Source organism: Lactuca virosa, chromosome 5 (genome assembly GCF_052849685.1).
Source record: "Lactuca virosa cultivar CGN04683 chromosome 5, Lactuca_virosa_CGN04683_v6, whole genome shotgun sequence".
Classification (NCBI taxonomy): domain Eukaryota; kingdom Viridiplantae; phylum Streptophyta; class Magnoliopsida; order Asterales; family Asteraceae; genus Lactuca; species Lactuca virosa.
The window spans coordinates 139,286,693-139,358,781 of NC_136430.1; the positions used below are offsets into that span (position 1 = coordinate 139,286,693).

General features: G+C 36.1%; 2 protein-coding genes across 2 annotated transcripts; both read left to right on the top strand.

Annotated features, from left to right (window-relative positions):
• The first annotated feature begins 14,171 nt into the window (after positions 1-14,171).
• On the top strand, positions 14,172-14,924 carry LOC145111802 (uncharacterized). Its single transcript, XM_079048052.1, has 2 exons — positions 14,172-14,722; positions 14,813-14,924. The coding sequence occupies exons 1-2, from the start codon at positions 14,172-14,174 to the stop codon at positions 14,922-14,924; spliced, it is 663 nt and encodes a 220-aa protein (XP_078904178.1).
• A 21,991-nt stretch (positions 14,925-36,915) lies between these two features.
• LOC145111803 (uncharacterized) lies at positions 36,916-38,192 on the top strand. The gene is made up of 2 exons (XM_079048054.1): positions 36,916-37,945; positions 38,152-38,192. Exons 1-2 carry the CDS (start codon positions 36,916-36,918, stop codon positions 38,190-38,192), a joined length of 1,071 nt encoding a protein of 356 aa, XP_078904180.1.
• Positions 38,193-72,089: the final 33,897 nt, after the last annotated feature.

A 72,089-nucleotide genomic window follows, 5' to 3' on the forward strand; every position in this document is an offset into this window, starting at 1 on the left:
TCTGTAGAAAATTGTTTTCTCTCTATCTGTCTGTTAGTCATATGTTGCTTCCTTTGCGTGATCGAGAGATCCGACCTGGACTGTAACATATGCAACTCTATTTCTCTGCATCCTCTATCTATGCAATTCTTTCTATCTGTTAGCCATATACTGTCTCCGTTGCGTGACTCACAATCCGACCTGGTACACAGTATATGCATCATTCTTTTTCTCAATCCCTCTAAAACTTCAGTTAGTCATATGTTTCACCCTCTGCGTGATTGGAAGAGATCCGACCTGGGTGTATAGCATATGCATTCTAAATCTATCTTCTTTCTTAATAATTGTCTGCTCACCCGATGTAAGGAGTATTCTAGAAGTCCTTGATTACTGGAGCATATCAGGAAGCGGGAAACATGTTCTAGTACAATTAAAATTGAACACTTACAGATTGTCTATAGATCTCGCTGCTCAATTTAGGTGGACAACAATATCCCTGGTCGTCGTCAGCTGAATGGTCCTTAAGAAATATTATCTAGGAACTTAGGATCACTTTGTCTTGTAACTAATGGTATGTCCTAATTCTTTCACAATTTTTCGTGTTTAAGTGGACCACAATACCGGCGATCGACCAGACAAAGACGTGAAGATAAAGGTACCGACAAGTGGATTAAGGCTGTCTAACAACTTTGATCCCAGTATCACAAGATTAATTTTAGTGACTGTTGAGATAAATTTTGTCTATACTTACTTTATCTCATTTTCATTTTTATTTTATTTTTATTTTATTTTTATAATTGTCAAAATTTAATTGTTTTAAAAATTTTAAATTCTTAAATTTTAGAAATTATTTTATTTTAATTTTAGTTTAATTTTAATTTTACTTTAATTTTAACATCCTCAAAAGGTTTTATTTTTAAAAAATTAATTGGGATTTGGACTGTGCCTTATACTGTGTGGGAGACAGGTAAAATTCAAAAGAGGTATAAAAGATGGAGTTTACTGCTGTAAACCCTTTCCACCTCCCCTTTCTTCCTTCCGGCCGCAAACTCTCTCCACTCTCTCTCATCCTCGAAAATTTTTGTGAGATTTTGCAAAATCGTTTAGTCCACATCAAAGGTATGCTAAAACCGACTGAGGATATGTGGTTTGTTCATCGATTCGACTGAAACTGGAGGATTAATCGAGGTTTTTGTGTTCATCGGCGTTTACGGTTTAGGGAGGGCTTACGACCGTAAACGATCTGAACTTACGGTCTAGGAGCTTACGACCGTAAACTCCTTTGGAGCTTACGACCGTAAACTCCGTTTACGGTCAGGAGACTACTGCAGTGGGTTTACGGCCGTAAACCCAATCTGAACCATAAACCCCACTTTGACCATTTTGACCGTAAACCCTAGTTGAACCGTAAACCCATTTATGGCCCATATTCCCAAGTATATATATAGGTGTTAGGGGTGTGAGGAATAGAGTGATGAACAGAATAGAGGAGCTTAAGTGTGTGCATTTGAAGGTGTTCTACAGAGAGAGAAAAGAGAGTGTGTGTTAGCGTGTGTGAATCTTGTATCCGGATGTTCATTCATATCAATACATACAAGATTTATCATCTTCTTCTTCTCCTTCTCTTCTATTTGATCTGACATCATCCGTTTGATTGGGATTCCGCACCATCAAACGGATCTGATTGATACACAAGAAGATTAGGGACTTACAGTTGGTATCAGGAAGTCCTTGATTACCGGAGCATATCAGGAAGCGGGAAACATGTTCTAGTACAATTAAAATTGAACACTTACAGATTGTCTATAGATCTCGCTGCTCAATTTAGGTGGACAACAATATCCCTGGTCGTCGTCAGCTGAATGGTCCTTAAGAAATATTATCTAGGAACTTAGGATTACTTTGTCTTGTAACTAATGGTATGTCCTAATTCTGTCACAATTTTTCGTGTTTAAGTGGACCACAATACCGGCGATCGACCAGACAAAGACGTGAAGATAAAGGTACCGACAAGTGGATTAAGGCTGTCTAACAACTTTGATCCCAGCATCACAAGATTAATTTCAGTGACTGTTGAGATAAATTTTGTCTATACTTATTTTATCTCATTTTCATTTTTATTTTTATTTTTATTTTATTTTTATTTTATTTTTATTTTATTTTTATAATTGTCAAAATTTAATTGTTTTAAAATTTTTAAATTCTTAAATTTTAGAAATTATTTTATTTTAATTTTAGTTTAATTTTAATTTTACTTTAATTTTAACATCCTCAAAAGGTTTTATTTTTAAAAAATTAATTGGGATTTAGACTGTGCCTTATACTGTGTGGGAGACAGGTAAAATTGGTATAAAAGGTGGAGTTTACTGCTGTAAACCCTTTCCACCTCCCCTTTCTTCCTTCCGGCCGCAAACTATCTCCACTCTCTCTCATCCTTGAAAATTTTTGTGAGATTTTGCAAAATCGTTTAGTCCACATCAAAGGTATGCTAAAACCGACTGAGGATATATGGTTTGTTCATCGATTCGACTGAAACTGGAGGATTAATCGAGGTTTTTGTGTTCATCGGCGTTTACGGTTTAGGGAGGGCTTACGACCGTAAACGATCTGAGCTTACGGTCTAGGAGCTTACGACCGTAAACTCCTTTGGAGCTTACGACCGTAAACTCCGTTTACGGTCAGGAGACTACTGCAGTGGGTTTACGGCCGTAAACCCAATCTGGACCATAAACCCCACTTTGACCATTTTGACCGTAAACCCTATTTGAACCGTAAACCCAACTTTGACCATGTTTGACCGTAAACTCCAAATTTTTGATCAAAATATTTCTTTTTAAGGCCAAAATGAAATTGATTAATTAAGAAAACTTAAAGCTTTAATTGTTTAAATACTTTGTTTTCTTACTTGGCCTGGTTTAGTGCAGATCAATGGCAAGTCTTAAGTTTGCTGACATGCATAACCTGGCAATTGTACTGGATGACCCTCCTGCTGGTCATGGAGATTTCAGGTCGATGATATACATACTGAGAGAATGCTGCCTGGCCTTTGCCATCACTGTGAATCCAGTCATCTATCTGAAGATTGTCAGGGAATTCTGGCAGACTGCTAAGATGTCAAGAAACAATGGAGTGATTATAGTTGAAGTTGTGGTTAAAGGATGCAAGATTATGATCACTGAGCAGTACATCAGAGAAACATTGCTGATCAATGATCAACCCGATTTTCCTACTGAAATCGGGATTGAAGATGTGCAAAAGATTCTCAAGAAGATGAGGTATGAAGGCATCTACCCTCCCACGGTGAAAAAGCTTCTGCCACCCTACTGGAGATTTTTGGCGCATGTGTTCGTGAGCTGTATCTCGGGCAGAAGATCAGGTGCTGATGAAATCTCACTCAGGAACACAGGGGCAATTGTTTCACTGGCTGCTGGTATCAAATTCAATTTCTCAAAGTTCATATTGGATGAGTTCTTGGTAAACATCAACGCTATAAGCCGGGAGACCAGAGATTCTTTCTTGCTGCATCCTAGGTTTATTCAGCTGTTCATTGACAACCAATTTCCGGAGATGGTCAAAGATGGAGACACGCTAGACATGAAGTCAGTAGGCCCCCACACTGTTGGTCTTATTAAGCAGAATCGCAAGGGCAAGGTCGTCTTCCAAGGATTACATCCTCTTATGAAATTCGGAAAATTTGCTGAGATAAATGAATCTTCCGAATCTCATGGAACGTCAGACAAAATGTCATCTGAGCCCACTTCTTCTGAGAGAGTCATTTCGGAAGATGATGTTATTACAGTGTCAGATCGCGCTGAAGAAGAAGACACTCCAGCTCCTAATGCACAAGTAGCGGAGGAACATGAACTGACATCTGTTCAGGTCCAAAGTGATTATAACAAGGGGTCTTCTAAAACTGGAACATAGATTGATTTGTATGAAGACCTCGATCTCACAGGATTCGATAACGATGAAATTCCTTTAAATTTTGGTAGTAATGAAGACTTCATGACCGGTGAAAACCTCAATACGCTACTTGACAATATCGATGAAGTTGCTCATCCAGCAACAGAGATAAGGGAAAATGAAGACGTTGTCGAAGCTACGCCTCCTCTTACCAATCCAATGGCGGAAATAGCAATTCCTATGGTGACAGTGTCAGGGATTCCTCCCCTTGATGTTGTTACACCTACATCTGAGCCATTGGAAAGTGATTGCACAACTACACAGGCCTCTCAACCTCCATCAAAAAGACGAAGCCTTGACCCTAGACATGGAATTCTTGATTTGGGTGTATTTCAAAGCTTTACAACTCCACCAACAACTACTCCCGCCATTGTTTCATCTGAACCCGTCAGTGAAGGTCCCAGCACCTTCTATGAAGCTGGTGGCTCTCCTCCCAGGCCAGACCATGATGGTGCTTCTGTGAGGCTAGCCAGGCATTTGGCCGAAGAACAATTCACAACGCCTCCCTCACATGGCAAAGGAATTTCTATTGGGGGTGGCAGCTCAGGAGAAGAGAATCCTTCAGTACTTGGACTTTAGAAGGAGATCGATGTTCTGAATCAGAAAAATATTGATTTAGATCAGAAAAATATTGAGCTGGATATCAAGGTTGCAGACCTTCAGACCGAAAATGCAAAGCTCAATATTCAAGTTGGAAGAAGATCTTAAGAAGAAGCTGGAAGAAGATTTTGGCGACAAATTCAAGTCATCTGTCGATGAGCCAAAGATCTATCTTAGTGATCAAGATGCTCCCATAGTTCCACAACCTACAAGAACAACCACCGTTGTTGACCGTTTTGACAAGGAACCGGCTCAGGCTTCGAGTGTAGTGGCATTGAAACGTGCTAAATTGGCCAAGTCAGCTGAAAAGGGTCAATTTCTATTCAAAAGGAGCGCAGATCATAATGCTCCCTGGGATCAATCAAAGATCACCTTTACGGATCTGGGAGAACATCGTTTCAGAGACGTTTATGGTGATAGGTCAGGAATCATTTTGTGGAGATTCCATGACACTATGAACATGTGGATAGTGAGAAGAAAGAGCGGCAATACTGAAATGTACAAAGATGCTCATGATTTTCACTCTTTTACTAGGGTTGATCTTACGGAGCTGTCTAATTCTCCTTTCTCAAATCCATCAAACAATCCCAGGGCGACTCAGTTCAAGACATTTTTGGAAGATCAAGTGGCTAAGGGCTTCCCTTCAATGAAGACTGCAGAGTCTATCATCAAGATTTACCCTAGCGTCATTCATCCCAAAACAAGTCAGCCACTTCGGTCAGTGATGTGGCCCGCTACTGCTCAAGTAAACCAGATTACCGTTCTTCAAAATCATCCAGATGGATCTCTCGCATCCATGCAATACTGGGTGTTTGATGAATCTACAGCTTCTGCTATCATCAAGCTTAAAGACGATTGTATCCGCTTGTATGAAAAAAGGGATTTGCTTCAATTTGGTAAGTGGGATATACATCAGCTCTCCATTCATCAGATCAAGGTGGCTGAAGACCTTTTTGAGTCCGCTGCAAAGGAGTACACTTCAATGGTTGCTGAGATTATCGAGAAAGAGATGTGGAACGGAGCTATGGGAAAATCTGATGTGCTGGTGGTCGACAAAGACTGAGTCCAAGCTAGCACCAAACCAAGGGGGAGATTGAAGGGTCCAGTTAATCGTTTGGTCTAGGCTTTCATTATAATAGTTCATTAATGAGTCTTTAATGTGTTTTTGGGTTTTTTAGCTGTTTACGGTCGGTGAGTGAGTTTACGGCCGTAAACCCAGTTTGCGGCCCAGTCGAGTATATATAGTGGAGGTGTAGGTCTTTGTCAGGTTGTTGATACCAGAGAGTTTATGGTGTACTGTGTCGAGTTGTACCAGACGTTTTATGCTATAAACGTGTGCAAGCTTGATTTCTTTTCTTCTTCTACTTCTATTGTGATTGTTTGTTGCTTGATCATTGGTAAAGATCCTTTTCAGGACTTTACACTTAGAACCTCTGGGATTCTCCTTGTTTCGCGTATTGGTCCTCTACTTTCAGTAGTACGGGCCCATACTACTTTCCACATCTACCCATACTTTCCACACGGATCGTCCCACATTTCCTAAGTAGCTGCTCAACCTTCTCGATCAACCAATCCCGTTACACATGCTTGCTCTCCAGTGAATACTCACCTCTAAACAGCGCACTCATCGGACTACAATTACTCCCTAGGCTCTCCTAGGTTCTCACACTTCTCTGCCATCAGTTGTTGAAGGACTCCTCGCAATGTCAATTAGCTACTCTAGCTAACTCACATTACTCGTGAGTTCCACAAAGCACAAAGCAAGCAGCATTCGGGCATTGAGTAACCTCCACCAGCACATAAAACCACTCTAACATACAACTCCACTTGCTCTATCCACAACTCAAAAGGCATCACCAAACTCAGGCAATCCTACCTCTCGTGGGTATCTAACTACTCTCTCAGTAGATTCCTCAAATGCACATCTAGGTATCTCTCCTAGATTACTCCTCGACTCAAAACTCTCTCTAACAGATTCCTGCTATGTGCCCCTACTCAGCACACACAGAGCAAATAGCTGATAATATCAATCAATAACATTCCCCCAGGCTAAGGCATCATGAATCAGGAAACTCTAGCTCTAAATTCCTGAAATACCTATCCTATCATCTAGCATGCAGCTCTAATACCTCATAAGTATCTCATCTCATAATATAAACAAGTAAGGGTATTTTGTTAAAATCACCGTTCGGGCTCTTGCTGATTGTACACACTGCTTCATCTCGTTTTCTCTTAAAACTTTTACTCGTTTAGAAAATACTTTTCTTTTTAGAAAATTCCTCAAATCCTCAGTTTGAGTCCAGACATACGTGAGACTACATCCGAATCCCTCAAACCAAGGCTTTGATACCAACTTGTAACACTCTAAAATTTTCAAATAAATTTTTCATTCTTAATACCACACAAAACACAGTTTCACATTTCTCAAATCCAAATGTATAAGTTGTTCAAAACAAAAGACAATAAAATGTTTGACAATCATGCTGGCGCCTTCCCGCGATCCTGGGAGGTACCTGAAATACATTTCACACAACACGGTAAGCACGAAGCTTAGTGAGTTCCCCAAAATACCACACACAAATAATTAGCCTCTCATGGCTATACTCAATAGGTACCCTCCGGTCATGTGTCTCAGTGACGACCCTTCGGTCACACAACTCGGTTGGACCCTCTGGTCCTATCTTAATAAATGCACAGAATAATATACAACATAAATCACAAAGACAGAAAGCATAATATCACATGTCTCAATATAAGCACATATGACCCTCCGGTCGATAACACAAACAAGACCCTATGGTCACACAATATTACCACTTTGTTAAGTGAGAAGACTCACCTCGCAGAGTAAAGCAATATATCCCACACTCGAACTGCTGGTCTAGACTCCGCCCCTCCATGGCCTCCAAAATTCACAACTTGACCAAAACCCTAAAGTTAACGAAATTCAACAGTCAGAGCTGACCCAACTCGTCGAGTGCTACTCATGAACTCGTCGAGTTCCTCAGTATTCAGTAAATCACGAAAAACTGAGTCAAATCGCCGAGTTGCTAGCCGACTCGTCGAGTCCATGCAGAGTCCAGAAGATCGGGGAAAAACCCTAAACACTCGTCGAGTTGTCACACATACTCGTCGAGTTCACTCTAAATCCAAAAACGGGAAAACCCAACTCAACTCGTCGAGTTAGATGCCCAACTCGTCGAGTTCTTCAGCAATTACACATTAAACTCATTCTAGTCGATTCCAATGCTCTAAACTCCAGATCCAACCTCCTGGGATGAAGTTACCACGTAAAGTTGTTAACTTTACGATCATGCAAGGCCTCATAAGGCTAAAACACCCAAAACTAAGCTCAAGAATGGGTTTAGGACATGAAGACGGGTCAAAGCTTCATAAATCTTGAAGCTTTAGGCCTAAAGGGCCTAGTAGTGTCTAGATCTGAGATCTCAGCTCCATAGCATGCTCACGACCATTAATGACTTAAGGAGAAGCTAGAAAGGGTCATGAACTCTCTAATGGAGAGATCTAACAAACAAGTCATCAAGGTAATGACTTTTTACCTTCAAATGACTGCTACCACTAAGATGATGCCGAATCCAAAGACTCCTTCTTGTTCCAAAACTTCTACTCTTCAAGGAATGCACCAAAACAGACACACACACACACACACACTATTAGCTCTAAGCACTCTCAAATGGAAGGTGCTTGATTTGGGTTTGTCTCAGGGTGATAAAGTGATGAGGGAGACGGGGTAAAGGACTTAAGGTTCTTTAAATAGGGTGCAAACCCGAAAAATTAGGGTTTCATTAAACAACCTCAACTCATCGAGTTCAGTCCTCCAGCTCGACGAATAGACTTCATATTCCGCGCATCCTAATCAACTCCTACACGACGAGTTGGGACCAACCAACTCATCGAGTAGGTCCTATAATGTGAATAAAATTCTCAAGTTCCACATCTGGGAAATCATGGTGTTACAATTCTCCTCCACTTAAATTAGATTTCGCCCTTGAAATCGCTCTTTATCGACACATAGATTGAAACAAATAATCCGAGAAGCACAAACGGAAAACCTCACAATATACACCGATCCCCCTCCCAAGACATGCGAAACCAAACAGGAACTCCCAAACCGAAAAAGGACGGACCCCTTTGTCGTTGCAGTATCAGCTCTGACTCTCCAGAAATCGGAAACTATAGTATCCTGTCTCCCCGACAGACCGCCCATGCAGAATATCACCATGTTAATCGCTCATCGAATAACAGACCGATAAAACACTTCCAACTCTGATTATCTTGTTGTGACTGATGGGAACAAGTCGTTGACCATAATTGGCTGCTGATCACTCATGTCAGACATACTAGTCAATCCAGAACGTAACTCAAAAGGAACAGAGGGGTCACATCTCACCAAGTATCAACCACCGGTACTGCTATCAGAACCAATCTAAAGAATGAATCTCAATACTCTTCCCTAAGAAAATAGAAGAATAACCATGCCCGGTCGCAAAAATATCCTCTGATATCCATAACCATAAGCCCCAACTTCTTTTCAAATGTTTCTTCTAACACTGAGTTCAGGTCAGCGCCCAACCTAAAAGTTGAACCTCCAAGGCTACCCTAGCACATCCGGCAATACGAATTAACAGTCGTACTATCCAACCGAGTTGTCTCAACCAATCACACTGGACTCAAATCACGAAGTTCGCTTTACCCCAAGCGATTACGACAACCGATTTGAAGTCGCACCTCACCTCCGAACTCTGTCGTCTACTACTTGCTAATTCATGCGTGTCGTGGTTCTCCTCAAACCAACAAACCGATTCACCCAGGTCTAAAACATCAGATGGGAAACGTCCCCACGCAGAATGAAACCCATCTGAAAAATCCGAAATCCCAACCTGCCTGTCCTCCACACAGATAGAGCAAAACTCAAAAACAAGAGTCTGGTCCGACACAGAATTGGATCCACTTGTATCCAATCTGATACTTAACTCATGAACCGTGTTCCACGAATCTACGCATGCATTACACCTCGATCCTTCAGATTTGAGACAACCCCTCCCTAACTCAAAACATTACGGTTCCCAACCATCGCTGAGACCCTAGTCTCTCCCCTGGTCTGGCCACCAGTTTCCCACAGACTCAATTGGCAAGCCTACCCCGGCCTAAGAACCCCTCTACGTCACACTTTGACTGGTGAATGCTATGGCTCCCCGCAGTCTTACAACACTCTCTCACTGACTAATAGTGTTACGGCTCCCCGCAATCTTATAACACTATGTCACTGACTAATGTGTGCTATGGCTCCACGTAGTCTTACAACACTCTCTCACTGACTAGTGAATGCTACGGCTCCCCATAGTTTTACAACACTCTCTCACTGACTAGTGAATGCTACGATTCTCTATAGTCTTACAACACTCTCTCACTCGGCATGGGCTCCCCCAGTGGTATTCCCTGAAAGTCCTAAGTGATTACTCCCACCTGGATCCACTCACTCTCTTATCACCCCACAATGTCATCATCAAGCCATCACCATACCGAGTTCACTAACTCATGATCCGCGGCCCAACATAGATAGGTGCACACACCTACCCAGATTATGCATCACTACTCTTGACGAAAATTCTCGTAGACAAGGCACTTTCCCTCAGTAAAATTTACACCCTTGGAAAATCCCCGTCTGGCAACAATTAACTGATGATCTCACATCTGGAAATATGGTCGCTTGATGTTCCACTTGCCGTCTGACAAACCCAAGTCTCATACTAATCCAAAACTTTAGGGAATAATACTCGGATACCTCGATACACCATCACAAAATCTCACGATGTCTTGCCACGACCACTGATCTTCCACTCACACAACACGAAACCTTGAAGTACTCCAACTCATAATTTAAAGCACGGAGGAATCGTCAATGACTGACAACACGTTGACGACAATCCAAATCCCCATCCTTTACTGATCAAGCCCATGTGAAACTACTCATACCGACTCTAAAGTTGATTGACAGATCAACTGCTACCCTTCCCGGAGTACATATAACAATCTATACGTCGAACTATCAATCTCTCAGCAATCGAATCTTGACCTCAACAACCCAACCGCCTCGAAATTCAAACATTGGCACACCCAAAGAAACACGGACCATAATCAGATTCATGTCCAACGGCCACCTGCCGTGAAGACACTCATTCTCTCCTGAGCATATGCAACATGCATCATCTCGCTCTGTACGTTCCCTTGACTACCACATGACCCTAGTCTCATATACGGACCACAGATCCCCATAACCCAAATTTCTGTACCGCATCAGATTGAGGATCCTCCCCATAGAATACCCAGTTCTCCCCCACTTAGGGTTCGAACCATCGTCCATTCACTTACCAAACAGACCACACTACAAACTGGCTCACCAGATGTACCATTCCTGACTCATGGAACGTACCACGTAGCACTCGATGACCTTCCAGATAATGACCAAATAACTCCAAGTATCCCGAATCTCAGATGAAAATCTCAGAATCCTCCCAATGTGACTGCGTCTACTCACCCAAAATCTCATACCGACACACCACTGGACATCTCGACTATCCCAAATTAGTTACGACTCTCAACCTGAAAATAATGAACTATCACACACACCTCATCATCAATTCCTCAACCAACATTCCATCGCGTGAGTTATCATAGAAGCAAGAGACCTCACTCTCACAGTCGATATACAACGTAGACAACGAGGGTCGTCGCCCCGATATACTCCCTTGATTACATGGAACTGTTGCTAAATAACATATGATCCTAAGGGTCACACTAACAACAACTTGACACAAATGATTATTTATTAGAAATTTATTTTAATAAATATTCATAAACTTTTATAATAATTGGGAAAATATTTATTTCAAGGAAATACTTATTTTACAATACAAGTAACGAATTATTTCATATGGTATGAATATATATGTCATGTACATCTTTTTGGACCTAATAAACCTTTTGTATTTTAGCAAAAAGACAAAGTGTATATCTTATAAACTTCGATTTTATAAAATATAAACTCTTGACTTGTCTTTTCTTCTTGGAAACATGATATGAAAAGAAAAGACATTTGCATTGGTATAATGCAAAAGAATCAAACCTAGGAAGATGTGTTCATGACATAGGGAAAAACGTTTATGAATAATTGTTATTTTCTTTTTGGACCTAATAAACCTAGGAAGTATCAAACCTAGGTTAATAACTCTTGGACCATAATTTCATTATAAATAAGAGGTGAGTGCTCACATTTTTACTCACTCCACTCTCCTTGGCCGAGAGCTCTTTCTTCTTCCCCATCTTCTCTCTAAAGTCTTGAACTTTGAAGATTTTGTTGTTTGCATTCTCTCTTTAAGTCATAATCTTGTTTTGGCTTAAAAGCTTAAAAGTTGTAACTAGCATTACATCAAGTCGGCACATTGTTGGTGTCTCAAGGGTTCATCCTTACTCCATCAACTTCCAAGCCTCCCCTAGAGGACTCAAAGTGCTTCAAAGGTTGTTACCACTTCTTCCTTCTATGGTTGTGTTTTAAATCTTTCCTTTACTTGAAAGATGATCATTGGTGGGTGAGAAAATGTTTATGTTATTTTATAAATATAAAGTCTTCCGTTTGCCATTATTTGTAGTTTTTGAAACTAGTTTTTAAATAAAACCCAACAATTGGTATCAGAGCTGGGGAACGGGTCGATGTGTTCGACAGGGACGTCGAACCCTATAATAGGGGGTGAAGGTGGGTTGCACCTGATCCCACATCGGCTTGGAAGGAGAACAAAACATTTTCTTATAAGGGGTGTGGATACCTTCCTTGTCACAATGCGTTTTAAAGCCGTGAGGGCAGCAGATCCCATAAGAACTCTGTAGTTAAGCGTGCCCGGGCGAGAGCAATTCAGGCATGGGTGACCCCCTGGGAAGTTTTCATGTCGGGAGCCTAAAGCGGACAATATTGTGATACGTGCCAGAGGGGGATGTTACAATTGGTATCAGAGCCGCCTTGCAAGTTTGGTTCGATTTTTGATTTATGGAAATCTTAATTTTTTTAGAATATAGAAAATTTGTTTTTCTATAAAAACAAGTTCATACATATTTTCTTTGACAACTTTATAATTGTTATTTTATGTGACAAAACTTACATGCATTTTTGTCACTTAAAGTTGTATTAGAAAAACAAATGTTGTTTTATGTTTAAATGTATTTTAGAGTGCATAAACAAGCCTTAGACCATTTGTGTTGTTGTTTGTGTGATTTGGTTGAAAATGATTTGTAATATTCTTTTATTCATAAAGTATGTAATAAAAGTAACTAGTTTTATTCTTGTTATTTTTATGTAATAGATTAGTTTTATACTAGATTTATTTTATTAAAAATGTAACAAGATGAAGATGGAGACCCACGGTTTTATAAAAGTTCATAACTTTTATAAAAGGTTTTATAAAATTGCAACAAAGTTGATTGTCATTGCAAGTGGAAGCTTGAAGATCACATGAAGAACAAGTTGTAATATTTGGTCCCCTTGTCACTTAGGAAAGGAATTAACACTTTTGTGTTGGCTCACAAAAGTGTTATATAGTTTAAGGCTTGTTTATGTCAAATGCATGCTTGTGTTGTCCATTTTTCAAGTAAGTATTTTGTGTGGTTGATAATTTAGTTTTTCACAAACCCAAACTATTTTTTTTTTTTGACATAATAAACATCACATGGAGTTTGGATTTCAAAATTTAAAATATGGACATTAGATGTAACATATTTTAGCAATAAAATAAAAACCGGTTTTATAAAATTGTTAATTACGGCAACTTTTGAAATATTGAATTATTGTTGTAAAAAATCATGTTTTTATAACTTATTCAAACTCCAAAGTATTATTTAATGAAAGGAAGTTTTATTAAACAATATTAAAAGGGTTCTACATTGCTCAAACACAAACTTAATACTAGTTATTAATTTTAAAATTGAACCAAGCCGAAATATAAAAAAAAACTGGGTTTTTTTTATAAGAACCTTAAAAGTGATTTTTCAAAAATTGATACCATGACATATTGGATGCATGCAATTGTCATGATATCACATGTTTTAAATAGAATAATAAAAAATACAAATCCCTTTTTCAAAATGCAAGTCTATGCCATCCAATTTTAGAAACATTTGCACGTCACTTGTATAATGCTAGTGGGATAAAAGATACCTAACCATTAGTATTATCTTTTGATGGCCAAAGTATTTTTTGCAATTTGTATAACCAAGTTATAGGCCGATTGTACAAGTTTCTCTAATTGGATGAGTTGATTGGAAACCTCTTGTGATAAAGGTCACTTAAGCAAGAGTGTTCCAAGGCATAGATGAGACCGACATGTCAAATTAACAAATGGATTGTTAAGGGTCTCAAAAATCTAGGAATTACAAATGGTGTACTTAATACAAGTTATTTACCTTGTTAAAATTGGGTAAATGGGATAAAGGATACCTAACCATTTATTTGATTTGTAACTTGGATCCTAGACTTTAAATAAATAATGTTTTCGAAAACAAAAGGGTATTATTATTTAAAGAATTAAATACTAAATGAAAACTTTGTTAAACTTTTGTAGATGGATCCACCAATTACTGTAACACATCACCCAATGAACATTCGATCAATTCTTGACAAAGAAAAACTCAACCACTCCAACTTTTTGGACTGGCACAGAAATTTAAGAATCGTTTTGAAACAAGAAAAGAAAGATTATGTCCTTGAAAACCAAACTTCTAATGAACCACCTGCTCCCCCAAAGGCTGCACATGATGCATGGATAAAGCATGTAGATGATTTACTTGATGTTTCATGTCTCATTCTTGCCTCTATGGTTCCTGTTCTTCAGCGGGATCTGGAACACTACACTACCTTTGACATGATTGAACATCTCAAGGAGATGTTTGGAAAACAAGCTAGAACCGAAAGGTTTGACATTGTGAGAGCACTTCATGCCATAAAAATGGAGGAGAGTGGGAATGTGAGCACACATGTTCTCAAGATGAAAAGCTACATGGATCAATTGGAGAGATTGGGCTCTGCATATCCACAAGACTTGGCTACAGATATCATTTTGAAATCTTTGCCAAAGTCTTACAATGCTTTCATCATGAACTATAACATGAATGGGTAGGAGAAACCAATCTCTGAGTTTCACGGGATGCTAAAAACTGTATAGAAGAATATCCCATGTAAAACTCCCCAAGTGCTCATGATTAGGGAAGGAAAACTCAAGAAGAAAAAAGGAAAGAACTTCAAGGGAAAGCCACAAGCTGGCAAGGGCAAAGGGAATAAAGCTCCTCAAAACCCACCACCTAAGGAGAAGGAATAGGTTGCCAAAGATGACACATGCTTTGAGTGTGGAGTTGTCAGGCATTGGAAAAGGAATTGTCCTAAGTACCTTGCAGAGTTGAAAAACATGAAGGCCGGGGAAGGCCCTTCAGGTATATCCATTTTGATGATTGAAATGGGATTATTTACTTTTTCATCAAACACTTGGGTATTAGATACTGGTTGTGGAACTCATATTTGTAATTCGTTACATGGGTTCAGAAAGAGTAAGGAACTGAAAGAAGATGAGATGGTATTGCATGTGGGTAATGGAGCATGGGTTGCAGTCCAAGCAATAGGACATTTTGATTTATATTTACCATTTGGTCTGTATTTGATATTAGAAAATGTGTGTTTAATTACTTCTATTACTAGAAATATCATTTCAGTTTCACGTTTGAGAAAATCTGGTTATGATTTCAAATTTGTTGATGATAACATTCACTCCCTCCTGAAAGGAATCTTCTATTTTGAGGCTAGACCAATAAATGGAATTTATGAACTAAACCTAGATGACATATCAAACAACAAGTCCCTTTATCATGTCAACACCAAAAGGCTCAAATTAGATTTGAATCAAACATATCTATGGCATTGTCGCCTTGGACATATATACAAGAAACACATATCTCAACTCCAAAAGAGTGGACTTTTGGGGGCAAATGACACTGAGTCATATGAAATATGTGAATCTTGTTTATGTGGCAAGATGACAAAATCCCCTTTCTTTGGAACAAGTGAAAGGGCAAGTGTTTTATTTGGCATCATACACATTGATGTATGTGGACCTTTTAAAACAATGTCTAGATATGGCGAGAGATATTATATCACCTTCATTGACGACTTCAGTCGTTTTGGTTAAATGTATTTGATGAAACATAAATATGAAGAATTTGAAAAGTTTAAATTGTTTTAAAGTGAAGTTGAAAATCAACTCGACAAAACAATCAAAATCCTTCGTTCGGATAGAGGAGGTGAGTACTTGAGCCAAGAGTTCCAAGACCATCTAAGGAGTCGTGGGATCATCTCACAACTCACTCCATTTATAGCACCACAACTTAATGGTGTTTCTGAGAGGAGAAATCGGGCCTTACTTGATATGGTTCGATCTATGATGAGTCGAAGTACCCTTCCTTTATCATTTTGGATTTATGCTTTACTCACCGCAACCCGTATCTTAAATATGGCACCAACTAAGAAGGTAGAGAAAACACCTTATGAGATGTGGTATGGAAGACCTCTATCCTTATCTTATATGAATGTTTGGGGATGCGAAGCTTATGTTAGATAAGAGACTTCCAGCAAACTTGAGCCTACATTTACCAAATGCGTCTTTCTAGTATATCCAAAAGATTGTTTAGGATATTACTTCTAAATCCCTAGTGAGAATAAGATCTTTATTTCACCGAAGGATGAATTCTTAGAAAGCAAGTTTATAATGGATGAGGCAAGTTGGAGGCATGTGGAACTTGAAGAAGATCAAGAACCTCAACCCAATGCATCTTTAGTTGGCACTAGTACTGAACAAGCGGTTGTTGAAGATGAAGAGATCACTATCCTTCAACCTACTAAAACACAAGGCGTTCGCAGATCTGGTAGAATTCGTCATGAATCTGAGAGATATGGATTTCTCATTGACGAGTGCTTCGTAATGACGAATGCTAATGAGTCAGTCAGCTACCAGTATGCAATGACAGATCCTGAATCTACCAAATGGCTTGAATCCATGAACGCTGAGATGCTATACATGAGAGAAATTCAAGTCTGGGACTGGGTTGATCTTCCTCCCAATAGCAAGACTGTTGGAAGTAAGTGGGTCTTCAAGAATAAGATTGACATGGATGGCAACCTACACACACTCAAAGCAAGATTGGTTGCTAAAGGATTCACTCGAACTCATGGGGTAGATTATGATGAAACCTTTTCACCAGTCGCTATGATTAAATCAATTAGGATACTATTTTCCATATCTGCATATTATGACTATGAGATATAGCAAATGGATGTCAAAACCGCTTTTCTGAATGGAAACTTAGAAGAAGATGTCTATATGGATCAGCCCGAAGGTTTTGTCGGTCAAAAGCATCCTAATAAAGTTTGTAAGCTCAAGAGATGCATTTATGGGTTAAAGCAAGGATCTCGTAACTAGAATCATCGTTTCGATGATGAAATCACAAAGTATGGTTTTATTAGAAATGAAGATGAATCTTGTGTTTACATAAAAACTAGTGTGAGCTCGGTGACATTCTTGTTCCTATATGTGGACGACATATTGATCATGGGAAATCACATTCCAACTTTACAAGGTGTAAAGACTTGGCTTGGAAAGTGTTTCTTAATGAAGGACCTAGGTGAGGCACAATACATTCTTGGAATCAAAATAAATAGAGATAGATCATAACGATTAATAGGTCTAAGCCAAGGTACATATATTGAGAAAGTATTGAAGCGGTTCAATATGGAAAACTCTAAGAGAATTTGTACCCATGGAACATGGCACTGTACTAAGTTCATCTCAATGTCCTAGCACAAAGGCTAAGCTAGACAAGATGAAAGATATTCCATATGCTTCTACAATTGGATCCATCATGTATGCTATGAATTGTACAAGACCTGATTTTACTTATGCTATGAGCATGGTAAGAAAGTTCTAACAAAATCCAGGGGAGAGTCATTGGAGAGTTGTGAAGAACATCCTAAACTAAGGATTTGTTCCTCGTCTATGGAGGCATGGAAGAAAGCTGAAGTGTGAAGTGCTACACCGATGCTTCCTTCACAACTAATCGAGATGATTGCAAATCGCAACCAGGATATGTGTTCATTATCAATGAGGGTGTGGTATCTTGGAAAAGCTCCAAGCAAAGTGTTGTTGCACAATCCACTACAGATTCAGAATACATTGCTACTTTTAAAGCTGCACAAGAGGCTTCCTGGATGAAGAAATTTATTGGGGATATAGGGGTAGTCCCTACAATTCAGGACCCCCTAGACGTTTTCTGTGACAATGAGGGTGCTATTGCTTTGGCAAAAGAACCCCGAGCACACAAGAAGACCAGGCATATTAGATTCAACTTCATCCGGTATAAAGTTGAAGAAGGATAAATTAGTATTCACAAAGTTCACACTGATCAAAATTTGGCGGACCCTTTCACGAAGCCTCTTCCTCAAGCAAAATTTGAGGGACATGCTCGAGGAATAGGACTTCCCTATTCTAGTGATTAGATTTGATCTATGTATTAGTATTGAATATTGGAACATTATATAACATCATCTATTGTAATGACTATGATATATATGGCATATGATCTTTTCATTAAATATTTGTTGTGTTCTTTATTAACATGTTTAATCCTTGAGTGAATTTATTCACTCTAAAACTCCATAGTCAGTTGTTATTATGGGAGCAGTAATGAAATAAGACTAATATGAAATAGGATGGTTGACAAAGCGTTGTAACCAGTTTCATAGATACTTACTAGAGAGTAAGTATTGGAGTGACCCGTTCAAGATCACTTCATGGATCGCTGTCATGAATGGTACTTGATAAAAGGTAATATCTGTATATCCTTAACACCTGAGATACATATTTGGGACTTGAGTGTGGGAACGTTATGCTTTCATGTAGTCAAAATCTATTCTTTTGTTAGGCAATTATAAAATCTATTATCAGGCATGATGTAAACCATGCAAGAGGCGTATGTAGTCAAGATGGGATTTGCTCCTCTTATTCATTGAGAGTTAGACATCTAAGGTCTGATATAAAGTTGAAAATCTATATGAGATTGACTGCGATCTATATCTCATGATTCAACATGATGTCTATAGCAAAGGGATAACAGATAAACTTACCTTACTCACCAATTGTAGCCTTGGGGCTATTAGGGAATTGGGCGTTGATGGAATAGCACTATATCATATGTTGTTGGGGGCAATGGAATGTTGCTAGACGTACACCACTATCTATATCAGTTTGATATGAGTCTTGTGCAAGTGGGAGATTGAAAGATCTAGTATGCTCAAGAGTCATATTAAAATGATATTGCTAAATAACATATGATCCTAAGGGTCACACTAACGACAACTTGATACAAATTATTATTTATTAGAAATTGATTTTAATAAATATTCATAAACTCTTATAATAATTGGGAAAATATTTATTTCAAGGAAATATTTATTTTACAATACAAATAACAAATTATTTCATATGGTATGAATATATATGTCATGTACATCTTTTTTGGACCTAATAAACCTTTTGTCTTCTAGAAAAAAGACAAAGTTTATATCTTATAAACTTTGAGTTTATAAAATATAAACTCTTGACTTGTCTTTTCTTCTTGGAAACATGAGATGAAAAGAAAAGATATTTGCATTGGTATAATGCAAAATAATCAAACCTACGAAGATGTGTTCATGACATAAGGGACAAAGTTGTCTAATGGTTAATAACTCTTGGACCATAATTCCGTTATAATAAGAGATGAGTGCTCTCATTTTTACTCACTCCACTCTCCTTGGCTGAGAGCTCTCTATTCTTCCCCATCTTCACTCTAAAGTCTTGAACTTTGAAGATTTTGTTGCTTGCATTCTCTCTTTAAGTCATAATTTTGTTTTGGCTTAAAAGCTTAAGAGTTGTAACTAGCATTACATCAAGTCGACACATTGTTGGTGTCTCAAGGGTTCATCCTCACTCCATCAACTTCTAAGCCTCCCCTAGAGGACTCAAAGTGCTTCAAAGGTTTTTACCACTTTTCCTTTACTTGCAAGATGATCCTTGGTGGATGATAAAATGTTTATGTTATTTTATAAAACTCAAGTCTTCTGTTTGGCATTATTTGTAGTTTTTGAAACTAGTTTTTTAATAAAACCCAACACATACTACCTTCCACATCTACCCAATACTTTCCACACTGATTGTCCCAGATTTCCTAAGTAGCTGTTCAACCTTCTCGATCAACCAATCCCGTTACACATGCTCGCTCTCCAACGAATACTCACCTCTAAACAGCGTACTTATCGGACTACAATTACTCCCTAGGATCTCCTAGGTTCTCACACTTCTCTGCCATCAGCTGCTGAAGGACTCCTCGCAATGTCAATTAGCTACTCTAGCTAATTCACATTACTCGTGAGTTCCACAAAGCACAAAGCAAGCAACATTCGGGCATCGAGTAACCTCCACCAGCACATAAAACCACTCTAACATACAACTCCACTTGCTCTATCCACAACTCAAAAGGCATCACCGAACTCAGGCAATCCTACCTCTCGTCGGTATCTAACTACTCTATCAGTAGAGCTGTTTCAAAAAAAAACTACTCTATCAGTAGATTCCTCAAATGCAGATCTAGGTATCTCTCCTAGATTACTCCTTGACTCAAAACTCTCTCTAACAGATTCCTGCCATGTACCCCTACTCAGCACACACACAGAGCAAATAGCAGATAATATCAATCAATAGCATTCCCTTAGGCTAAGGCATTATGAATCAGCCAACTCGTCGAGTTTTTCAGCCATTACAGATTAAACTCATTCCAATCGATTCCAATGCTGCAAACTTCGGATCCAACCTCCTAGGATGAAGTTACCACGTAAAGTTGCTGACATTACGATCATGCAAGGGCTTACAAGGCTAAAACACCCAAAACTAAGCTCAAGAAGGGGTTTAGGACATTAAGACGAGTCAAAGCTTCATAAATCTTGAAGCTTTAGGCCTAAAGGGCCTAATAGTGTCCAAATCTAAGGTCTCAGCTCCATAGCATGCTCACAACCATTAATGACTCAAGGAGAAGCTAGAAAGGGACATAAACTCTCTAATGGAGAGACTTAAAAAACAAGTGATCAAGGTAATGAATTTTTACCTTAAAATGACTGCTACCATTAAGATGATGCCGGATCCAAAGACTCCTACTTGTTCCAAGCCTTCTACTCTTCAAGGAATGCACCAAAACACACACACTATTAGCTCTAAACACTCTCAAATGGAAGGTGCTCGATTAGGGTTTGTCTCAGGGTTATAAAGTGATGAGGGAGGCGGTGTAAAGGACTTAAGGTTCTTTAAATAGGGTGTAAACCCGAAAAATTAGGGTTTCATCGAACAACCTCAACTCGTCGAGTTCAGTCCTCTAGCTCGACGAGTAGACTTCATATTCCGTGCATCCTAATCAACTCCTACACGACGAGTTAGGACCAACCAACTCGTCGAGTAGGTCCTATAATGTGAATAAAATTCTCATGTTCCATATCCAGCAAATCAGGGTGTTACATGTACGCACACCAAAGAAGTCCAAGGAGGGATGTTCCACCGAACAACACCAGCTAAACATGGAATATCCAGAACAACTTTTGCGAATTGGCGCTTACCTATCAGACGAGACCAGGGCACGGCTGGTAGCACTCCTAAAGCAATACTCCACCGTTTTCTCCTGGAAACCAACAGACCTCACAGGCGTTGATCGACAAGTTATAGAACAAAGCCTTAATATCACGCCCGGAAGCAATCCGGTTAAACAAAAAAAGAGAGACTAGGTGGCAGAACGGAACAAGGCCATAAACGCAGAGGTGGCCGATCTGGTGAACGCCGACATCCTCAGGGATGTAATGTTCCCAACATGGATCACAAATCTCGTTATGGTAAAGAAAGCCAGTGGGTCATGGAGAATGTGCATTGATTACTCGAACCTTAACAACGCCTACCCAAAGGATTATTATCCTCTCCCGGAGATTGATCTGAAGGTCCAATCGCTCGAAGGCTTTCAGCTCAAATTTTTCCTTGACGCATACAAGGGCTACCATAAAGTACGGATGAAACGAGAGGACGAAGCAAAAACTTCCTTCAACACCGAAAAGAGGACCTACCTTGGGTACCAGATATCGAAGGAAGGAATTTTGCCCAATCCCACCAAAATCCAGGAGTTTCTCGAGTTGAAAACTCCTCACAACCTCAAGGGTGTACAGGAGATCAACGGTAGATTGACGGTATTAGGAAGATTCATCGCCAAATCAACAGAAAAAGTGCTGACCCCTATACCAAACACATAAAGGGTGCAGACAAAAAGCAGTTCAAGTGGACGGACAAAGCGGATGCGGCATTGCAACATCTGAAAGACGCCTTGCACCAACTACCGGCTCTCGCATGCCCGCTACCAGGGGAAACACTACAGATGTATCTAGCAGCTTCCGAAGAAGCTATCTCCTCTATGTTAGCGGTAGAGAGGGAAGGCCAGCAGCTTCCCATCCATCAAGCTGGAACTATTCCATCGTTGAAGAGTATGTGTGGGTTGCTCAACTTTCTGCATCTGCGGATGCATAAAAAAGAGTACCATTCCATCATTGAAGAGTATGTGTGGGTTGCTCAACTTTCTGCATCTGCAGATGACTTCATCCATATCAACACTAAATGGACGAAACCTTAATCGATTTGTATCCATGGTTTGATAGATTGCTTCTGATGTTGCAGAATCTCTAAAGAGTTTGCAACTATAATTTACAAATGAACAAAATTCATCTATTAAACACAAAATTAACAACATTTACAAATATAATAGAATTATTGTACACGAAACTTACACTAACTGGCACTTAAAAGCATCGATTGGTAATGTGCCCCCAACCATAGTTACTATTTTTTTGCTCATTTGCGATGATAAAGCAGTAATCGTTGTTTCTTGTTGTGTTGTTTGCATTCTTGCTGATGAAGAACTCGCTGCCATGATGTTGAACTGCTTCGAGTGTAATACAAATAATGCAATAACAAGGATTTTAGGGTTTATTGATCATCGTGTCGGAAGTTTGATGTTTGGGAATGGATTGTAGTTGATCTAACGACGAGAAACCGAAACGACGTGATGACTCTGACTCCAAATTATGGCACCTAAGTGTTTAGACAATGAATTAACCTAATTGCCCATATACATACAAAGCTTAGTATGTAAATGGTAAGGGTATTTTTTTCAATACCTATCGACGATTTGTTCATTTGTAAATTATAGTTGCAAACTCTTTAGAGATTCTGCAACATCAGAAGCAATATATCAAACCATGGACACAAATTGATTAAGGTTTCGTCCATTGAGTGTTGATATGGATGAAGTCATCCGCAGATGCAGAAAGTTGAGCAAACCACACATACTCTTCAATGATGGAATGGTACTCTTTTTTGATCATATAGACATGAGACATAGACATGAGGCATAGATTAGAATCAATCTCATTGTCCATGGGTGTTACCATGACACTATATAAGCAACTACTACATGACCCATGACCCATACGTCTTTTATATATAAATTTTGGTTCAAACATAGCAACATAAAGATGTATATTGTTTAATTCTCGTTTATAATTTTAAATTAAAATTGTGCTATGAACACCTCGTTACTCTTTGTTCTTTCTTGATGTTATATACCCTTTTTATCAAGCTGGAACTACTTTAAAAATTTTGAATTAGTAAATATTTAGCGCTAATTTGTACAGTTTGAATTTTTCATTAGTGGAGCTTCGAAATATTTTAGCAATTCCTTTCCCTCTAACCTACACATGTTAAGGCTGCATATTAGGGTAAGTTAACTGATTAGAAATAGGGTTTCCATTTTCTATAAACATCTTCGGCGGCTAATTGATCGAAATCTTTGTTCATTATGTTTGTGCACTGACTTTGGCGATATAGGTTGTCACTCATCTAAGATTTATTTTTATTTAATTTACTATTGTCGTGATCATCTTTTCTTTTTCTCTGATCGTCTTCATGTATATTATCATCTTAAATTACAACTACATTGGTTTTGATTATATTCAATAGTATACATGTGTAGTAATGCCTTCCTCGATAATTTATTTTCATTGTATGACTGTTCTTTACTCATCAATAGTTTATCAACTTTAATACATTGGTATTGACTATAGTTTTTTTGTTTATTTTTAAGCAAGAAAGATGTCAAACTTTAAACCAAAAGGAGCATCAGGTGTGAAAGCAACTAAATTCATAGCACCATAGGTTTTGAACCACAACAAGACTTCAAATGCAAAATTCATAAGCAGACAATTATAAGCTGAATAAATTGACTTCCCAAAATCGACAACCACATCCAATGCGCGTATAACATCTAGCACGAAAACCCCTAAACCTAAATCATCAACACCAACCATGACTACTTCCTCAGCATCACTTACAACATCCACACTATCCTCAGCAAATACATCTAAAACTTCAGCAACTGGAACAATACAATCCTTAACACCTACATACACAACCAAAACTTCAGCACCTACATCGTCGAGACCATCCTCAACATCGACATCCACTACCACATAATCAACACCTATATCTACTACCACAACCTCAAAATCTTTATTGACACTACCTTCCTCAACAACTATAGTAACTACCACATCCTCCTTATTTAAAGGAACTACCACATCCTCAACATATACATCTATCCCAACACCTACCCCAGAATATACCCCATTACCAACACCTATCCCAGAATCTACCCCATCACCAACACAACCAACCGTGAATGGATTTGTTGTGGAAAATGTAGAAGGTGAAAACAATTCCTCTGAAGATTGTGGACCAGATGGACGTTTAACTGTTAATTTTTGGAAAACAAACGTGAGTTACCAATCATATCTTATAACTTTTTTCTATGTGTAACCTTTTGGTGTACACTTATATATGAATTTAAAATTAAACTGATAACATGATTATTTGCAGGCTCATGCCACCAGGGTACACTTGGGGAAAAGTAAGCAAAGAAATGCGCGAATTATATTGGGAGGAGTTCCAGGTAGTTAACTACATGTGATAAATTGTTGTTTGGTAAACATTTACATTTAAACGTATGTTTATATTGTTAATGTGTAGAAAAAAATTTGTTTGGATGAAACAATAGACTCGCTGGTGAGACAAGCTTGGGCAAGTAAAGCGGCACAGAGTTATGGCTAATATCTCTACAACATGCAGAGCCTACAAAGAAACTCACATACCTTTAAACCAGCTCATATTGAACATGAAGTCTAGAACTACTAGCAAGTAAAATGGAATACAGATGAATACAAGCTAAAATCCAAGCAGAACAAGAAAAATAGGCGTAACGGTGTGGCTGATGGAGTATCACAACCTACCCATAATGCTGGACTCGCAAATCATTTGAAGATAACTTCTGATTGGTAATTTTTTTTAATGGTATATCAATGTTTATGTTTATCTGTATATTTGACATTTTATGGTATTTTTGCAGAAGAGGAAATTAGGACGTGATCCACCCCATAGTGAATTGTTCCTGTATACACACATGAAGAATCACGATGGAGTCACTTTCACAAATGAAAAAGATAAACAAATTCATGTATTATTCATTTCAATGAAATTAAACTTCTATAGTGTAGCTAGTCCATAATGTAATTCATAACTTTGATATCTTTTAACTTATATTATTTTTATTTTGTAGGCGGCCTATACAGAAAAACAGGAAGAGTTGGAAGCTGAATGTGCTGAATTTGAGGAGGACAAACTATTTTATGATGTTGTTCGTGGTCATGACAAGAAAAGAAGACTTTATGGATTAGGCTCTTTTGCAAAGGCGGTTCCTAATATTAATGGTAAAACGGAAGTATCTTACATTCCGAAAAAATGATGAAATGGAAGAAATGAGGGAGCATGTTGCTAAACAAAAAAAGAAAAACGAAGAGCTTAAAGAAATAATGAAGGCCCAAGAAGAACAAAATAACGCAAGATTCGAGCAACTTGAAAAACAACTTTAAACGGAAATGAATATTATTAATGTCATTACAAAACAACAACACTAGTAGGTCATGAAGTGTTGATATATTCATTGCAAAGTATTTATTTTAGATTAGCCATTTTCCATTTTCCATTTAATAAATAATTTTTGTATTATTTTATGATATAATGTTATTTGATTTTTTTGTTAATTTTGTTTTTCATATATTACTACAAAATGATTTGGATTTAATTTATAAACCAATTCTCCATCCGTCCATATGGAATCTTTGATATGGAATCTGCTATATAATATACACCACGAAAATTGCTAGGGATTCACCACCACGGAATTTTCTTGGAAGTCATCAAACAGAAGTTGCTAGGGATTGATCACCACCAAATTTGCTAGGGATCCACAACCATGGAATTTTCTAGGGATTCATTACCACAAAATTTTCTGGAGAATCACTACCACATAGGGATTCATCACCACGAAAATTGCTAGGGAATCACCACCACGGAATTTACTAGGGAATCACCACCACAGAATTTACTAGGGATTCACCACCACCGAATTTGCTAGTGAATTATCACCACGGATTTTGCTAGGGATTAACTACAACAACATTTGTGATGGAAGAACTACCACGTAATTTGTGATGGAATCCTACTACGGAATACACGACGGAATACCATTTACCATAAATTTCATTCCATTGTCACAATTTTGATGAAATTATTTTTTCCCTAGCAAACGCTCACTACGAGGTTTTTTGGGACGAAAATTGGTGGTAGCGAATTTCGTCGCTATTCGTCTTTTGCAATGGAATTTCAGCTTTTCGCAACAGATTCCTTCCGTAGCAAAATCGCGTTTTTCTTGTAGTCTACCCACCAAGGATCTTCTTGCAAGTTATAGAAAGATTAAAACACCAACCATAGAAAGGATGAAGAAATAACAACCTTTGTTGTTATTTGGATCCTCTTGGGAGACTTGGAAGTTGATGAAGAAGATGGAACCTTTGAGACACCAAGAATGACTCAACTTGATGTAGATGCTAGTCCATAAACTCTTAAACCCTTAAGCTTTAATTTAACCCATATGAACTTAAAGAGGCAAGTAAAACCAAGTGTTCTTCAAGAAAAAGATGAACAAAAGGGAGACAATCCTTCCCCATATACATGTAACAGTTTTAGAGAGTTTGATAAGTTAGCCAAATGCAAGCCTCATAAAGTGTATCTATTACACAAAGGGTCTTAAGCCTTTAAGACAACCCATGCCCCTAAGACATGGTGTCCCCCATGCTTGAAAGAAACCCTTTACTTTTGATTAAACTAATCAAAAGTCCATACCCTCTTTCTTTCTCTCTATTTTCGACCACACTTCACAAAAGGAAGACAAAAGTTTTATATTTTATAAACCAAGTTTATAAATTAACTTAACTTTTTGGTAAAAGACAAAAAGTCCTTATAGTCCAAAATGTTGTACATGACTTAATAAATGATACCATATGATATATTATGTTACTTGCTAATGAAAATTATTATTTCCATGAAATAAATAATTTCAAATTTAATTATAAGAGTTTTACTGAATATTTATTAAAATTAATTTCTAATAAATAATGAATTATATCAAGTTGTTGTTAGTGTGACCCATTAGTATCATATGTTAATTAGCAATATCATTTTAATATGACTCTTGAGCATACTAGATCTTTCAATCTCCCACTTGCGCAAGACTCATATTAGACTGATGTAGACGGTGGTGAGCGTCTAGCAACATTTCACTGCCCCCAACAACATACGACTGTGTGCCATTCTATCAACGCCTAATTCCCAAAAAAGCTCAAAGATACAATTGGTGTATAAGGTAAGTTTATCAGCTATCCCTTTGCTACAGACATCATGTTGAACATGAGATACGGATCACAGTCAATCTCTTTAGTTGTTCAACTTTTGGTAAGGCGCCTTAGATGTCTAACTCTCAACACATAAGAGGAACAAATCCCATCTTGACTACATAAGCCTCTTGCATAGTTCACACCATAACTGAAAATGGATTTTATAACTGCCCGGTTAAGGAACAATATTTGACCATATCAAAGCATAGTGCTCCCTACACTTAAGTCCCATTATGTATCTCAGGTGCTAAGGATACAAAGATAGTCCCTTTTAATCAAGTATCTTTCATGATAGTGATCCATGAGATGATCTTGATGTGGGTCAATTTAATACTAGTTCTCTGACAAGTACCTATAAAACTTGGTTACAACCAATTGCCTACTTTCTTCTAGTGAGATTCAACCAATTCAATTCATTTTAGTCTTACTTTATAATTGCTCCGACACTTATAACCAACTATGAACTTTTAGAATAATAACATTATTCATGGATTAAACATGTTAATATAGAACACAAAAAGTATTAATGGGATGACCATATCCCAATATATCATGTCATTATCTAATAGTTGTTGTTATAATGTTCCAATATCCAAATACTAAATCCAAATCAAAAACCCATTTCTAGAATAATAAAGTCTTATAGCTGAAGTGTGACCATTCATACTTAGCTCAAAAGAATGACTTTAGCAATGGGTCTGACAAAATTTAATTTGTATGAATTCTGTGAATATTATCATCTCCATACTTTACTTTACTGTAAGCATAGTTAAATATCTTGAAGAATATGCTTGGTGTTCTTTCGTGACATAGAGTCTCTTAGCTTGGTTAAGTATACTCTCAAAGTCACCAAGATTTCTATGTGATCCTTGAATGACAGATATCAACATAGTTTTTCAATGATCCTATTCATCCAATCATATTTGAATTCAACTTCTAAGGTAGTGTATTATTATTTTGTAATATATAGTGTCATTATGTTTTGCTTGGACCTCATTCCTACAAGACTTACCCTTCATTACATAATGAAGTCAAAATCCAATTATAATTCATAATTATTTATATCTGTTTAGAAATTAACATCTTGTATCATATGCATTCTCTTAGTTCTTCTAAAGTATTCTTAGGACGCTCTCTTAGTCATCCAGTGACTTAACCATGTATTCAATTAGTGTCCTATGACATGCTTACAGCATGATCAAATACCATGTCCTATGTATAATATGACGTAAATGATGAATTAATTTGCCAAGAAAATAGAATATAAATCATTTCATCTAGTTAAAACCTATGAGCTATGTAATTTTGAGGCTAGCTCAAAATAGTGCCATATGACAATGCCAAGAATTATCCAAAAGAATCTTGTGTATTGATCCCTTTCAAGATATTGCCAATATATGTATAAGGACATGAAACTTTTAAGATTCCTTTTATCTACCCCATATAGATTTTACATTCCAAGAATGTATCTTCTCTTTCCTAAGTCTTTCATTTTAGAAAAATTTATCGAGTCAAGGTGAAAACGACCTTGCTTAGTCAAAATGTTATTTAAATTGATTAAGTATGTCTCATTCATATAAGATTAGGAATTTCACTATGCTTCCACTAGTTCTTAGTAAACACACCTATTCTATTCATTTTGATATAAAAACACACCTTGCATATTTACATAAAATGATGATTATAACATTGAGATGTATGCTTTATATCCATAAGTAGATCTCAAGGTCTACACATTTTGTTTAGGATAACATGGATTAAGAAAACCTCCAGGCTAATCTATATAGATATCTTGTAGTAGATGTCTATCAAGAAAACCGGTCTCCTCTTGAAATCTGTTTGCTATATCTCATATTAAGAATATGAATTTATAGCAAATAATATATTTGTTAATCTAATCATAGTTACTTGTGAAAAGGTTTGATCACAGTCAATGTCATGTGTATGATGAGGATCATAGTTGTTGACATTAGTATTAAAGAATCCTTTTACGACAAGTCTTGCTTTTAATGTATGTGGTTATCCATGTTATTTATTCTTTTTAAAAGAATCATTTTCTCCTTCTATCCTTGCTACAGGGATGAATTTGAATCAAGCCCATACTTGATTCTCATACATGGATTACATCTCATGTTCATGAATCTAAGTCATTTATTAGATTTAAGATCTGACATAGCATCTTCGTATTTAATGGATTTTCCAGAAACCATCAATAAAAGCTCATCATTCAGAGATTCCACATTTATTAAGTGATAGATGATATCTACCATTAATGCGAACAATTTTTGTTTGTGAATAACTATTATTCAAGTTTAACAATCATTGTTAAAACTAGTGTCAACCATTACTACACAAGGTTATGGTTCTTGAGTTACTTCAAGTTCCATGTACCTCCAACTTGCTTTGTCATTAGAAGCTTGCGTTCTACTAACTCAGCTTTCACAAGAATAAGAGAACTTATTCTTGGTGGGTTTTCATATGATAATCTAACCCATATTTAGAGTACTACACAAATATGTGTTTAGTAGATTTTGGGTTTAGATGATTTACTCCAACATCGACTTTAAATCCACAAAACATTAAGTAAGATGAAGATGGAGCCCTTCCATACTAAATCTTATAAAGTGTTTAATCTACTTATTAGTTGGTATTTGTATTCTAGAAACAATTGATAGTGATTGAAGTATTATCCCAAAAAGATTACAGGAGGATATTTCTACCGATTAGAAAGTAAATCATACCAAGTAAGATGTAATTCATCCTTTATTATCATTAAGGCCTTAGATGGTTCTTACCGGTTTGTATCTCAGATTTTGAAACCTTCAACAAATATTTCACAATTATGATCTACCATGTAAAATATAATTAAAACTACTATAGTTGTTAATAACGTTGATTTATTATCTTCTGCTTAATCTCAAACATTCATTAGAAAGGAAGTCATACACCAAAGTGTATAGTTCCTTAATTATTTTCTCTACACCTTAGTGAAAATATCATTAGGAATGCTTTAGATATAAATAAGGTTCACATATGTCAAATAAACTACATTATTTGACTTCAAAGATCCCTTTCTTGAAGTTGGAATATGTGAATGCCATTTTTACAATAAAGATAACAATGTCAATGATGAGTTTGATTTAAAACAAGTTTAAGTCAAAAGTGCTTGTATATAGAACTAGATTTTATAAAATGTTGATATTTACTTTATAATTCTATTAAGAGATCTAGTCTCATAAATAGAATTTAATCATTTCGGAATACAAATATTATCGAGATGAAAAAGGATTGAGTAAATTATTAAACATTTGAATAAAATAACTGAGACATAAATTTAGACATACTAAATTAAAACATACATTGTTCCAAAACAAATATTGTTTTACATTACAAGTACTTTATGTTCTAAGCATAAACAATAAACTAAACTTCGAGAGTGTAGCTCCAACATGGTTGTGCTCAGCTTGGTTACTCTTCAATGAATATCTACAAGCCATTTACAAATACTAGATTAACATTTAAGTACCAAGTACCTAAGTGTTATATGAAAAGTATGAGTTCTATCTAGTAGATACAAGAAGTACTAGTCTATTCCAGAATTTCTTTCCAAATAAGAGTAGTAAATCCTCTTCCAGTGTCCAGTTTCTTCACAAAAGAAACAAGATCCATCTATGTGGGCTTTAGTAGATTTCTTGGGCTTAAAGGTGTTCAGTCCATTAAACATGGGCCTCCTGGATCACACAAGGTGATTCTTTTAGCCTTGCATTACTCCAATGTTTAAACTAGCTTTAAATAAAATATCATTGTATTTATTGGAATATTGTTTGACCTGTTAGATTATCAAATATATGTTTAATTTATCCAAGACTTCATATATGTCATGAATAACTATCCTAGCTTGATGTTAGAAGCATCTTCAGCATCACAGTGATGCCTTTACTAGGTATCATGTTCAGGTTTATTGCTCAAAGCAAATAGTTTAGGACTAGGACCTTTAAGTGTATATAATTTTTTGAGGTTGAAAATAGTTGTGAGGTGTCGAAGTCTGTATTAGTGTCGAAGCATGTTTTTTTGTTTATTATAAGGGCAATATTAGTGTCGAAACTGTAATGTTTACTCCCTTATATTTTTTGTGCACTTTTGTTATCTCTATAAATATGGGATGGGTACTAGAGTTAGAGGGATTCGAAGTGTCTTCGACCTGTACTCTCTATATTTTTCTCTGTATCTCTGAAAGCGTAATCGAGCCAACCAGATCATATTTACATCGAGTATTCTTAATTCATTCTAAACTTTGATTTCGTTTTCATATACTCGATCATTAACAACTACATTTTGTATCAGAGAAGGATTCATTCTGATTTGATCTGATTTTCTTAAGTTTTCAAAAGGTTTTGAGTCTCGTTCTAGATTCAAAATTTTCCGATTTTTTGAATAAGAAAATCATCTCAGATCATCTGTTTTGATTAGATTATGTGAGTTGTTTGTTGAATCGAGTATTCAGTATTTGATTTCTAGAAGTTTTATCGACTAGATCTCAATTTTGAAGCTTTTCCTCAAAATTCTTCCGTACTTCAATGGCGAATTTAAACATGAACACCATGACCTCATATTCTCATCTTCTTGATTCATCTACAAAGATTCCTATGTTGATTCCAAAGTTCTACAATCAATGGGCTGATCGGATGGAGGACTATCTAAATTGAATAGACGAGGATATCTAGAAATGCATTGTTGGTGAAGTTCATTCTCCTACTGTGATGCAAAATGTTGGAATTGCTGCTAACAATCCAGATGTTGCTCAACAATCTGAGAAATTGCTGAAAATGAAAAGAAATGTATGCATGAACTCTGTGGTGCTCCTCCACCAGTTGTTTACAACTATGCACGTGGTTGTATGACTTCAAAGGAGATTTGGGATGCTATGAAGGAGAAGTACCAAGGCAGCGAGAAAACAAAGATAAGCTCAGTTAAGCAGTGTATGTTAGAGCTGGGAGAGTTTAAGCAGAAGGAAGGAGAATCCATTGAGCTCTATTACGATCGTCTGAATGAACTAATCTACAAGTGCAACAGATATGGAGTTACAAGCTCAACAATGGAGTTCAACTTAACTTTCATCATGGCACTTCGCAAGGAATGGAGCAATGTCAGTTTAATGATAAAAACTCAACAAAGCTTCGACTATTTTTCTGTCTATGATCTCTATAATGTGTTGAAGGCACATGAAAGTGAAGTGAATGAGATAGATGAGGAAACAAGAAGTGGTTTGGTAGGTCCTTTGGCACTGATGTCGATGGTTGCTAGTAAAGAAGCTGAGAAAGAATCTGCTGAGAATGAGGGTTCGGAAGATGAAGGGTTGATTGTCAATTCCGATGACGAAGCAGTGGCTTTCTATTCGAATAATCGTGTGAACAAATTCTTCAAAAAGCCATTTAATCTGAAGTCAAAAGCAAGTGAGATGAAAGGAAGTTTTTCTGGGAAGAATGTCGTTGAAGAGAAGAAAGAACAGAGAAAGGAAGTGAAGTATGAGGAAATGAAGGAAGAGAGAAATATCAAGAGAGATTATGGATTCAACCGCCATTATTGCAATGGAGCGAATCACATGGCGAGTGATTGTATGCTGAGGAAGAGATATGAGAAGAAGAGCAGAGTCAAGGATGAAGCCTATTATGTTGAGAGGCTTGAGGAAGTCAGAGCGAAGACTAAAGTAATGTCACTAGTTGTGAAGGGTATGGATGAGGAGGAAGGGACGTATCGAATTTGGTCATCAGGATCTGATGAGGATGAGATGAGAAACCGTACTCATGGGGCGATGTTCGCAAAGCATGAGCATGAGGATGAGGAGATGGTCACTAGGAAATGCTTCGTCTCAACAACTTCTTATAAGTCACCTATGACTTCACAGGTATGTTCTCTTTTACAATCCTTTAATATTCCTTCAAGTGCATATATTTCGATGTTATCTGAGTTTGATAAAGCAATTACTTATGTTAATGATTTGCTTATTTCTGCTAGTAGTGATGCCAAAGAGTTCAATTCTCAACTGTTAGTAACTCAGAAGTGTTTGGAGTCCAAGAAATCTAAGATAGAACAGTTAGATTTGCAATTAACTCATGTAATGTGTGAGAGAGATTCTCTACGAATTGATATCAATATTTTATCCAAACAAAGAAATATATATTGTAATACTGCTAAGCGTTTGAATGGAAAACTGACTGCTTTACATCATTCCTCTGACATTTGCAATGAACAACATAGGAAACTTTTTCCCTTTTTATCTTTCGAAAGGGAGAAAATTGATTCTATTTCCTATGACTGTGAAGAGAAAATATCAGAGTTTGACAAGGTTCCAATAGATTCTTATGCATATGGTGTTGTAAAAATTGATAAATGTTTAGATGCAAATGATCTTGTTGACATTGTAAATGACACCTTGACCAAAAACGAACAAATAAAATTTTTGAAAAGAACTGATAATTCGACATCTAACTCTCAAAACAATTTTGATGATATCGAAGATGATTCTGATGATATGAGTGAAATTGAGGCGGAGGAAGTTGTTGACCGTTCTCAGTTGTCTGTCATTAATGTCACTTCTATAGCTAAGGGTAAAGAAACATGTATTGATTATTCGGCTAAAATTGACACTGACCAACACTCGAATTCAAAAGTTCATGATCCTGACCATGTGACTGTCGTAGATAGTCAAACAGACAATGATGATGATAATGATGATGTTTCGAAAGAAACAGTCATACCCCGAGTTGTTGTTGATCAGGTCTACGAGGAAACTAAGAAGTTCGACAAAATCCTGCAAGAAAAGGGTCCTCATTATCTTGAATCAAATATGGTTGTGTATCCTAACTTCAAGTGCACAGATGAAGTTATATTCCCAAATCAGGTGTTTGTTACCTCAGGAAATGGTGATAAAGTTAAACCTGAAATTAACAAAATTGTTTAAGATTATAACAAGGAAGCTTCGAAAGAAGGATTTTTAATAAGAAAACACCCGCTCAACCTTCAAAATAATTCTTTCACTTTTCAAAGACAAAAACCACAAAGAAATTGGGTATTTAAAACTCAAACGTCAAAAGTTGAACCACAAGCAAGTGTTGATGTTCCTCAAAAATCAAAGTCTAATGCCCAAAGTTTTAAAGAACAAATTGAAAAGATTTCTAAAGAAAATGGGATTTCAATGACAAAAGCGAGAAAGAAGGTTTATTGGCAAAATATTGAGTCTCAAAAGAAACAAAATGTTTTGTTAACTAAATCGTATGAAACAATTAAGTCTAAGTATGTTCAGACATCTTCTCAAAACAAGACTTTTAATAAGAAAACACTCGCTCAACCTTCAAAAGATTTGTCAAAAAGTCAACCTCAATAAGAAAATTCCAAAAGTAAACCACAAAATTCGAAGTCTAATTCAAAATCGAATTTTCAAAAATCAAAGAATGAGAAGTTTGAACAATCTAAATCATCAAGAATCTTGTTTCTAATCCACATGCATGGTTTTCTAAAAATTATTTTCAAAGAAAAGATTTTCATTTCAATGAACCAAGGAATTTTACTCACTTTCCAAGTCAACGAAGATTTTCGAACGGTCCATAAGTTTTTCATCAATCAAATGTTGGTTATTGAAAACATTTTCAAAATCGTTTTCAATCACAAGTGAAACCTGGTTTTTCAAAACAACATTTTGAAAAGTTAAATGTCAATGCAAAGAGAAATGTGACGTTTAAACCCACACAAAATCATTTTCCCAATCCATCTTCGAAGAAGCCAAGTAACGCTTCATTCTCAAAAGGAACAACAAATGTCAAAAACATCAATCACTGGTTGGAAGGAAAAGGCAAATATTATAAAACTGGGAAGTTTTCGCAAGAAGAAATCAAGGTTGCGTATGAAAGTTATTTGAACGAGTCTTCTAATGAAAGCTCTTCTTCTAAAGAGTTAATCCTTCTGTTCGACAGTGGAGAGCTGCTCCAAAAGCGAAAGTTGATGAGTAACGAACTGAGAAGGTCATAGGCAGAGTCATTGTTGATTCTAAATCAATGAATGATTACATTTTTGTGCCTTTAACTAACAAAGTGGACTTAATTGATAGTTTGAAATAAAAAGTTCGTAATTGGGTTTTAGGATCTTCGTTTCATCATGCATTTTGTTCTAATAAGCAAGGACCCGAACAACCTTGTGTACCTAAATTCGTTCAATGATTACAGGTTTTGTGTGACGAGCAATATTATGACAAGTGGTATATTGATAGTGGATGCTCTCGTCACATGACAGCAAAGAAGGAAAACCTTAGAGATTTTCGAAGTCTGGAAAATGCTGGAGTGGTGAAGTTTTGCAATAATAACAAATGCAAAGTCAAAGGATATGGCAAAGTTACGAATAGCAAGTTTACTGTTAACAGGGTAGCATATGTTAATGGTCTTCAACATAACTTGATAAGTGTTTCGCAACTTGTTGTGGTAACTGGAAATCAGGTTGTTTTTAATGAAGAAGGAAGTGTGATTTCGAACATAGAAACAAAAGAAGTCTTGCTCAAATCCAAAAGAAAAGGAGATATGTTTACCCTTGACATCAAACCTATTGTAGGTGTTACATCAGTTTGCTTACTTTCGAAAGCATCATCTAACATTAGTTGGCTCTAGCATCGGAGACTATCTCACCTGAATATTCTAAATCTTAACAAACCGGTGGTAAATGATATTGTTCATGGTTTGCCTGTCTTAACATTTGATAATGATACTTTATGTGCAACTTGCGAACAGGGAAAGCAACATAGGCAAGGTCATCTAATTGTCATTGATTCAAAGATTGTTGAACCTTTGGAACTTCTTCATATTGACCTTTGTGGGCCATCGACTGTTGAAATTCTCAACAAGTAGAGGTACATATTAGTCATTTTTGATGATTTTTCACGGTTCACTTGGGTATATTTTCTACGACTGAAGTCAAAAATAACTCAAGCAATGATCGATTTTATCAAGCATATTGAAATGAGTTTGAAGAAAAAGGCTCGAAAGATCAAGAGTGATAATGGGTCGGAGTTCAAGAATAATGTTCTTGATTCGTTTTTAATCGAAAAAGGAATTTCGCATAATTTTTCTTCTCCTTACACACCTCAACACAATGATGTTGTCGAAAGGAGGAACCGATCTCTCTACGAAGCAGCAAGAACAATGCTTACAAATACGAATCTTCCACAGTATCTCTAGGCTGACGCAGTATTGACGGTTTGTTTTACTCAAAATCGATTTTTCATTCATTGTTGTTTTAATATAACCCCTTATGAAATCATTAACAACAGGAAACCAAATGTTAAATTTTACCATGTTTTTGGTTGCAGATGCTTCATTATGAATCTCAAGGATGACCTTTCAAAGTTTCAGTCAAAAGCTGACGAAGGGATATTCCTGGGATATTCTCATAATTCTGTTGCATATAGGGTGTTAAACAAACGAACCAGGAAAATCGAAGAAACTTTTAATCTTACCTTTGATGATTATTATGTTAAAAGAGTCGAAAAATGCTTTGAACAAAAGCCAATCATTAATGAATTAAATAATGAAACTCAAAGTTTGAGTTCTTTAGATTTTGATTATGATTTAATTTTTGGTGTTCCTGATAGGGCTATTGATGCAGAAGTTCATGCTGATGATAATCAAATACATGAAGCATCAAAACACTCTGGTGATTTGACTACCACACAGGCTACCGTTGATATGCACTCTTCAACAAATTCTCCAACGAATAACGAAAATCTGCCAAATTTGCACAATGATCAACTGGAGGGGGAGCACTTGAGTTCAACTAGTAGTGTTGAGGGGGTGCATCCTATTATTGATCCAACCGTTGAGGGGGAGCAAAATGAATATTTACCAAATAATTCGAATATTCATACTGATGTCTTTAATGACATACCTGATAATATGTCAATTGGAGGAGAAGGTTCAGAAATGGATGAAACCTTAGAAGATGCACCGTTAGATTTTGATCCTGCATATCCACCGATGGACAAATGGACTCGAAGTCATCCACAAGAACAAATTCTTGGTGATCCTCAAGATGGAATTTTGACTCGAGCTCAGATACGTGCGAAGAATGAGGTACTTAATGATCATCAAGAATTATGTATGTTTAATGTGTTTATTTCCAAAATTGAACCTAAGTCAGTAAAGATTATTACGAAAGATCCTGATTGGATTGTATCTATGCAATCCGAATTGGCTGAATTAGAACGAAACAAGGTTTGGAGGCTTGTTCCGAAACCTCAAGACACTTCAATCATCGGTCTTAAATGGATTTTCAAAAATAAAACTGATAAAGAAGGAAATATAGTGAGAAATAAGGCTAGGCTAGTTGTAAAAGGTTATTCGCAACAAGAAGGTATCGATTATGAAGAAACCTTTGCCCCTGTCGCAAGACTCGAGGCTGTTCGAATATTTTTAGCCTATGCAGCACATACGGACTTCGATGTATATCAAATGGATGAAAATTTTGCTTTTCCTAATGGTGTTTTGGAAGAAACGGTATATGTTGAACAACCGCTAGGTTTTATAAATTCTCAATACCCTGATCATTGTTTTTTTTAGATAAGGTTGTTTATGGACTTAAACAAGCACCACGTGCCTAGTATGCCACTCTTACTAATTTCTTAAAATCATCAAAATTTAAACAAGGATATGTTGATCCCACTCTTTTTCGTAAGAAAGTTGGGAAGCATCTTATGCTTTTTGAAGTTTATGTTGATGACATTATTTTTGGCTCTACTGATCCTAATATGTCGAAGGCGTTTGAATATATGATGAAAAGCCAATTTGAAATGAGCATGATGGGCGAGATCAACAATTTTCTGGGATTAAATATTCGTCAAAGCAGAGAAGGTATCTTTATCAATCAAGAGAAGTACTCTCGAACTCTACTCGAGAAGTTTGGGATGACGAATAGCTCCAAGTTGCGAGTTCCGATGGTAGTTGGCACAAGGCTTGGTCCTTCATTATATAAACCAGTTGTTGATCTCACATTGTACCGAAGCATGATAATTTTGTTACTATACCTAACGGCTAGTCGAATTGATATTATGTTTGTTGTGTGCAATTGTGCTAGGTACCAATTGAGTCCCAGGGAACCTCATCTTACAACAGTCAAAAACATCTTTCGCTATCTCAAAAGAACAGTTTAGTTGGGCTTATGGTATCCTTCGAAAACAGGGTTTTTCATTCAAGCATTTTCAGATGCAGACCTGGGAGGGTGTCAACTTGATCGTAAAATCACGAGTGCTGGATGTCAATTCTTGGATGGGAAACTTGTTAGATGGCAATCGAAAAAGCAAACTTGTGTTTCAATTTCGACAGCATAAGCAGAATATGTTGCTGCTGCAGCTTGGACTTCTCAAAACATATGGATTCAAAGTCAACTACGTGATTATGCAATCAACATGAACAAAATTCTGTTGTATTGTGATTCACAAAGTGCAATTCGTATCTGCCATAATCCAGTGCAACATTCGAAGACTAAACACATTGCGCTTCGTTACCACTTTATCAAAGATCATGTTGAGGATGGCAACATTGAAGTTCATTTTGTGAAAACTACTGATCAACTTGCTGATATTTTCACAAAACCTTTCGACGATAAAAAATTTTCTAAGGATTTTATCGGGATTAGGAATGCTTGATGCAAACATTGTTCCAAATCTTACTTTGTCATAAAGTACTTTGTGTCGACAGATTGCTCATTCATTCAGAGGTTACTGTTCACATTCAGTGCTTCGACACGCTTTTCTTTCGACATTCCTCTGAACGATTCAGCACACACTTTGTTAGTCAAGACTTAACACGGATGTTGATACATCATAGCTTTACGCTTCGTTAGCAGGAACTTTACACTTCGTTTTTAGGCAATGTACATTTCATCTGTTTTGTACCATTTTCGTTTCAAAAATCAAAAAGACCAAAAAGATTTTGTTTTGTTTTATCTTTTCAATTCAAAAATAAAAAATATCAAAAATATTTTCTTATTTTTGTTATTTTCATTTCAAAAATCAAAAAGTCAAAAATATTTTGTGCTTTGTTTGGTTAACTCTATTTATGTAGTGTGCTAGTGAAGATCTTTGGTGGTTCATGATTTGCAGCTTTAGGGAAAGGTATTATTTTAATACGTTGCACTAGTTAGGTGTCCCTAGAAGCATGTTGCAGTATGTTGCCCAAGCCTCCAAGACTCAATGTGTTTCAAAGCCTTAATGGATTTCTTATCATGAGGATTCCTTCCCAATTAGGCTATATTCGCATTAGTCAATGAGCTACCTTACTCTTCTCATATTGATTTAAGAATTTCTTGCGTGGTCCAATCATAGCAGACGTACATTTCGATTCTTAAACCAATCTTTTTCAACATAACATTCTTTCACGATCACCCACAAAGACACATACCCAAGACATCTCTAGTCCAAACCAACCAGGTTATAGGTATGTAAAAAATCTGTGTTTAGGATCTGGATTCATGAGACCTTGATGAAGGTGAAACCCACTATTTCGAAACATTTAAGGAATTGACGAAGAACTTTTGTTCTAGAATGTAACGAAACATGTGTTTCAGTACCTCCTTTCGATATTCAAAATCATATTCTTTCTTTTTGTGTGATCTTGCTAAAATGTTCGAAACCCACAACATTTTTACCCAACAAGATCCAGGACTAATGTTTATTTGGAATATGATTTTCGTCTGAATATCTGTTCGATACTTCGTTACTTGAAATATTTTTCCTAAACATACTTGTCACTGACTACTCTGGTCAAACAGGTAATTTCGTTTACAATTTCTCACACTTATATTGACTTGTGATATGTAACGAAATTTTTGTCCACCCACGAAGTTTTATAAAAGAAGCCCTTCGATACTTCTCTATAAGTATTCGATTGTAATTCACGGGAAACCACACAAGCTGTTCGACATCTCTCTTGATGTTGCACAGAACCAAGTCAATATAAGTGTGAGACATCTCTCTCGATTGTAATTTAAGGGAAACCACACAAGCTGTTCGACATCTCTCTCGATTGTAATTCACGGGAAACCACACAAGCCCTTCGATACTTCTCTATAAGTATTCGATTGTGATATCTTTTCCCGGGATCTAACTGCTTTTATGTCGAATTACATTTGACATCACAGAACCAAAAATTTCTTATATTCATTTCTTATCTTTTTCTTTGGCACACATATACATTCACAAAATCCTTGAGGTTCTAAGTGATATCAACTCAGGCTGATTATTTCGCAAGTCTGGCATATGACTTCGCTTTTCCACCCAAAAGTGAAAGAGCCCAGCCTCCATGCCGAAGGGTTACTGATGGTTCCTATCCCATTGGCGCACGCGAATAGTCTCATTGATATAACAGTTGGAGAACTTCAAGATTGTCAAGGAAAAAGTGATGATCGTTTTTTCAGACGTGGCTATTTTACGGCTAGTGGCCCGGTTTTCAAGGGAACACGTGTCACGGGATTAATGGTTAACCGCTTCAAATTCACACTTGGGGTTTACCTATATTAGGGTTTTGGGATCATCTATTCTAACTTTACGTGATCAAATCAAGCTTTTCCATTTTCTTCCCTTATCATTTCTATACTTTCCAGAGCTTTCAAACCCTAACAATGGCGGCTACAAATGTCAACGTTGATCCTTCTCAGACAACTGATGATACCACATCTCAACCGTTATTGAAGAATCAAATCACTAATTACCGAGTTCAACTAGATGTTACTCAGTATCCAGATGAATTACGGATGCTCATTGTCGCCTTAAACAATTAGATCTTATCTACAGTGGAGTTAACCTCGTTTTCTGTACCAATGACTTGGTTATCGCTTGCTGGTTCTACTGTGGTGTTCAACAAGACGATTAAGGTGGTTACTTTCCAGTTAACCAATGAGAAGAAGTTCAATCTCACCAAGATGATGTTTGCTCAAATTCTAGATCTCCCTACTGTCGAACCTTTCTATGAGGTTACGAATGAACAAGTGGTACACATGTTCAACGAGATGGATCATCAACCACCTATAACCAAGATAAGTGATTTCAAGAAATCTTCTTTGCCTTGCATTTGGAATTTTTTGTTTGGCATTTTTCTTCGATGCCTTACTGGTCGAAGTGTTGGTTTGGACAAGGCAAAATTAGAAATATATGCCATGGTCGCATGACTATACTATGATTTACAGGTTGATTACGCAACCCAGTTATGGAAAGAATTTGGTAACAGTATAGCCAACACGAATGTGGTGAATGGAGTATAATGTGCTCATTATTGGAGCCTGATATTGAAGTATGCTTATGAGAAGGAAGGGATTGAGGTTCCAGACAATGAACCAACGTTTCAATTTTCAATCTATCATCATCCGAAAACTATGAAGGATGATTCTGCAGTATTTCCAAATATTGCAAGGATCCCTGATGTAATGCTTCGAAGGGTCAATCCTGTTGATCCAGTTTTGGTGGCTTATCTACAAAAGATCAATCCTTCGATTGAAACGGGAGTTTTGTGAGGAAAGGGAGTTGTTGGTCCATCGAAGAAAAGCAAACCTTCTAAGAATAATACAAAGGCTAGTCCATCAAAGCCTGATACTTCTCCTACAAAGATTGTTAAGGAAAAGGTTAAGCCTATTGTCGAAGAACCAACGAAAGTTCAAGAGCCTATTGTTCAAGAACCTGCAAAGGAGGTTATACCTTTGAATTCTGGCGTGTTAAAGCGTTTGAAGAAAATTGGTCACAGACCTCGTCATTCACCAGAACAGCCAGGTTCCAGCTTAAAGATGATTCGAAAGCCTCAACTCAATCGCAAGGGTGTTGCAATTCGTGAGATTCCAGCTCCTGCTTCTCCAGCATCTAAAAATCGAAGAGCTCAGGATATGGTGAAGAAGATTCAAAAGAAGAAGAATAAGGTCATTGATCCTTTGGATGAGGTAATTCCTTAATCTGATTTTAAAAAATCTCCATCTCCACGACAGGATGAAAATTTGGGCTTTCCATCACCTTTGAGGGGCTCTCCACTCAAGTCGAATTTCGAGGAGACTGGGGTCCTGGTGGCAATGTGGAAACATTTAATGTGGACACAACCATCAATCAAGGTGATCATTCGCAACAATCCACTCCTGAGCAGACTTCCATCACACCACCCGAAGTTTCGATTGCCGAATCAGTTTCTGAGGAGGTTTGAACTTCAGGCATCCCTGCAAAAATATCTAATATGGACGCCAATGTCAACATGGGTGATGGAGTGTCGGCAAATGAAGAGTAAGTTACTTCTACTATTATCATTTCATCTTCCTCCGAAACATACCATTAATACCAATATTTCGCTACCACCATTTCATTCGAACATTTCTACTACATTGCCAAAATCCACAAATTCCCTAACTTTTGCCAACATCCCCGATCAACCAATCACTTCCTTATTTCCATCTCAATCTACCGAAGGTCCCAAATCTATTGTAGAAGAGGAGATCACAAAAGATGGAGAATTTATGGGATCTTTTGTTGATATTCAATTTGATCCAGAAGAAGAGAACATTCCAGATCATATGTTAATGTCTAGAAAACAGTTCAAGATTCTCAACAGAAATCTCAACTCCTTATTTCAACTTCAGGTTGATGCAGGGGGTCGAAATATGGTGTCTGGGATCGAAGTTGATGTTATGCTCAAAGCTCAGGAGCTTCGTTTGCAAAGCAAGTTGGATCAAATGGATAAGTTTAATGAGTTGCGAGTGAAAGCTCAGTCTGGTTCGTTTAATCATGAGCTTAAGGAGTTAAAAACAGTGGCTTGAGAGTGCCATGTGTTATTTGTGAAAGATGTGAAGACGGTTCGTGAAGATGTAAATTTTAAGATTGAGGAACTCCGAACTGATATGATGAAGGAAGTTCCAGCTTTGGATCATAATTATTCCTCCATTCATAAAAGGTGGATATAATTGCTGATGTTGTCACGAAGGTTGTTGCGTGGTACAATTCGTTACTTCCCAAAGTTGATAAGAAAGCCGACGTCGATGCTCAAAGTTTTGGTAAAATTGAAGAGCTACTGAGTAATCTCCATGACTAAATTTCGAACCCTGGTTCTTCATCATCAGCGTTTCTTACTCCTGAGTTTTTAACTCAAAAGTTTCGATTATTGGACTCCATAATTCACAATGAATTAGCTGCACTTATCAAACTACTTAATTTGATGTCAACGGATGCCCCCACCTGTTCACATAGGGGTGCAAGGGGGAGAAAATGTTGGCGTTGACATGAGTTCAAAAGTTGGCATGGGAGAAGGTGGTTCAGGAAAAAGTGATGGTGATGCTAAAGTAGTTGGTGTTGGGTTTTGCGCATTCTAACACTCCTATGGTGTACATGCAACCCTATAAACCTTGGATCTATGTTTTCTCTATTATACATGCAAATATTAACTATTCCAAGGTTTCATCCTAACTGGCATATTATGAAGCACCTATACTACAAAGTTCTAGTTAGATGACATACCTTTTGATGTAGCTTGATGTCTTCAAGCTTTAAGAGCTTAGCCCCAATAGTGTGCATGCCTCAAATGGAATCACAAATCACCAAAACACCTTGGAAGAACTTGAGAGAATATGTATGCACACTAAAATCGGCCCACTCTTATTTTCACACACTTGTGCCAATTTTGTGAGCCAAGGACCCCTTTATATATTACGGAGGATTAGGGTTACATCCATGTAAACCCTAATACCCATGACCTTTCATTTACATATGATCCATGGGTTAAAACCTCCATGGACCATCCATGAAAGCTTAGCCCAACCTAAATGAACTTGGCCCATTCCATATATATAAGAGTCCATATTTAATTAGTTCTTTTTGATCACTTAATTAATTCTAAATTAATTCTTGATCAATACTAATTAAATAATATGATTCCATATTAATATATTAGAACTTATAATATATTAATATAAATCATAAATATACTATTCTCAAAAGACTATCCATATAAATTGTGCCAGTGAAGTGCAACCCAAATGGACCATGATGGGTCGGGTCAAGTACATACCAAATATAGTTATGGACTTACACATTAATCCAACACTCTCCCACTTGGATAAGTCTAAAACTATTATTGAGTATGACTTCAAAACCAAACTGGCAATCGTAGCTCTTAAAGCCGCTGTCGAACTCTGACCTTGTCAATGACTTGTCCATTAGATAAAGGATCATATATTCCTCCATTCTAGATATCATATGGAATGAGACATGGATTATAATCATTCTCTCTGTCCATTTGTTGTTTCCTGATTTTCGATTTATGATGACTGACTGATTGAACAAATCAAATCAGTCCTGGCTTGGCCAAGCACTCACATGTGTCATTGCTAAATCATCGAGGGGCCTACAGATATCGCTTTTATCCCGAAGGTAAAAGGAATGGATAAACTTCAACTCATATGGCTTGTTCTACTACTTGTTGAATCATACACAAAGGCACGTTTTATAACATCGAGTTACCAAATGCGTTTTCGTGCAATCAATGTATAACCAACTCATAGTAACAACTCATATCTCTAGGTTTAAAGAATATAAGATATTATCGTCTCATGATCACTCGTGATAAAATCCATGAAGTGATTCAAATGAGCGCGGGTTGAATCCAATACTCAGAACTTATGAGCACTCATGAGTGTTGTAGCACCACTTTGTCCACCAACTTGGACCTCTACAAACCAACCCATGACAGTCTTGATTCATATCTACTTCCAACATATGACCGACTGTGGATGGTTTGAATAACTTAATCATTCAGGAAAAGCGACTTAGTTATTCTGGAAGTCAAAACATGCAAAGTGAAACACAAGAATAAATGAATCAAATATGGTATCAAACCCTATGAATATAAATAAACACTTTTATTTATCACCATACTGATTACTCATTATTCATTGTTTCGGTTTTATTAACTTTATACTTGAATTAAAAACAATAGTTGTCCCATGCTCCAAGCATGTACACTATGTTTTTCTTAAACAATAGCTTTGCCATACACCAAGTATGAACTCTATGTTTGTCTATGATCCTTACTTTGTGAAATAAACCAATTGAAGATAATTTCAATGATTCTAATTTCACACTCCCAAATCCTTATCGAAAAATGTGAGAATTTCAAATTCCTATCATTTATCGAAATCTGTTTAGATTTTAAACTTATATGCACTGATCCTCCTGTAATGAATATGTACAAAGTCACAAAGACTTGTCAACAGTCATTATAAGGTATTCCAATGGAGATCAACTCCATGGAAACTAAGTCTCATATTCAAAGTACATTGCTTTGGACATGCTTCTTGCATTAAGTTTTCTAATCTTACACAGATAACTTCCACCTATGGAGACAACTCCATATTCTCATTTTGACTATCACTTCTGAATAAGAGATGCCTCTTTTCAGAATATGTCAATATGGTCCTTCCAAAATTAGCATTATACTTCCAACTGTCCCTGAGCAACCAATCTTTGGTAAACCTCAGATTGTCCTCGACAATTGCTTAATCATTTTAGTCATATCCAATTCTAGACCTTTTCCCTTCTTAATGCCTCTGGACATTTGGAAAAATTTAGAAATGACAAATATTATAGCACATGCAATCGATCCTGTACCCAAAGCAAATGGTACACGATTCATGATGTCTCACATAAAGACATGATTCTAGACCAGTCTTTTGCTACAATATTTTTATTTGCCATGTTTTCAAAATTTGACTATGAAGAGGGATGCCGTAATCATAATCGAATTTTGAGAACGCAATATATATAATTTCCTTAAGTTGAACCAATCCAACATGAAATTCATATATATATTCTTGACTAAAGATGATTAAGGTCTCAATCTAAGCCTTTAGAACTGAAATGAAGTATATCCTCTCCCTTAATTATAGCAAAACAGCTTTTTCAATCCCTGCAGCCTCATGAATTGAAACTTTTGTTTTCTATAATTAACATTGCTAACTTGCAACACTAACAATAATTATCATGCTCCCACTAACATGATGATTATTAGCATAACACTTATGCTCCCACTAGCTTTGACATGTACTCAGAAATCAGCTGGACTTCTAGAAATCAATACTTTATTGACTTTCTTACTAAAGATCAGATTTCTGATACGAGATGCTTTAATAAAACTTTATCAAAATTGTACACCATTCCTTAGATAGCATGCATGTGTGTCTAAACATTTTCAGAACTATGAAAAGGGATGTCGTAATCATAGTCTCAATTGTTTAGACCTTTTGCCATCTGCTTCAAATCTACTTGGTGGAAGTGTTTCCTCACCATCATTTTCATGAATCGGAGAGAAACCTTATGACCCTTAGATTTTATGGTGTATGTGTTCTTATCCATGTGAATCGTCAAAACCATAGTCACAAGACAAGGATAATGACAGATCCAAACTCATATGGACTGAACTTATGCAATCTTAACTTCTTGCCACCTGGCAGTACAGGGCCTGCCATTGCTTCCAAGTTGTTATGCAACCAATTGAGAACTTTCAGAACTCCTATGCAAAGCCAACTTTAACTAGAATGGGCACAGAATATGTCAACACGATAGGTTATAAACCTCAAGTCATGTGCTAGTGAAGAACCTCAGGTTTTATTCTTGATTAGTTCTTGAAATTCTTTTTAGGATCTTTAAGACTCCCACTATCCTCTTGACATATAAGACTATCTTGCCAAATATTCAAGAGATAGTGCGGATTCTTTATCAAGACAAACACTTCACACAATTGGCCTTAGTTGGTCTTTGTTTTATCCAAAACATCACAACTTACCGATTTCAAATGTACAAGAGTAGGACACTTTTACTCTTACATTTGACAAGTGTTTTAAACCTTTCTTTAAGATATGTCACTCAAGTTACAATCTTGGAGTATGACTCTAAGAATTATTTTGGAACGAAGTATGACTCATCTTCCTGATCTAACCATTTCAACAATTCATGACTCCTCTTCTTAGTCATAAGAATGCACTAAGATGACCTTTAGAGGACTAATTGTGATATGATTTCTAAATCATTAAGATGATCACAAACATGATAATAAAGTACTCTCCCATCTTTTCAGATTTGAGAAACTTTTATCTTTCTGCCTAATTTGATTATTCCCATTCGTTCTGCCATACATTGAGACTTTTTCCAATGTTTCAGAATTATACTTAAACTTGTAAGTATAACCATATTTACTAAACTTTAGTAAATCAAATAGTCTTAACGACCTTTGTGGTGGACATGACCAGTGCACAAGAATGTGTACTCGATCCCTTTAGTCCTTCACTTGACTCACACATCCATGTGAACAAGTAATTAGTCTTGATTTTCCAATGCTTGAAAGTTCTCATTCATCATACTATTCAACTTGCATGATTCCAAGTTTCGGTCCAATTGAAACTTGGGTGATGAGGAACTTTCCTGATTTGGTAAATTTAGACACTACCACAAATGAAAGAATCAAATCCATTTTCCAATATAGCTGTCAGTGGAATCATATAAGCAACAATTTTCCACAAATGCCATTGTAAGGATACTTCAAATAAATAAAATTAAACAATTTTCTTTTATTTTAAAACTTTGCGGAAAAACTTATCCTTACAATCTACATGGAAAATTGTTGTTATCTATTCCTTAGCAATATATCATAACTTCTTAATCAACTGCTCAAAATTCTGATGCGATCGAAATCCACCTTCGCGATCAGAATCAGCATATACTTCCTTTAAGATTTCTCTCTATTCTTTGATTCTTAAAACATCAACATGTGACCCAGTCACATCATATAATGAGGATCTCAAAATAGAACTTAACAGAGTTAGATAATGGGCTCTACCTGATGTAGAGTCAAACTTATTGACTTTAACATCCTTAGGTAAATTTGGCAGCTTTACAATCAACGCCCCTTCCTTTGGCAAAATAAACATATGGACCCTTTGGTAATGGGACTATCTCGGACTTAGCCTTTCTCTTTACCATTTGGTCAACCGGGTTGACTATGGCCAATCCCTTTCCATTGGGAAGAGAATGCTTTTTCTGGATTTCCAATGTCACCATTGTCACTGTCCATAAATTTTTTGGGAAGTTGATCTTCTAATCAAATTTGCTTTACTATCGTTCCAAATCATTGCTGATTCAGCAGCACCAAGCAAATAGATATGATCATTAAGGTTCATGTCATAGTCTGTTTCATAGTAGTCCCAAAGGAACTCACTATGTGACTTAGAAAGTGATTGAACATCCAACTTTCTCAAGACTTTGACACCCAACTCTCCCGGCTTGTCAATATGTGACTTCATCTCTAAGATGTGATCACACATAGACCTTGCTTGCCATTAGGGCTTGAGTGACCTTGAACTTGTGGGTTAGGGAGAATAATTGGAGGAGGTGGAGGAAGAGAAGTATGACTTCCATGAGCCAAACTCGGGAAGTCATATTCATTAGGAAAGCTTGGTTTGGGAAGATCATTGTTGTCTAAACCAGACATCAACAATGGGAGAAATTCACGTAACGTTGATTTAAGTCCTTAATATAACACCCAATATGATATATTAAGGCTAGGACCCAACAAATTATTTTATAACTTGGAAGAGGGATGCCGTAATCCAAGCTATAAAATATTTGAAGGTAGGTGAATGACGATTCACCAATTTCCACCAAGATAAACGAAATGTATTATTAGGTTTTAATTGGTTTTGAAACTCCTAGATTCTTTTGAGATTCATTGAACTTTTCAATGGCATGTTTCAATCTCGAGTGTGCCCTTCAGGTTTTGTGACTGGGATGCCGAGGATCACAAAACAAGGTGTGAAGTAACCATGCAAATATACTTGGTACCCTTAATATTTACCCCTCAATCGATGTGTCGGTTAACCACACACGCTCCACCGATGCTATGATAAACATTAAGTTACCCTTTGCCTACCTTGTTAAATCAAGCTAGTGTGCCGGTTAACCACACACGCTCCACTAACTGACTTAAGAAAGTGCAAAGTGTAATTTCATGGGTTAGCACCAAATTCACATTTTCCTAAGTAACTAAGATTGGGAATTTATAAATGTTTAGTTACTTAGTATTTGTCATTAATACTTTTAATGAAGGGAGAATTATAGTCCTTGTCCTACCCGTTCGGCTAACGACCCTCCACCGGTCAAGGAAGCGATGGGTGAGAGTGGACACCCATTAAACTGCCATTTTATAGGCAGTAACCTTATACCCCTTATAGACCGGCTTCGTGAATAAGGCCTACTAATGGTAAGACGACTTGCTCTTATACATATATATAAATATTATTAACTTATAATATTATAAAGTATAAGGGTTGAATTTTAAATTTTAAAATTCTAAGGGATTAACTTGGAATTAAAGTATTCATGGGAAAACTTTACAAATTCCAAAACTTGAGGGCAAGTTTTTGAAACTATTAAAAAAATTTCATTTCATAACTTATGAGTTTAATGGTTCATTAAAATGAAGACTCTTTATTTTTTATGTAACCTCTTATTCTTTAATAACACTTTTAAAGAAGTGACTCTTAAACATCTATAACTTGAGGACAAGTTATGGAGTCATTATACTATTTAATGAAAAAGACTCTTCTTTTTTTTTATGTAACCTATGACACTTTTATGAGTTTTAAGATTCATAAATGTGACCTTTTATGTAACTTGAGGACAAGTTACAAAAACACATTTTATGAACTACCTCTAGATTAATTAGGATTGAAAACAACTAAAACACAAATTTTTTTTTCATTAATCTAAACTAACTCATAAATCAAGGAAACACAAAAAAAATAACTTTTGGATTCCATAACTTATGGAGTTTAATGTTTTGTTTTATGATGAAACTTTTCATGTTCCATAACTTAAGAACAAGTTATGGAATTCTTTAAAACATTAAGACCAAGTTTTGTAACTCCATAAAAAATTTTGAATCAAGTTTTTTTTAAACCTTTTCATATCCATAACTTATGGAGGTTTCAAAAAACTCTTTAGATCAAACTTTTAAAACTAATAAAATAATCATATCATTTTATCTTTTACTAAATTTGACCTAATTCAACTCATATAGCAAATGATTCAAATTTTACAAATAATTAGTTTTTCACAAAAACAAGTAATTATCTTAAAATTTGACAAACGTCATTTTTTTTTTCCTTTTTTTTCAACTTTGAAAATAAAACATTTGCATCAATATAACAGAAAACAACTCATGGCTCTGATACCACTGTTGGGTTTTAAGCATTCTAACACTACTATGGTGTACATGCAACCCTATAAACCTTGGATCTATGTTTTCTCTATTATACATGCAAATATTAACTATTCCAAGGTTTCATCCTAACTAACATATTATGAAGCACCTATACTACAAAGTTCTAGTTAGATGACATACCTTTTGATGTAGCTTGATGTCTTCAAGCTTTAAGAGCTTAGCCCCAATAGTGTGGAAGCCTCAAATGGAATCACAAATCACCAAAACACCTTGGAAGAACTTGAGAGAATATGTATGCACACTAAAATCAGCCCACTCTTATTTTCACACACTTGTTCCAATTTTGTGAGCCAAGGACCCCTTTATATATTATGGAGGATTAGGGTTACATCCATGTAAACCCTAATACCCATGACCTTTCATTTACATAGCATCCATGGGTTAAAAGCTCCATGGACCATCCATGAAAGCTTAGCCCAACCTAAATGAACTTGGCCCATTCCATATATATAAGAGTCCAAATTTAATTAGTTCTTTTTGATCACTTAATTAATTCTAAATTAATTCTTGATCAATACTAATTAAATAATATGATTCCATATTAATATATTAGAACTTATAATATATTAATATAAATCATAAATATACTATTCTCAAAAGACTATCCATATAAATTGTGTCGGTGAAGTGCAACCCAAATGGACCATGTCGGGTCGGGTCAAGTACATACCAAATATAGTTATGGACTTAGACATTAATCCAACAGTTGGTATCGTCAAATCTACTCAAATTCTGATTGCATTGCCAAAGACTTCATTTTAAATTGCTTCTACAACAACAACAATAAGACCTTTAGCGAAAGGTATTGTAATTGGATCTGGGAGTGGAGGGTCAAGTTCATTGAAGCCTCCTTCATCAACATATGAGATGAAAAATAAAGGGAAGGGTATCTCTTTAGAACCAGTCTGTCACACCCTCGGCCTGGTGGCGGAAACACTGAGCGGAACGACTTTCAGAGTTGTTGGCTTCCTGGAAGAGGCCTTCGAGTTGAGTTTCCATTCCTTTTTTATAGTCTGACAGTCATATGTACTATGTGGTTAGTTTTTTATTCTCTGTAGGTTAATTTAGGAATACATGTGATTTTGATAGGGTCAACATAATTTTGGTGAGTTCACAGGTTTCAAAAGTGCGAAAATACTTTGTTAGTATTCTTAAGTTAGCACTCATCGTAACCTCAACCTAGGTTAGCATGTTAGCATATTTTCTAGTGTTTTTTTGGTGGTAGGATTCAAATAGTCTAGTGACTAAATCTGAATCCTGATTTGCATAGGATTAGTATGTTTTACTTGTTACCTTATCCCAAGGTTAGTGTTGGATAATATTGTCCTAATATTTCTTTTGTTGTATTGTAGGCACTATTTCTCAAGGCGTTCCTCAAGAATAATAGACGTTATATTGGAACTCGTTTCCAAGAGTTTGTGTGAACTATCACTACGCATAGTTTATGGTAGTTTTAGTTTTAGTTTAACCTAAACTCACTTCCTTCAGTTTGTGAGTACTATCACTACTTCCATAGGTAGGTTCCTAGTGGGTGTCTTGGATAGTTGAGAATTGATTGACCTAAACTCGCCTCCCCGAGTTTGTGCGTACATCACTACTTGAATAAATTCTTATTAGTAGTTTATGATACCATGAGTTCCTATAATAGAGCTATGACTATTGATCCTGAAACACATAACGCACCGCTTCATCAAATTTCACTGTGGTTAGAAAGTTATGCATGCTTCGACTTGTCGTCAGCTTGTAGCTAGCAACCACAGGTGGGAGTATCAATCTCGTATAGATCTGTACATATCTCTCTTGCTCATGTAAGAATTAATGATTATAGGTCAGACACTAGCTGAGTATCAATCAGCATGTTGATGAATCGTGTCTCATCTAACTCTTGTCGTGGGGGCCTCCCCTAGTCGGTCGTGTTGTTATTTGCGTTCTGTTTTATACGGTATATGTATTATATATATATATATATATATATATATATATATATATATATATATATATATATATATGTGTGTGTGTGTGTGTGTATGTATATATATATATATATATATATATATATATATATATATATATATATATATTAGTGTGTTTAGCGTAGCCGATAATTTGGGCAGAGTTACACTAGGTACTAAGATTATCCAAAGGTGGCTATAACAACGAGTTTCAGCATTTCCTGGCAACTGGCCAGCATGATAACCATGTGTGATCTTATCTATCATAGTCGTTCGGCATAACAACTAGGCATAATATTAGCTAAAGAGTTTGGGTAGAGTAACTACCGATCTAATATTATCCTAATACTATGAGCATAATTATCTAACTCTAATTAGTGATAATTACGTAAAGTTGTAATTTAGACATGTATTCCCCCCCTAAAAAGAGTTGAAAATGGGGACGTGAACTCACCTGATAGTTATGAAACCATTGATGTAGGGTAGAAATCCACAAGCTAGGACTTTGAGAGACATTCGGGATAGTGGCATGAGAATCAAGATTGAGAGATAGAGATAAAGAGAGAGAGAGAGAGAGAGAGAGAGAGAGAGAGAGAGATATAGAATGAGTGAGTGAGTGAGAGGGGTAAGGAAATTGGTCTGCTGAAGCTTGTTATTTATAGCAGGTTTTAGGGTGCACGTCGTGCATTGCACAAGGGCAAATGTGCGTGAACCGTACGATCATGCCACATGTCGTCTCCTCAGTGTGTCACGTCATCCCGTATCTCGATGAAATCATGTGTCAATGCACGCGGCGCACTGCTCGCGAGCGTGCGCGACGAGATAATTAAACTTTAAAGATTCTTAATTCTCGCATACGAACTCCATTTTTGACGACTCTTATATAGATATTTGTGTAGATCTCTTCATTTTCTACAACGTTCCTTTTGGTTGTTTTGGTTTGTTTTGACTTTTGTTTTTCGACGTGTTTTTCTTATTGTTAAAAATCATATATTACTCATATGATCTATGTTTTAAGCGTTCTTTGCTACATAATTCCTTCTCTATGTAGTACTACGTTTGTCTGTCTGGTGACTTTTCCCAAAAGTCGACCAATCTCCTTGTCGTTTTCGACGTTGTAATTTTTAAGTACCGTAGACATTTATTTCCTATAAATGTCATATATCGGTCATACTGTGTCGGATTCTTGCAAAATTTATATTTATGGGACGACGGTAGCGTGTATAATCTAAATATGTTAACCTGCTAGCAAAGTGACATGAATTTTTCATACTTTATTTCTAGCCTATGGTTATGACGTTAATAAGAGTGATGTTTTAAAATTTTGGCTTTTACAAGATCATTTTATCATGTTTTGTTGTTCGACTATCGACGACGGTTGGAGGCGTATTTCCTGGGTTGTCACAGTAAATGACCCCATAATTGAGTTTTGCATTGTCCTTGATGCATATAACACAAAAATTCCTAAAATAATAATAAACAAAAACCTACAAGTACACAAATCAAATCAAATAATAATAAAAACAACTAGCCACCGCTTAATTTGGCCAATGTTCGCGGTTGCACTTGGTACGTGCAACAAGCCATTTAAACCCGTAAGTTGTTGGGTATTTTATTCAAAAATTAGTTTCAAAAACATAAGATTTAGTGTGGAACCCGAAATTTCTATCTGGTAAAGCCAATCAATCCAATCAAATGTCAGACTTGTTTCTACTATCTTTGAGCATTGTTAAGGGTCTGTTTGAGTGTTCTAAGCCTAGTACACTTAAGGATTATGTGTAGGGGTGTGTCAGCTTAAGTTCATTGAGTTGCAAAAGAGCCGGAAACTCCATCACAAGGAATTTACGGCCGCAAACTAGAGTTTACGGCCGTAAACTCTTGGCAGCCGTGAACCCCTCCCCTTTATGTATCAATTTCATTCATTTCTTCATCATTCTTCACATCTTCAAGGCTGAAACTCATTTCTCTCTTAAGTATCATCAAGAACACTTCCAGTTCTATTTAATATTGTAAGTGATTCTTCCATTGTTTCTTGATATCCTTCTTGATCTTGTGAAACCCTTTGATTTCATCCATGAATTCAACTCTTTTGGGTTAGATCTTCAAATCATCATCCTTTTCACCAAGAACACATACTTGTTTCTTGGGCCGCAAACACCCTAAAGACCTCCAAAGTGTGAGTATCTCTTCTATCATCTACTTATCCATAGGAAACACTTGATTCCTAGCCATGAAACAAACAATAAGTGCATGATCTTCAAGAGTTTACGGCCGTAAACTCTTCCTTTGGCCATAAAGCCTTCATAAGATCATGATTTTGGCTGTGAACCTTTTTAAGGCCAAGCTTGGGTCGTAAACACTTCAAGCATTCTTGGCCGTAAACTCTTATGTGGCCGTAAACACACTTTGTGTGGCCGTGAACTCCCTTTAATCAATCACATGTGATTGTAACACTTCATTTCAAGTGTTTCCTAGCCCCTAATGTTGTTTCCCTTCATGTTAGTGGTGTTAAACACTAATAATATACATATATGTATCAATATATGTCAATTAGGACTCGTTTGTGCCTCGGGACTTCATTCGTGGAACTTCTCATCCTTACTCGAATCTTCAATTGAATCACCCACATAAGGTGAGTTCATACCCCTATAATCAATCTTTTAAATGTTTTAATTGCTTTTAAGGGGGAGGGGGAATACAAGTTAAACACAATGATATTGTGTAAATGTTTATCTGTGATAGCCATCACATTAAAGGATTTCTTATGCTTTTATAAATGATCAAATCAATTCAAAAAGCTCTTTTAAAAAGATGTTAGTTTATTGTTTATAAAACTCTGTTTTTAAGGTACATGCTTAACTCAGTAGATAATTGAGTCTTTTCTTCAAGTCAGTAACAGTTCAATCAAACATACTAGTAAACTATAATAGGTATAGTTTAGGGGATTCAGTACATACTATAACTAGGACATGGAGGAAAATACTATAACAAGAACAAGAAGGAACATACTATATTCTACAATAGAAGAACAAATCATGATTCACGAACTTATACTTTACATTCCCGTTAACCTAGGAAGGGAACGTATCATTAACTCATTTTTTTATAACAAAAGATGATAATATACAAGGTATAAGGATATATATGGGTACATCTACAAAGTACGAGGTTATATATGGGGTACATCTACAAAGTACCGGAGTTATATATGGGGTGCAGCTACAAAGTACCGGATTTATTTATAAAGGGTACATCTACAAAGTACAGGACAATAATAAATAAAACACATTAATATATACAAAACTCAAAACAGTATCGACTAAGGCATTTAGAGTACAGGATTTCATTACTTCTAGTAGTCATCCTAACAAATAGAACAGCGCCACATAACTTCCTAGTAACATGAACATTCAGTTAAAAGGGTGCCTATAATGCTAACTTTATGATTCCTTAGTGGATACATCAGGGATATATGTTAATCAGGTCCCGTAGACAGCAGAATGTGTGCTTTCCGCTTCATTTCCTGTTCCTTGTTTGGTTGTGGGCTTAGAGCAGATTCACCCAGTCTACTATCTATTCGATCTTAGCTATATATATATTCCGTATACACTAAGTAATCATAAGGAGTACCAGGTATGGGTCAGGTCATAGTATACAAATTCAATATACCGTTTTCTAGTACAAAAAAATACTTTTCAGATAGAACATTTAGTAGGCTAAACTAGAAACTTATCAGTAAAAGGGTTTAAATCATTTTATTAAACCAGTATAACTTAAAGTACCTTTAGTGGTTAATTCTATAGTACCTTAGTTTATACATCAGAGTTATATATAATTAATATCCGATAGGCAGTTGGATGTGTGCTTTCCGCCTTACTTCCTGTTCCTTGTTTGGTTGTGGGCTTAGGGCAGATTCACCCATTTAATTGTCCGTTCGATATTAGATTATATATAGCTTGTATAAACTAAGTGATTATAGAAGGAACTATTATGGTTACCATTTTTACTAAAGGAAATATATGATTTTCTTAAAGAATGTTTTCATCAAATATAAAGAACTATTACAGTTAACTCCGTAAGTACCAAATGAATACACCAGGGTTATATACAGTGAAGATCTAACAAACAATGGGATGTGTGACTTCCGCCTCATTCCCTGTTCCTTGTTTGGTTGTGGGCTTAGGGCAGATTCACACAATCGATTGTCTGTTTACTCTAAATTGTATATAACTTTTATCCATTTAGTACTCATAGAAGGAATTGTATAGTCATTTTTACTTTCATTCATCATATCAGAAAATATAGGATTTTCTGGAGGAACATGCGAACTTTTCTAAAAGAACTTACAACTTACTTTTCATCACTTAAATACTTATGAACTCACCAGCTTAAATTTTGATCTACTCTTTCAAAATAACTTGTATTCTCAGGAAACTAGTAGACAGGTACGCGCACTGGGATTCAGAAGATGGAGTATAGTAGCTTAATGTCTTGTTTTGTTATTTACTTTTGGAGTCAATCTTATGTGAATCACATACTTTGTAAACACTTTCATATTAATGCAATGGTTGTTTGTTACTTTGATTGCTATGATGCATGTGATGTGATACTAAACATGATGTCCTCCGCCCCGAACGTTTCCGTCGTTCCGGTTTGGGGGTGTGACATTTAGGCAATCTAAGAGTTATAAATTTTTGAATAACATAAACAAGTTAAACTCACCAAGGATCATCTTGAAAAGTTTGGAAAGAAAACAAACACAACCAAAGAAGAAGAACAAACAACAACCTTTATAGTTCTTTGGATCCTTTTGGGAGGTTTGGAAGTTGATGAAGAATGATGAACTTTATAGACACCAACAACAAGCCAACTTGATGTAGATGCTATTCTAAAACTCTTAACTCTTAAGCTTGAAGCTCATACCCAATATGAACTTCAAGAGAGCATAAGAATAAGCAAGTAATCTTCATGCATGAACCAAAAGTGAGAGAGATTGTATCCTATAAACTACTTACGGTTTTGTGTATATATGAATATAAGAAATGAAATTGTTTATAGGGAGCTCTTTTACACACAAGTTCTTAACCATTTAAGCCCTTTCTTGTCACTAGACCACATGTCCCCCATGCTTATATGGTTAAACATTACTTTTGAATAAATTAACATGAAAGCCATACTCTTGACTTTTGAATCTTATTTTATAAAAGTAATAAAAGGAAGAAGACAAAACCTTTATATTTTATAAACCAAGTTTATAAAATATAAACTTTTACTTTTTGGTAAAAGACAAAAGAATTTAATAGTCCAAAATGTTGTGCATTACTTATTAATTCATACCATATGAATTATAAGTTTTCCAAGTGGACGAGTGAAGTTTCGTGAGGTTTTGCAGTTAACTTACCCACAAATTTAACGTCTCCAACCATACCGGTTACCTAGTTACTCAACATGGCTCAAGTTGTGGCACTTGCAATGTAAACTCTCCTATAAATAACTTGTATCCACCTTGCATTTTTGAATCTTTATTTCTCGGTGGTTTAAAACACTAACTATTTTCTTTAAATGTCTCCACTGGTGTATCCCATATTAGTGAGGACCTTACTAGCTTCTCTCTGGTCCCATCCATCCATGGTGGATTCTCTTTCTTTCCAGTAGTCTTATCATTTTTCACTTGAAACATTTAATGATTTATCTTTTCATCCCTATCAACATCAAAGGATTTCTCCAAAGGATTGGAGTGCTAAAGTTTTGGAGGGTGGTGACATACATCTCCTTTGATAGTCTCTATTTCATAGCACTCATGATTTGATGTCATGTTAGTGAATGTATGGAAAACATTAAACCTTAAATTCCTATTACCAAAACTTATGTCCATGTACCCCGTTTGGAAAATCATTATTTTAGTATTCATGATTACCAAGAACGGCTGCCTTAAAATAATGGTTGGATGAGTTTCCTTGGATGCGTTTTCAATGTCGAGCACAATGAATTCAATCGAGTAATAGATATCGTCAACTTTTATTGGCACATTAGATAAAATGACTCAAGGAAATTTAGTGGATTTATCAGCAAATTGCAAGATTACATTTGTGTGTTCTAACTTGCCTAAGTCATATTGATCATATAAGTATCCTACAAGAATGTTGACACTTGCTCCAAGGTCAAGGAGTGCCTTTTTGATGTTGATGTTACCTAAGGTAATAGAAATCAAAGGTGCTTGGGGATCTTTAAGTTTTGGTGGAAGAGAGTTAGATAAAATCGAGCTCACATGTTTAGTTAGGTTAACCTACTTAAGGAGATCCGCTTGTAATTTTTTGTTTTTGAAGACACAAATCATTTATAAATTTTGCATACAGTGGAACCTCCTTAATTAGTTTAACTAATGGGATATTAGTTTTTACTTGACTAAAAAGATCCCATATGTCCTCCATTTATGGACCATGCTTTCCAAAATGAAATGATGTTGGTTCTCAAAATCTGAGGGGTGTGGAGTGATATTATTCTCTATGTCATGCTCCCCAACTTTAGAATCGCTTGTACCCTTTTCTAATTTTCATTTATTAATTTTAAATGTTTTTTATAATTCCTAGTTTGCATAAAAATTTATTTCAACATTACTTTCATCGTCAACATGTAAATTAGAAGAAGAATTTACCTTATTGTTGACCCTTTTAACACTCCTTAAGAAGCAAATCCCATTGACTTGATGTTCTTTTCCAGGTCTCTGGTTGTGAATTGGGTTGACTGATGTGAATTATGAACATTAGTTTGGCATGCGGAATTAAAGAACAAACTGAAGAATCAAAGAATCGAGTATAAAATGAATCAGAGTATTGAATCAAGTAAGAATGCGAAATTGAACAGCGGATGTAAATATGATCTTGTTTCAGCTCTATTACGCTTTCAAATGTTTACTGAGTACAAAGACAGGTCTGTAAAAACTCTTATCTAACTCTAGTAAATATCCCTATTTATAGGGAACAGAAAGCATACAAAAAATATACTAAGGCATAGACACTTAAGTTTCGAATAAAAGCGCCTTAGTAAAATACATTACAAAACATTCGAAGAGGCAAAATACACTTCGACTAATTACAACCTTTTAACCCTTACAATCTCCCCCTTTGTAATCAAAGTCTAACATCTTAATTCGTAAGAAGCTGGATGGAATACAGCATCACTCTTCGAATTTCCGTGTACCAGGAAATAATCTTCTTAAGATCTTTCTTATCCCCTTCATTTTTCTTCTTACAATGATTCATACGAACAATTAAGTTCGTATATTGAGACGTTGAATACCTTTCCACTTCGCATGCCTGGAACAAGAAACGTTTTGCTTTTCCGGCTTTGTCTTTTCCTGCGAACACCAATGCAAAAGGCTTCAAACAGATTTCACCATCAGCATACTTCTTCAATTCTGCCTGAGTCTTCGTAGGATCCATTGGAGCTTTAATTTCCATACCTTTAGCCATAGCTAACTCCATATCTGTTAGAGCCAAGCACTCATAATAATTTTCGATCAAAATCTTGATGTGAGCAACCCCAAGCTTAAATTCATCAGGTTCCGTGTTTTGAAGATATGAAAATGATTTGTCTTTTAAAATGAATGCAACTTATATAAGATCATACAAGTTCATTAATGGAAAATCTGCAATTATAAATTCGCAAATATTTCCATTTGCCCTGGCAACCACATACTTGATATTTTGGACTGTGTTTTTGAATACCACATCCTTTTTCATACTGATCGCTTTCTTGATTTTTATCAATGACCAAACTTCCTCAGGGGCTTTTGCAAGAACAACATGAAATCGAATTTTCATGTGTGTTCCATCATCCTTATCTTTGAAATTACCTTCTGCTTTAAATTGAGGCATGATGAACATCATTTCGTTTATCGGAAAGTCCAGCTGACTTGAATCAGTATTCGTAACCATATAACTTTGTTTTGGTTTCTTCTCAAACGAAAACATATGATTAAAAGCTACCTTGGCCTCAATTGTTTCATAATTGTAATGTTTGGCCGGATCACCCTTGTACATTCCCTTCGGATCACTTGCACGCTGAGTCATTATGCTTTGAATCAATCTTAGCTTTTCGATTTCAGCTTCTGCTTCAGCTTTCCTTTCTTCTTTTGACTTTTCCACCACAATTGTTTTCCCTTTTATCTTTCACGACTGAATCATCTTTCACTTCCATTTTTTTCGAACTACTCCCAACATTATCAGTAGATTTACCAATCACAATTCCTTTCGAAATTGGTCTTGTAATTGGCATGGTTGTTACGATTGTTGAAGTAATCGGCCCAGCAGATGCTATAACTGGCATTGTTGTTGGGATCTTTGAAGAAAACGTCTTTCCTACAACCTTCGCATCATCACCACTGGCCTTCGAATCACCAGTTTTTCTTTCTCCCCCTTGCACCCCTGTGAAAACAGGTGGGGCATTTGTTGTTGGAAGAAGGCTTGATATGCGAGATAGAGGAGCAAGTTACTTGTTGAGAATTGCTTCGAATTGTAGGAACTTTTGAGATAAAAATTCAGGAGTAATCCGGGAAGAGGAAATCGGCTGGACAGATAGGTCTTTTAATTCCTTTAGCAAAGTAGTCACTTCCAAAAAGTTGGCACTTTCTGTTGTTGAAAGTTGAGTAAGTTGAGGACTCAAACTTTCATATAATTTGACAAATCTTGTGACTGCGTCACAAATGATATCAACCTTCTGATTCAGAGATGCATAATCTTGATGAACATTTGCAATCTCTTTTTGCATATCTTCACGAAGTTCATGAATCTGCAAATTGACATCCTCCCTGACTTTCTTTACATCTTGAATAAAGAGAACATGTCTTTCCTTTGTTGCATTCTTTAATTCTTTCAAATCTCCTGGAAACTTCGAATTTTGAGAATTTATTCGGAGTTCATTATTTTGATCACTCTGATCAACCTTCTCCAAAATTCGAGATTCAGAGCCTATAATCATCCCAGATACTTTACTTACAACTCTGGCTTCGAACATTTTCAACAATGAATCAACCTCTAAACTCGACACAGACGAACCACCCCCTAGATCAGCTTGAGATTGAATTATAGAATTCAACTTCTGATTCAAAATTTTAAATTGCTTCATTGTCATCAGCATATGATCTGGAAACTCCTCTTCTTCTTCATGAAACTCCAATTCTTCAAACGTACCTCCAAAACCCTCAGTATCAATTTCGGTTTCCATAAGAACGGTTTCTTGAACGGTTGAATTAGGTTTGGGTGTATCAGTGGATTGAGAAGAAAAAATAAAAGTGAAGGGTTGATTGATAATGTTTTCGAATGTAGGGGAATCAGTGGTGGAAGTAATTAGAATAATTGGTGGAGGTAAAGAAACAATATGTTCGAAAACAAAAGAAGTTGGATGACCTTGATCTTCTTTATTCGAATCTCCCTCACCCTTATTGACATTTGCATCCGTATCAGATACGTTTGCAGGGATGCCTGAAGTTCGTACCTCCTCAGAAACTGATTTGGCAACCGAATCTCCGGGTGGTATGACGATTGTCTGCTCAGGAGTTGAACTTTCTACATGAAGAGTGACTTCTGGTGTTTCATGAATTCTTTCATCATCATCTTCTGTAGACTCAGTGGAAAGCATAAGCTTTCGTGTCTTCTTCTTCTTCTTCTTCGACAAATGTTTGGCCATATCCTCAGCCCTTCGTTTCTTGGACACCGGAGAAACAGGTGCTGGCACTTCTCGAATTAAAACTCCTTGATGAGTAATTTGAGGTTTTCGAACCACTTTTTGTGTTGGAGACTTGCTTCTATGTGTTGACTTCATTTTGATTCTTCGAAACATACCAGTCTTCGAAGGAATGATCACTTGTTCTTGAGTTTCTTTAGCAACAGGCTCAATCTATTGTGTCTCAGCAACAGACACTTCAACTGTTAGAGGCTTCTTCGTTGGAGATTTCGAAGATTTCAATTCTGTGAGTTTGTCGTCATGAAAAGTAGTTTCAGTCTTCTTTGACCGCTTGGATTTCTTATCTTCCCTTTCCAATAGTATCCCAGTTTTGATTGTAGAATCAATAGTCTTCAAATATGCCACTAAAATAGAATTCAAAGGATCAACTCGTTTGAGCATTGCATCTGGAATACGAGCAACAGATGAAAAACCTCAGCACTATCTGTGACATCCTTCGGATAGTGGTACGATTGAAAAACTACTTTTTCTTCATCATTTGGTACCAAAATCCCTTCCTTGTTGTAAACATGTTGCAAAATCAAGCTCCAGTATCTTGCACACGAAATACCATGAATAGCATTCGTGTGTTCTACACTCTTTTGGAATTCCTTCCACAATTGTGTAGAATAATCTACTTGAAGATCATAGTATAGCCCAGCAACCATGGCATATACTTCCATTCTTCCTTTGTCAAGACCAACTGATCTCCCAGTTAAACATCTTAGAAAAATACCAAATAAGAAATTCTAGATACTTGGAAGACCAGATTTCTTAAAATCACTGATCTTGGATAACTGAGGCTGATATCCCATCTCATTAAACATATGAACTATTTGAGGAAATGTGAAAGCAACATACGGAGGTGAATTCGGAATTTCAAGAATTTGACAAAAGAGTTTCTTTGATAATCTGACCTTTTTGTCATTCACCAGATGGAAAGTAATTGTATCAGAAGCTTTATTATAAGTAGCGGTTGATCCGGCTTGAGAAAGCCATGACATTGGAACTGAGAATGAACTGAACATCGCCTTAGACAAAACAGAGCTCTTCAAGGCAACGATTAACATCTTCAATTCTTCCGGATATTTAGAAACATCACCCTCCAAGTAATAGTTAGTTGCTTGAATCTTCATAATTGGCAATGAAGATACATCTTCAGTGGTTTGAGAAGGATCAGCATCAACATGAACAGAAGTCGCCATTGTTAGGGTTTGAAAACTTTGAAGATCAGAAAATTTGGGAATTTGTTCTTTTTGATCGCGTAAACTGATAATGAACCCTTGAATCCCCTTTTATATGTAACCCTGAAGTTTGAATTTGAAGCGGGATGTATATTTAATGATATCTGACGTGGCACCTTGAAAATCGGACCATTACTGCGTAAAAGTAGCCATGCGTCAAAAAGTATCTGTCACATCACCTTGAAATCCGGACAGAATACCATACGTCATTAAAAACCAGCTTGTATTGTTATCCCCAAGAAGATTGTAACCGTCAGAACCCTTCGTATGGAAGCAAGGCTCTTTCGCTTTTGGGATGAAAAGAGAAGTCATATGCCAGATGTTTGAAATCATCAGCCTGAGTTGGTATTACTCAGCACCTCAAGGATTTCGTGAGTGTAGTGTTCCAAAGAATTTAGACAAGAAACAAATATAATAAAATTTGGAATACTGTGATGTCAAAAAAAAATGAATTTGACACGAAGGCAGATAAAATCCCGGGCAAAGATTGTTTCATTAATCATTAAGAGAAATGATCAACAGCTTGTGTAGGTTCCCATGAAATACAATCGAATACTTGTAAATAAGTATTAAAGGGCTTCTTTTATAATGCTTCGTGGGTAGTTTAAAATTTTCGTTACATGTCATCCTAAACATAAGGTGATAAATTGTAACAGAAATTACTTGTTTGACCAGTGTAGTCAGGGACGAGTTTGTTTTGATAAATTTGAAGTGACATTGAAGTTCGAATGAAACTCACACAGAAATCATTTTCAAGAATAAAATTTGTGCTGGATCTTGTTGGGTAACAAACATCAGGGGTTTCGAATGTTTGATCAAGACCACTCATACGAAATGAATATGATTTGAAGTTTCGAATGTTGGTACTAAACCAAATGTTTCGTGTAAATCTGGAACATAGTTCCCCGTCAATTCCTTAAAAGTTTAGAAAATTGGGTTTCTCTTTCATCACGGTCTCATGATGTCAGATCATAAACACAGATTTTTGATATATCTAAGTCTCGATGGGTTTGATCAGATACCTCTCGGACATATGTCTTCGTGTGTGATCGTGTAAGAACTTTATGGATGAAAAAGATTGGTGTAAGACAAAAAAGGTACCTTTGTTATTTTTGGACAAAACAGTAAACTCTTAACTCATTTTGAGAAGAGTCAACTAGCTCAGAGACTAATGTGAATATAAGCCTTATTGGGAAGAAATTTTTGTATGACTAATTTCATTAAGGCTTTCGTACACACACACATTGAGTCATTGGAGGCTTTGGACAACATGCAGCAGCATGCTTCTAGGGACAACTTAACTAGTTCAAAATATTGAAAATTTATCGATTCGTACGAAAACTGTACCTGACCCTAGAACTGCAAGCATAATCCACTGTGTATCTTCATGTATATCTGCAACAAAATACTAAAAAGAAATTAGAAACAAAATATTTTTGTTGTTTTGATTTTTCGAAAATAGAGAAAGAACAAAAGCAAAACAAAATCTTTTTGGATTTTTAAATTTTTCGAAAATTAAATGACAAAAACAAATAAAAATCTTTTTGGATTTTTAATTTTTTGAAAATTGAATGATAAAAACAAACGAAAATCTCTTTTGGATTTTTAATTTTTCGAAAATTGAATAACAAAAACAAACGAAAATCTTTTTGGATTTTTAATTTTTCGAAAATTTAATAACAAAAACAAACGAAAATCTTTTTGGATTTTTAATTTTTCGAAAATTGAATGACAAAAACAAACAAAAATCTTTTTGGATTTTTAATTTATCGAAAATTGAATAACAAAAACAAACGAAAATCTTTTTGGATTTTTAATTTTTCGAAAATTAAAAGCTAACTGTACTTGTTGCATATACACGAAATTTTATCATCCCCTGATAAGTGACAAATTTACGAATTCGAAGGGATTCGAAGCGTTGACTATGAACAGTAACCTCTAAATCAACCCTTAAAATATATGATAAATTTACGAATTCGAAGGGATTCGAAGCGTTGACTATGAACAGTAACCTCTGAACGTTGATTGTTATTGCTTTGTTTTTCATTCAGCGCCTCTGAATCATTCCTGATCAATCATCATTCTCCTTTTTCGCATGGAACAGAATTTCCATCTATCATTCCAAGTCCTTCTAAAATTTTCACAAAGGATTTTTCATCTAACAGTTTTGTGAAAATATCAGCTAACTGATCAGTTGTTTTCACAAAATGTACTTCAATATTTCCATCCTCCACGTGATCCTTGATGAAAAGATAACGAAGAGCTATATGTTTAGTCTTCGAATGCTGCACAGGATTATGACAAATTCTTATTGCACTTTGAGAATCACAATATAATGGAATCTTTTTCATATTGATTGCATAATCACGCAATTGACTTTGAATCCATATAATTTGTGATGTGCAAGTAGCAGCAGCCACATATTCTGCTTCAACTGTTGAAATTGATACACATGTTTGCTTTTTCGACTGCCAGCTCACCAATTTGCCATCGAGAAATTGACATCCGCCACTTGTGCTTTTTCTATCAAGATTACAAGCACCCAAGTCTGCATCCGAATAAGCTTGTACAAAGAACCCAGTTTTCGAAGGATACCACAATCCTAATGAAATTGTTCCTTTAAGATAACGAAATATATTCTTCACAGCAATGAGATGTGGTTCTCGTGGATTTGACTGATACCTAGCACAATTACACACAGTAAACATGATATCAGGTCTACTTGTTGTAAGATAAAGTAATGAACCAATCATGCTTCTGTAAAAGTTATGTCAACTGCAGGTTTATCTAACGAAGGTGTCAACTTTATTCCCGTTGCCATAGGAACTCGTAACTTTGTGCTATTCGTCAATCCAAACTTCTCTAGTAGATTCTTCGTATATTTTTCTTGATTAATAAAAATTCCTTCTCTGCTTTGACGAATATTCAGTCCAAGAAAATTATTGATTTTTCCCATCATTGTCATTTCGAACTTACTTTTCATCAAATCTTCGAATTCTCTAGATAAAGCAGAGTCAGTTGAGCCAAAAATAATATCATCAACATAAATTTGAACAAGCATTAGATGATTCCCAACTTTCTTTCGAAATAATGTGGGGTCAACAGATCCTTGTTTAAATTTAGATTGTTTCAAAAATGAAGTAGGAGTTGCATACCATGCTCGTGGTGCTTGTTTTAAACCATAAACTGCCTTATCTAAAATATAAACATGATCTGGATGTTCTTCGTTAATAAAACCTGGGGGTTGTTCCACGTAAATTGTTTCTTCAAGCTCTCCATTTAAAAATGCACACTTCACGTCCATTTGATAAACATCAAAGTCTTTGTGAGCTGCATAAGCCAGAAATATACGAACAGCCTCGAGTCTTGCGACAGGGGCAAAAGTTTCTTCATAGTCGATTCCTTCTTGATGTGAATATCCTTTAACAACAAGTCTGGCTTTGTTTCGAACAATATTTCCATCTTTGTCGGTTTTGATTTTAAAAATCCATTTTAACCCGACAATTGAAACATTTTCAGGTTTAGGAATTAATCTCCAAACCTTGTTTCGTTCAAATTCAGACAATTCAAATTGCATAGCAACAACCCAATCTGAGTGTTCCATTGCAACCTTAACTGTTTTTGGTTCAATTTTAGAGATGAAAACATTGAACATGCAAAATTCTTGATGAGTATTCAATACCTCATTCTTTGCACGAATTTGAGCTCCTGTTAACACACCCTCTTGTGGATTTCCAATTATTTGATCTTTCGGATGATCTCTTGCCCACTTTTCCATTGGCGGATAAGCTGGATCAAATTCCAAAGGTGCATCTTCGTATAAATCATCATTCTCTGAACCTGCAATCGAACAAACATCATCAAAATCATTATTATTCTCAATGTTTTCTAAATGCTCCCCCTCAACATCAGCATTCAATCTTTCATTTTCCCCCTCGAAAGAATGATCTCCCTCAACTAGAGTGTTCGAATCCAAGTGCTCCCCATCCACTGGATTATTTTGCATACTTTCGCCTTTCTCTTGAGAAGTTGATGTTGAATCATCAGTAAGCTTCGTTAATTCAGAGAGATGATTATCATTTGCATTTATTTCAGCATCAACAGCATGATCTGAAATTCCAAAAATTAAATCATAATCAATATCTAAGGTTTGTGAAGATTCAGATTCATCTTGTATTTCTTTTAGAATGGGATGATTTTCACACTTCGTTTCAGTTTGTTTAATATAGTAATCATCAAATGTAAGATTAAAAGTTTCTTCAACTTTTCGTGTTCTTTTGTTCAACACATGATATGCGACTGCATTATGCGAATATCCCAAGAAAATCCCTTCATCTGCTTTATCTTGAAATTTTGTAAGATTATCCTTGAGATTCATAATAAAGCACTTGCATCCGAAAACATGGAAAATTTTGACGTTAGGTTTTCGATTGTTAAGAATTTCATATGGAGTGATGTTAAAACGACGATGAATGAAAGATCTGTTTTGAGTAAAACATGCGGTGGATACTGCTTCAGCCCAAAGGTATTATGGAAGATTCGTATATGCCAACATAGTCCTTGCCGCTTCGCATAGAGACCTATTTCTTCATTCAACAACACCATTTTGTTGTGGTGTGTATGGAGATGAAAAATTATGCGAAATTCCTTTGTCCACCAAAAATGAATCAAGAACATTGTTCTTAAACTCAGTTCCATGATCACTCTTAATTTTTCGAACAATCTTCTTCAATGTTGTATCCATCTTTTTGATAAAGTCAATCATGATTTGTGCAACTTCGGATTTAAGCCTGAGAAAATAAACCCACGTAAATCTGGAAAAACCATCAACAACGACTAATATGTATCGTTTCTTGTTGATTGTTGAAACTGTTGATGGACCACACAAATCAATATGTAACATCTCCAGAGGTGCAACTATTTTCGAATCGATAGTAATTGGGTGTCCTTGTTTATGTTGCTTTCCAACTTCACAAGTTGTACATAAAGAATCATTATCAAATTTAAGTACAGGTAAACCTCTTACCAGATCTTGTATCACTGGTTTGTTGATGTTTCGAAAGTTGAGATGAGAAAGTCTTCGATGCCAAAGCCAACTAAAGTCTGATGTTGCTTTTGAAAGAAGACATATAGCAGGTTTCCCTACTATTGGATTGATGTCCAAAGTGAACATGTCACCTTTCCTTTTGGATTTAAGTAAAACTTCGTTAGTGTTGACATTCGGAATAACACTTCCTTCTTCATTAAAAAGAACTTGATTGCTTGTGCCCACAACAAGTTGGTAAACACTTATCAAGTTATGTTGAAGACCTTCAGCATACGCAACACGATTCACTGTGAATTGTCCGTTTGTGATCTTCCCATACCCTTTGACTTGACAATTCTGATTGTTCCCAAACTTCACAACTCCAACATTCTTTAGGCTTCGAAAATCACGTAAATTCTCCTTCTTCCCAGTCATGTGACGAGAGCAACCACTATCAATGTACCATTTATTATCATATTGCTCGTCACATAGTACCTACAATCAGTGGAAAAATTTAGGTACCCAAGGCTTTTTGGGTCCTTGGAAATTAGATTTCAATTTCGAATGTAATGAAGAACTTTTAACCTAATCACAAACTTTGGTTTTGAGACTATTAATTAAGTTTACATCTTCATTTAAAGGAACCGAAACATAAGATTTTGATGGTTTCGAATGTTTACTGACATTACCCTTCGTATTCTGAGTTTGTGAATGTACATTCTTTGTTTGGATTACTGGTTTCCATGCTTTGACAGATATGTTCGAATCCTTAGAAGATAAATTTCCATTTGATGAAGTATTTACATACTTTTCATAGGCTTCGTGAATTTGTTCCTTTGAAAATGTATTCGACTGATACATTTTTCCTTTGCCTTCAAGCCAATGATCAATGTTCTTCCTTGAAGTTATCCCCTTTTTATGTGAAATTCTCATAGTTTCTTTCTTCGTATGATTAGGAAAATTTGGCTTTTTAGGAACAAAATCAACTTTTGGATTGGTTAGAAAAGATTCAGCATAAGATGTATCAACAGTGGATTTAAAATCTTGACGTTGAAAGACTTTTGATTTGGATTTGATGTATTTGAAATATTAGTTTTTGAGACTTTCGAAAACTTTGGTTGTCTATTCACTTCAGACCTTGAATGATTTGCTTGTGATGAGTGTTGATTATTTGTTGAAAAAGAGGAATTTTTAGCTTTAAAAATATTTTTGGGTGATTGTGATTCAGACATCTTTTGAGACTCAATGATCTGCCAAAATATTTTCTTCCGAGCTTGTCTTTTTGAAATGTTATTTTCTTTCGAAAATTTATCAATTTGATCTTTGAATTCCTTGGAGTTTAGTTTGACAATGTTTTCATTTTCCTTTACAACTTGTTTTGAATTCTCTTTTTCAACTTTTGATTTTTCAACCCATTTTCTTTGCGGTTTTTGACGGTGAAAAACATACGAATTCTTTGTTAGGTTGTTTTCAACTGTGCTTTGATTTGCAAAGAAACCTTCATCAGTTGTTTTCAAATTATCTTCTTCAACTAACTTCTTTAATTCTGGTTTGATATTCTCAACATTTCCAGTAGTTACGGATACTTGATTTGGAAAAATGATATCATCTGTACACTTGAAATTTGGATAAACCACAGTATTCGTTTCAAGATAGTGATCACCTTTTTCATTCATCACTTTTTCAAACTTTTGTGTATCACCATACACTTGATCAACCACTATTCGAGGAATTTCTTCTTCCTTTGAAGATTTATTTTCTTTCGAAATTTCGTCTTCTTTTTCATCATCACTATCATCAGTTTGACTGTCTCTGAGATCCACGAAGTCCATATCACAAACTTTCGAAGTTGAGGGTATATCAGTTTCTTTCTTAACCATCAAGTCCTTAACTTTTTCTTTCCCTTTAAATGTTGATGCAACATTAACAACAGACAACTGGGAACAATCAACATCCTCAAGATCACTAATTTCACTAATATTGTCAGAATTATCTTCAATATCAGCAAAATTAGATTGAGAATCAGATGTTGAATTCTCAGTCTTTTTCAAAATTTGAATTTGTTCAGATTTAGTCAAAGTATCATTTACTATGTTAACTAACTCATTCGCATCAAGACATTCATCAATTTTGACAATTCCATATTTATATCTATCATCAGGAACTCTGTCAAAATTAGCTATTATTTTCTCACAATCATACGAAATATTATCTACCTTAGCTCTTTCGAATGCTAGAAAAGGTAGTAATTTTCTATGTTGTTCTTTACTTATTTCACATGAATGATGTAAATCAGTTAATTTGCCATAAAGTCTCTTAGCATAATTACAGTATATGTTTCTTTGTGCTAGCAAAAGTTTGACTTCATTTGACAAAGTATCTCTATCACACATAATATTCGTTATTTGTAATTCTAAACAATCAACTTTACTTATTTTCATGTCTAATCGCTTTTTGGTCTCTAATAACTCCATGGACAACTTGTTGGCCTCATTGCTAGCAGACACAACAATTGAATCAAAATAAGTAACAGTCTCATCAAAAGATATTAGTTCAGAGTCATAAGCATGTGTAGGAATATTAAAAGATTCGAGAATTTTACGTACCTTTGTTGTCATTGGAGATTTGTCTGTTGTCTTGGATACGAAGCATTTTCCTTTCACTTCGAATTCCTCTTCATCTGAGTCCTCCTCCATCTTCGCATACATTGCTCCATGTTTTGGATTCCTCATTTCTTCATTGTCTGATCCGGATGACCAGATTTGATATGTTCCATCCTCCTCCTGTTCACCCCTTGCAACCAGTGATAAATTTTTGGCTTTTGCACGAACCTCCTTAAGCCTCTCTGCATAATAAGCCTCATCTTTGATTTTATTCTTTCTCTCATCCGTCTTCCTAAGCATACAATCATTCGCAAGATGATTGGCTACATTGCAATAATGACAATCAACACCATCATCACCTTTCAGCTTCTTCTCACTCTTTCCTTCAGACATTTTCGAATCTTTCTTCTCAACATTCTTTTTCTCCTCAACAACAGTTTTACTCACAGCACTTCCTTTTACTTCAGCAAGCTTAGCCTTCGGATTGAACGGCTTTTTGAAAAACTTCTTGACACGATTATTCGAGTAAAATGCTATTGCCTCATCATCCGAATTCATGATGAATCCCTCTTCTTCCTCAGAATCACCATTTTCAGCTTCTTTCTCAGATAACTTTGACATAAGTGCCAATGGACCTCCCAAATTCAGCTTCGTCTCC

Excerpts from the sequence above, each read along its gene's own strand:
- LOC145111802 (XM_079048052.1), top strand. The coding sequence starts at position 14,172 with ATGGATCCACCAATTACTGTAACACATCACCCAATGAACATTCGATCA. Across the intron at positions 14,723-14,812 it reads ATGAACTATAACATGAATGG|GGAAGGAAAACTCAAGAAGA; the intron begins GTAGGAGAAACC and ends GCTCATGATTAG.
- LOC145111803 (XM_079048054.1), top strand. The coding sequence starts at position 36,916 with ATGAATCTCAAGGATGACCTTTCAAAGTTTCAGTCAAAAGCTGACGAA. Across the intron at positions 37,946-38,151 it reads AGGTTATTCGCAACAAGAAG|ATAAGGTTGTTTATGGACTT; the intron begins GTATCGATTATG and ends TGTTTTTTTTAG.